The sequence below is a fragment of the Gobio gobio genome (genome assembly GCF_949357685.1).
Source record: "Gobio gobio genome assembly, chromosome: 5".
Taxonomy (NCBI): Eukaryota; Metazoa; Chordata; class Actinopteri; order Cypriniformes; family Gobionidae; genus Gobio; species Gobio gobio.
This window is the reverse complement of record NC_137101.1, coordinates 61,407,221-61,479,309: the sequence shown is the minus strand read 5'-3', so window position 1 is coordinate 61,479,309 and position 72,089 is coordinate 61,407,221. Positions and strand designations below refer to the sequence as shown.

At 41.6% G+C, this 72,089-nt stretch overlaps 2 protein-coding genes across 2 annotated transcripts; both read left to right on the top strand.

Annotated features, from left to right (window-relative positions):
- The first annotated feature begins 9,806 nt into the window (after positions 1 to 9,806).
- On the top strand, positions 9,807 to 18,027 carry LOC307126161 (uncharacterized protein). The gene is made up of 3 exons (XM_079816567.1): positions 9,807 to 9,863; positions 10,353 to 10,512; positions 16,541 to 18,027. The coding sequence occupies exons 2-3, from the start codon at positions 10,353 to 10,355 to the stop codon at positions 17,524 to 17,526; spliced, it is 1,146 nt and encodes a 381-aa protein (XP_079672693.1). The 5' UTR covers positions 9,807 to 9,863; the 3' UTR covers positions 17,527 to 18,027.
- A 16,165-nt stretch (positions 18,028 to 34,192) lies between these two features.
- On the top strand, positions 34,193 to 68,528 carry LOC307126715 (uncharacterized protein). Its single transcript, XM_079817368.1, has 3 exons — positions 34,193 to 34,260; positions 44,082 to 44,334; positions 66,220 to 68,528. The coding sequence occupies exons 2-3, from the start codon at positions 44,082 to 44,084 to the stop codon at positions 67,362 to 67,364; spliced, it is 1,398 nt and encodes a 465-aa protein (XP_079673494.1). The 5' UTR covers positions 34,193 to 34,260; the 3' UTR covers positions 67,365 to 68,528.
- The last annotated feature ends 3,561 nt before the right edge of the window (positions 68,529 to 72,089 follow it).

Below are 72,089 nucleotides of genomic sequence, written 5' to 3'. Positions count from 1 at the left end.
TTCACCTACTCTGCCCGGTTAGGGCGCTCAGAGTTTATTTGGCGAAGTCTGCACAGTGGAGGAGATCACAACAACTGTTGGTGTGTTTTGGCTCACCTAAGAAGGGATTGCCTGCGTCTACTCAGACAATCAGTAATTGGATTGTCCAGGCGATTACCATGGCCTATCAGGTGCGCAGTTTGCCTTCACCTGTGGCCGTGAGGGCTCATTCCACCAGAGGCATGGCCTCTTCGGTGGCCCTTCTTTCTGGGGTCCCCTTGCAGGATATCTGCGAGGCGGCCGGGTGGGCTACCCCACACACTTTTATCAGGTTTTATAGCCTGGATCTCCCTACGACGCCTGGTGCTAGGGTGCTCCAGTCCTAGCTGTGCCCGGTTTCCGGCTTCACACTAGGGCAGGCGCTACCCTTCGGTGTGGCCTAGTGGGTACTCGTTCCCCAAAGCGTCGTCCCGATGCAGTGCGAGTTCCCTCGAAAGGGAACTGCTCGGGTTATGTATATAACCCTTGTTCCCTGAGAAGGGGAACGAGCACTGCATCCCGACGCCACACCTCGGCGCGCCTGGAGCGCATGCTTCAGAGCAATTACTACCGCCATTACGTTCCAGCTCCCCTTTTATACTTCCGGGTATGCCGTCACAATGACGTCATCACGCACGCCAATCGGATTGGCCTAGTTGGCATTCTGGTTTCAGATTCGCTGATGCTAAGGGAGCATCCCCAAAGCGTCGTCCCGATGCAGTGCTCGTTCCCCTTCTCAGGGAACAAGGGTTATATACATAACCCGAGCAGTTTTCTGCCATTAAACTGGGAATTACTTGTTTTTGTCTCTTTTAGGTCTAATTGCACTGAAAGTTGAGAGTCAAGAACTTAATGAAATGGAAGAGAAAGATTCGGATGGGCAAAATCATGATTTCATAGCTGGAGAAAAATCTTTTAGTTGCTCACTGATTGAAAAGATTTCCTCACAAAAAAATCACTCAAAAGGCTGGAAAGAGTTTTAATTGAAAAACGACACCTTAAAGTCCACAGGAAAATTCACACTGGAGAGAAGGCTTACACCTGCCAAGAGGTAATGACCCCTTCCTGTTCCAAAATGACTGCGCACCAATGCACAAAGCAAGGTCCATAAAGACATGGATGAGCGAGTTTTGTGTAGAGGAACTTGACTGAACTATTAGGGATGCCACAATTCTAAATACAATATTGATTACGCCATTTGATACGTTTCCTCGTAAGTGTTAATGTATCCTCAATATACCTTAAAGGGTTAGTTCACCCAAAAATGAAAATTCTGTCATTGATTACTTACCCTCATGTCGTTCGACACCCGTCAGACCTCCGTTCATCTTCGGAACAGAAATGAAGATATTTTAGTTGAAAACTGATGGCTCTGAAAGGCCATCAGCCTTTCATAGTTTTTGTGCGCAAAAAAAACCTAAATAACGACTTACATAGTGATGACGATTTCAAAACAAGGCATCATGAAGCTTCGAAGCGTTATGAATCAGAGAGTCGAATCAGCGGTTTGAATCGCCAAATTTCAGCAGTTTGGCGGTTTGACACGCGATCCGAATCATCATTCGGCTCACTGATTCATAACGCTTCGAAGCTTCATGATGCCTTGTTTTGAAATCGTCATCAATATGTAAGTCGTTATTTAGGGTTCCCTTTCGAGGGAACTCGCACTGCATCGGGACGACGCTTTGGGGATGCTCCCTTAGCATCAGCGAATCTGAAACCAGAATGCCAACTAGGCCAATCCGATTGGCGTGCGTGATGACGTCATCGTGACGGCATACCCGGAAGTATAAAAGGGTTGCTGGAGCGTAATGGCGGTAGTTATTGCTCTTCAGCATAGCGCTATCTGATGAGGCCGGCCAGCCTCGTGAGCCTCGTGGTTCTGGACCCGCAGTCGCTGAGGCGGCTCGGCGTCGCAGATCATGGGGCTCACAGCGGGATTTGTCAGAGGGTTTCGGGACTGCTGCGGCACTTTCCCGATCCTCCTCTGACAGTTCCGAGGATCTTCCTCCCCGTGTGGAAGCCCGCGCTGCGGCTTCTTCCCCCGGGGTGGGAGGTCCGATGCTTATTCTCTCCGGTTCCGAGGAGCCGGAGGAAATAGGCACCGAGGCGGGGGATGAAGCAGGAATTGTTTCATCGCTTCATCCACCCGCCCAAGAGGAGCTGGTCGAGGTGTTGGCCCGGGCAGTGGTCAAATTAAATATAAGTTGGCCACAAGAGGCTCCGGAAATCCAGCTACCCAGCAGGCTGGATGACCGGTTCCTCTCACACCGGGTTCAAACACCTCGCCGGGGCCTGCCTTTTTTCCCGGATCTACACACCGAGGTGTGTAGATCATGGAAACGGCCCTATTCTTCGCGTGTTTGCAATCCCCCAGTATTGGACTATTCCAATGTTCTGGGGGCACGCGAAGCGGGCTATGGGGCGATGCCTCGGGTGGAGGAAGCTCTCGCGAGCTATCTTTCACCCGACTCTGCATCGTCCCTTAAGGCTCCGGTTTTGCCCACCAAACCCTGTCGGGACACCTCATCTTTGGTGGGCAAAGCATATATGGCGGCTGGTCGGGCTGGTGGTTCCCTGCACACATTATCAATTCTGCAGGCCTACCAGGCCGACCTCCTTAAAGAGTTGGACGAGGGAGATGGTCCCTCTCCGGAGGACATTCTGGAACTGAGGAAGGCTGCAGATTTGTCTCTCCGAGTCACCAAGGAGACGGCCCGCGCTATCGGCCGCTCCATGGCTTCCATGGTGACAGTGGAGAGACATCTCTGGCTGAATCTGTCGGGGATAAAGGAGAAGGATAGAGCTTTTCTCCTGGACTCCCCGATCTCGCCTTCTGGGTTGTTTGGAGACGCGGTTAACACCGTCGTTTCCAGACACCAGGAGGCGAAGAAACAGTCAGCAGCCTTCCACCAGTATCTCCCTCGCCGCTCTAAACCTGGGAAGGCTGGCCCTAGCGGGCAGCCTCAGCCGTCATCCAGCTCCTCGCACCGAAAGGTGCAAAAGGAGAGCGTCGCTTCTAGAGCCCCTCCCCCGGGAGCCTGGCAACAGAGGCGGCGCTCTCAGCAGCAACCTTCAGCCCCTAAAGGCGATCTTCGGAACGTCCTTCAGGCGCGGAAGGCTGCTGGGAAGAAGTCCTAGCCACGGCTGGGCTTCTAAGAGCGGTCCCCCCCGCGGAGAAACAACCGAGGTTGTTTCCTCCGCGGCGCTCTGGGAAAATCGATGTGGTAATCCCGCCGTCTATGACGCTTCGGGCCACATCGATTTCCCGCGAACGCATGCTGCACCAGCCGCCTCTGGAAAGACCTGCGGCTGGTCAGCTCGCGCGTCCGCACACGGAGAACCGTTCCCAACTACTTCCTGCCGGTCAGCCGCTTCAGGAGGTTGGGAACGGGAACCGTGTAACACCCGACGCCAGCCTCGAGAGGCTGGTTCCCTTAGTAGATTATTTCGGCGCATGGAAATGCCTTCCGAATATTTCTACATGGGTCCTGCGTACTGTAGAAAAGGGGTACAAACTGCAGTTCGGTTTTCCTCCTCCACAATTCAGGGGGTTATACTGGACAGCAGTGATACCCGAGCAGGTTCGGGTAATGGAACTAGAAGTAAAAACTCTTCTAGCGAAGGAAGCCATAGAGCGTGTTTCTCCGCTGGAAAGAGAGTCCGGGTTCTACAGCCGGTACTTTATAGTTCCCAAAAAGGATGGAGGGTTGCGTCCAATTATAGATCTGAGGGTTTTGAATCTGTCTCTGAGGAGCTTCAGGTTCAAAATGCTCACTATTCCCATGATCGTGAGTCAGATCCAGTCCGAGGACTGGTTCGTCACGATAGATCTAAAGGACGCATATTTCCATATCTCCATCCTTCCATGTCACAGGAAGTACCTGAGGTTCGCTTTCGGGGGCGAAGCGTACCAGTATCGAGTGCTTCCCTTTGGCCTAGCCCTCTCCCCACGCACGTTCACGAAGTGCATGGATGCAGCTCTGGCTCCAATGAGACTTCAGGGCATCCGTGTGCTGAATTATATCGACGACTGGCTCATACTGGCCCAGTCGTACGAGGTGGCGGTTCGGCATCGAGATGTCGTTCTGAACCACATGAAATGCTTGGGGCTGAGACTCAACACGAAAAAGAGCGTGTTGACGCCGTCCCAGAGGACTACGTTCCTCGGGGTCGTGTGGGACTCGACAACGATGCGGGCACGATTGTCTCCCGCGCGAGTCGAGACCATACAGGCGATGGTCTCAGGAATAAGGCTAGGCCACAACATCACTGTGAAGCACTTTCAGAGAGTGCTGGGTCACATGGCAGCAGCGTCCAACATAATACCTTTTGGCCTGCTATACATGAGACCCATCCAGTGGTGGTTGAAAACCAAGGGGTTTTCCCCCAGAGGGAATCCTTTCCGTATGATCAGGGTAACGCGCAAATGCTCTCGTTCCCTAGCCATATGGAAGAAACCTTGGTTTCTGTCCCAAGGGCCAGTGTTGGGAGCGTCTTGTTGCCGGAAATCCGTTTCAACAGACGCCTCCCTCACTGGCTGGGGCGCGGTCATGGACGGCCGCTTTGCGAGGGGCCCATGGGAGAGCCGTCATTCCTCCTGGCATATAAATTGCCTGGAGATGATGGCGGTATACAAAGCTCTCAGGAGCTTTCTCCCGCACCTCCGAGGCCAGCACGTCCTGGTACGGACAGACAATACGTCTGTCGTAGCGTACCTCAACCGCCAGGGAGGACTGAGGTCGCGCTTTCTGTACAAGACAGCACGCCAAGTCCTCCTGTGGACCCAGGGGAAACTGTTGTCCATCAGGGCAATGTATGTCCCGGGGGTCCAAAATCAGGGAGCAGACATCCTGTCGAGGCAGGGGCTGAGGCCCGGGGAGTGGCGACTCCACCCAGAGGTGGTGGAGGCCATATGCAAGAGGTTCGGCCCAGTGGAAGTGGATCTGTTTGCGTCTCGAGAGACGTCCCACTGTCCACTGTGGTTTTCCCTCACGCATCCAGCTCCGCTGGGGCTGGATGCCATGGTGCAGACGTGGCCGAGGCTGCGTCTGTACGCATTTCCCCCGATTGCTCTGCTCCCGGGAGTCCTGGAAAGGGTCCGTCGACAGGGGGTCAGTCTACTTCTGGTAGCACCCCGTTGGCCGACTCGAGTTTGGTTCTCGGATATCATAGCTCTGCTAGCAGGTCAGCCGTGGGAGATTCCTCTGAGGAGGGATCTCCTATCTCAGGCGGCGGGTACGATATTTTACCCCCGCCCGGAGATTTGGAACCTGTGGGTCTGGCCCCTGAGGGGACAAGGTTCATAGAGGCTGGCCTATCGGCAGACGTGATAGAGACCTTACTCAGCTCCAGGGCTCCGTCTACGAGGAGACTGTACAGCCTCAAGTGGAATGTATTTTCCACTTGGTGCAGAGAACGTGAGGTGGACCCAGTTAACTGCCCAGTGGCTTCAGTGCTGGAGTTCCTCCAAGATCGTTTCTCTGCAGGGCTTACCCCGTCCACACTCAAGGTGTACGTGGCTGCCATTGCGGCTTTCCACACTCCTTTGGGTGATGGGCCTCTGGGTAGGCACCAGCTGGTTGTACAATTCCTCCGTGGGGCTCGGAGGATGAGGCCTGCGGCTCGGTCCAGAGTTCCAACCTGGGACCTGGCAGTGGTTCTCGAAGGATTGGCTGAGGCCCCCTTCGAACCATTGGAGTCGGCTGGACCGAAGGATCTGACCCTTAAGGTGGCTTTTCTCCTTGCCATTACCTCTCTCAGGAGAGTGGGAGATCTCCAGGCCTTGGCGGTAACGCCAACCTGCCTGGAGTTTGCCCCGGGAGGAGTAAAGGCCATCTTACACCCTAGGCCGGGCTACGTGCCTAAGGTGCCATCAAGGGTGGTCAGGTCATTGGTCCTGCAGGCATTTCATCCTCCGCCTCATGTGACGGCGGAAGAAGGGAGGCTTCACCTACTCTGCCCGGTTAGGGCTCTAAGAGTTTATCTGGCGAAGTCTGCACAGTGGAGGAGATCACAACAACTGTTGGTGTGTTTTGGCTCACCTAAGAAGGGATTGCCTGCGTCTACTCAGACAATCAGTAATTGGATTGTCCAGGCGATTACCATGGCCTATCAGGTGCGCAGTTTGCCTTCACCTGTGGCTGTGAGGGCTCATTCCACCAGAGGCATGGCCTCTTCGGTGGCCCTTCTTTCTGGGGTCCCCTTGCAGGATATCTGCGAGGCGGCCGGGTGGGCTACCCCACACACTTTTATCAGGTTTTACAGCCTGGATCTCCCTACGACGCCTGGTGCGAGGGTGCTCCAGTCCTAGCTGTGCCCGGTCTCCGGCTTCACACTAGGGCAGGCGCTACCCTTCGGTGTGGCCTAGTGGGTACTCGTTCCCCAAAGCGTCGTCCCGATGCAGTGCGAGTTCCCTCGAAAGGGAACTGCTCGGGTTATGTATATAACCCTTGTTCCCTGAGAAGGGGAACGAGCACTGCATCCCGACGCCACACCTTGGCGCGCCTGGAGCGCATGCTTCAGAGCAATTACTACCGCCATTACGCTCCAGCAACCCTTTTATACTTCCGGGTATGCCGTCACGATGACGTCATCACGCACGCCAATCGGATTGGCCTAGTTGGCATTCTGGTTTCAGATTCGCTGATGCTAAGGGAGCATCCCCAAAGCGTCGTCCCGATGCAGTGCTCGTTCCCCTTCTCAGGGAACAAGGGTTATATACATAACCCGAGCAGTTTTTTTGCGCACAAAAACTATTGTCGCCGATTCATAAAGTTATTTTAGAACCACTGTAGTGAGATGGACTTTGTAACGACGTCTTTAGTACCTTTTAAGGGTCTTGAGAGTGTAACGTGCCATTGAGCCAATGGAGGCCTTTCAGAGCCATCAGATTTCAACTAAAATATCTTAATTTCTGTTCCGAAGATGAACGGAGGTCTGACGGGTGTCGAACGACATGAGGGTAAGTAATTAATGACATAATTTTCATTTTTGGGTGAACTAACCCTTTAAGATATTAATTCATGTTTATTCTTTAGGAAGACATGATCACTCACGCCACATTAAAGAGCGTCAAAACCGCATTTATCGTTTGAATTTCATGATAAAATGGATTTAATATGTTTGTGTAGGAATGTAGTTAACATGACATTATTTTATATAGTAGGCATGGCAAAATTAAACCGTTAATCTGACACAATTTTCTCTATTAGGCATGGCTGTCTAGTAGGAATGACACAATTTGCTTAGTAATCTTGACTAAATTAATTTAAAGGGTTCAACAAATTAAAATTAGCCCATGATTTACTTCCCCTCGAGTCATCCTAGGTGTGTATGACATTCTTCTTTCAGACGAACACAATCAGAGTTATATTGAAAAAGTCCTGGCTCTTCCAAGCTTTATAATCTATCATCATGAAAGTGCATCCATCCATCATAAAAGTGCATCTTTCCATCATAAAAGTGCATCTTTCCATCATAAAAGCCGAATAAAAGCCGATTCCTCTGAGACGGGACCTCCTCTCTCAAGCGAGAGGGACAATTTGGCAGCTAGACCCGAGCTGTTGGACCTTCATGTGCGGTTTCTCAACGGGAGCCCCTAAATCTCCCTGAGAATATCCTAAACACTATCTCTGAGGCCAGTGCTCCGTCTCAAAGACATCTCTACGCCTCAAAATGGGCCGTCTTCGCCTCCTGGTGTAAAACCCGGGCTGTGACCCTCTAACTTGTGACATATCTCAGATATTGTAATATCTTCAAGACTTAATGGATAGAGGCCATTCCCCGTCTACCCTGAAAGTCTATGTTGCGGCTATAGCAGCTTCACACGCTCCTATAGCAGGGCAGTCGATAGGGAGAAACGACCTTGTTGTTTGCTTCCTTAAGGGCTCAAGCTAAACCCTCCTCGTCCCCTCACGTCCCTACTTGGGAAATTTCTGTGGTTCTTAGGGGCCTCAAAAGCCCTCAATTTGAACCAATCCAGACTGCTGGCCTTCGACCCCTGTCGCTAAAAAACGCCTTTCTGCTAACTCTTGCATAGGTTAAGCGTGTGTGAGATTTGCAGGCGCTCTCTGTGAACCCCTCATGTCTTGAGTTTGGGCCCAACGACTCTTAAGGTCGTCCTGAAACCTAGACATGGATACGTCCCGAAAGTTCTATCTACCCCCTCTCTCCACCCTTCCTCCCTCTCAGCATGAACAGGAGTTGAACTCTCTCTGTCCTGTCAAAGCCCTGAGCATGTACATTGATCGCTCCGCCTCCTTTTGTCAGGCGCACAAAAGGTATTCCGGTCACAAAGCCCAGACTATCTAGATGGATAGTAGATGCCATAGCTCTCGCTTACTCCTCCTTTGGCCTTCAATGTCCCTTGGGAGTGAGAGCACACTCCACGAGAAGCATGCCCTCTGCTGTTTCCATTGATGACATCTGTGTGGCGGCCGGCTGGGCCTCACCGTCCACATTTGTTAGATTTTATAATCTAGAGGTCCCTGCGCTTCAATCGCAGGTCCGTTCTGCATAAACCTACTGCACTCATGTGCTTTATTGTTATATCTCCGACTTAGTCTGGGAGTAATTACTGTTGCCCTATATATATCATAAACTAGGCCGTTTGAGGCCCTAGTAATGGGGTTCTGGTTGATGACATATCTTTTGAGTTTCTTGGGGCCATTTTTAAAGCGCTTCACACTTTTATTTAGTTGTCCCCTTACATAGCACGGCGTGATTGTACTGTCCCAGTAGCGTCTTGTCTTATTTATCTTAATAAGACGAACGACATAGTACTCGTGTTGTATCGCAAGGGAGCGTACTCAGTTACTAACGTAACCTCCGTTCCCTTAGATACGGAAGGAGTACTGCGCAATTTGCCGCACGTACCTCATGCATCGCTTCAGTCGAAACCAATCAATTTGCATTGGTGAGACGGCCGCTTTTATAGACCGAGTCTCCATTGCTTTCGCGGGCTTTGCTCACCATTGGCTCGCGTGTACCGAAAATTGGTTCATTTTCTTTAACTTTACGAACCAATCGAACGTGCAGTTTCACTGCGTGATTGTATAAAGGCTTAGAAAAAAGGAGTTTTCCCTCTAGTGTCTTGTGTTATTTATCTTAATAAGATGAAGGACGCAGTACTCGTTCCGTATCTAAGGGATCCGAGGTTACGTTAATAACCGAGTATGTTTCTCTGGAATTATAAAGTTAGATTCCCTTTTCTTGAAAATAGCATCTCTGTATCTCCTGCAATCTCTTATTGGTATAATTTATTTATACATTTAAATTCTCACTAATAGAGTAAAAGAAGTGTCTTTCAAAATAATAAATTCATTTTACCTTGTTAAACATTTCAGAAACTGTTTATCATTTATGTTGGTCATGTTATTATACTAAACTTACTTTTATTAATGATAATGCTTACTTTGCTTACTTTGTTACAAATTTAATGTATTTTCTTTGTAAATTGTATAACCAATCTTTCGTGTCTTTTTGAAAGAATTTAACATATATCTTAACACTATTTCATCCTCTGTAAATAAGAAAGCAATAAAACGACTTTAATTTGTATAACCTAATTGACGTATAAAAATCTTATAAATAAAAATATTTGTTATTTTTTAACTTTTTATCTGTGGTTCAAACTCTTTATTCTATTGTTATTTTTAGCACATCATTGACCAACAAGCGTTTAAACATGTATTTCACCAAGAATTCAACTGATATGTGTTTTATTATTTGTATGTGAACGTCTATACACATCTGTGACTTGAGCATGTGATCAGGACTTTTATTTTGGAGTGGAGATGTGACGTCATAAGGCTGCGCCACACTCCTGCATCTGTTGAGGAAAGGTTTGTGTTTTAAGCTTTTAAAGTGTTTAAATCAGTGCAAACTGTTCAGGCAATTTTGTAGTTTTAACAAGAATCATTAAATGACGGGTTGATTGTTGAACTTAACATTATAATGCGTTATCTAACATTAATGAACTTTATTTTGTGAGAGTAAAGCTCATCCACACATGAGTAACAGAAAAGATGCGTCTCATTTCTCTCTATATTGTAAATCAGTTTAGCAAAAACCAACTGCTAATTTTCTCACGGAAGTGTAATTAAATTAATCTATTAAATGTAATCTACAAATAAATAAATGTAGCATAAAATGTCTAAATATGAAGCTAGTATATAAACTTAAATTTAGAGTGTTTTTAGAGAGTTTTTTGTTGTCTAATCAGGTCATTTAAGGCTATTAACTCTCACTCTGACTGACTCTCTTACCAGTGACTGAACTACTGATTTAGTTTGGATGTGTTTTTTATTCCTGTGATTATTCTTATCTTAAAGATGGCGTTTATTAAAGAAGAGAGTGAAGACGTGATGATTGAAGAAACATTGAAACATGAAGAAACTGAGGAACAAACAAAGATGCCATTTATTAAAGAGGAGAGTGAAGATGTGAAGGTTGAAGAAACATTGAAACATGAAGAAACTGAGGAACAAACAGGTTGGTTTCATTCTCAAAGCTGAACTCTGTCATTTGATCCTTATTCAAATGCCCAGCTCTACAGAAATGAGTGATATGTTTGAAGTAGTGTTAAAGGGATAGTTCACCCAAAAATGAAAATTAACCCATGATTTACTCTCCCTCAAGTCATCCTAGGTGTATATGACATTCTTCTTTCGGACGAACACAATCAGAGTTATATTTAAAAAGTCCTGGCTTTTCCATTGACATGGAAAAATGCTGTGTTGCTTAAGCTTCAAGTATTGGCAACATGCCTTTTGCTATGGCTTATGTGGTTATTGGCAACATGCTTGATGGACTTATGCAGATATTGGCAACATGCTTTTTGCTATGACCTATGTAGGTAGTGGCAATATACTCGTTTAGATCATCTGGATAAGGGCAACATGTTTGTTGGGCTTATGCGGATATTGGCAACATGCCTTTTGCTATGGCTTATGTGGTTATTAGCAACATGCTTGATGGACTTATGCAGATATTGGCAACATGCTTGTTGCTATGGCCTATGTAGGTTGTGGCAATATACTCGTTTAGATCATCTGGATAAGGGCAACATGTTTGTTGGGCTTATGCGGATATTGGCAACATGCTTTTTGCTATGACCTATGTAGGTAGTGGCAATATACTCGTTTTGGTCATCTGGGTAAGGGCAACATGCTTGTTGCTATGGCTTATGCGGGTATTGGCAACATGCTTTTTGCTATGGCTTATGCGGGTATTGGCAACATGCTTGTTGCAATGGCTTATGCGGATATTGGCAGCATGCTTGTGGCTTTTTAATTAGTTGTGATTAGGGCTAGGACGGTATGGATTTTTTCTTACCGCGGTTGAAAAGCAAGAAATTCCTGCGGTTCAGGCTATTAATTTACATTTACACAATTTACATCTCGTGTGCGCTTTTGTCTCGGTGGTTAATGAAGACTATTTAACGAAAGGCTCAAGGCTATTTAATTTAACAAAGTGTCATCACTCGCACACACTACCGTGATTGTATATTATGCTACTTTTATATATAATATAATATATAATATGAATATTATTTATTTTGTATATTTAATAACATTTACATATTTATATTAATTTACATACTTGTGTGGTGTACGCTTTTGTTTCAGTGGTTCAAGGCTATTTAACGAAGACTATTTAGGCTAATTTAACAAATAGTCGCTGCTCACACTACCGTGATTGTATATTACTTGTATATAATTATTATTTATATTTGTTATTTATATTACATATTTTTACATATTTATATGAATTAATCTCTCGTTTTTGTCTCAGTGGTGCTATTTAACGAAGGCTATTTAATTTAACAAAGTGTCGCTGCTCACTACCATGATTGTATATTACTTATTATTTATATTACATGTTTTTACATATTTATATTAATTTATATATCTCGTGTGCGCTTCTCAGTGGTTCAAATATTTATCGAAGGCTATTTAATTAAAAAAAGTGTTGCACACTACTGTGATTGTAAGCCTTCCAGACGGATATCTTTTTCGATAGCCTTTTAATGAAATTGGAATTTCAGAATCACATAGCCAACTTATATTTAATTGCCTACAATAGATTATTTATTGATATTGAATGAAATTTCGCAGGCCCATCTTATTTGTAGTCAATCTTTCCCAAACAGAGTTGGAAGAGAGTCAAAACTTACCAGTACTAAGGAGTGCTGAGGCAAGTCCAGCTCAGTTTGTTCTTTCTGAAGCCCGTTGTTTTTTTTTGCCAGCTATGGGAGAAAGCGGTCACCAGCGTTTTACACAAACCCATGACCCGGGCGGTGCGTTCTTTTTCTGCTTTCATGACTTTTTCCCGCTATTGTCGGCTGCGCAACCACGTGAGAGAATTGAATGCAATTAAAAACTGAGGTCCTGCTTATGCGCCTGTATTTTATTCTAATTATAGGCTACAAGACATTACACAGGTAGCCTACTCTCGCATATAGGCCTAATAGTCAATAGAAATGGAATGTTATAATGGAACATTGCGCTCCCAACTCGCGAAAGGTTGGATTTGCTCCATCTTTTAATGAAGTTTTGTTTAGAAAACCTTGAATCCATATAAGACACACATGTCATTAAACACAATCCATGTCATTAGAATCAACGAATCCATGGAGTTAGACATAACGTGCACACGTGCCGGGCAATGTTTTTTTTTTTTTTTTTTGCGGTGATGGCGGTGCAGCGGTAATGCGGTATCCGTCCCAGCCCTACACACAGCACCCCATATTGACAGAAAAACAGATTTATTAAAAAAGAAAAACTGAAATATCACATGGTCCTAAGTATTCAGACCCTTTGCTCAGTATTTAGTAGAAGCACCCTTTTGATCGAATACAGCCATGAGTCTTTTTGGGAAAGATGCAACAAGTTTTTCACACCTGGATTTGGGGATCCTCTGCCATTCCTCCTTGCAGATCCTCTCCAGTTCTGTCAGGTTGGATGGTAAACGTTGGTGGACAGCCATTTTCAGGTCTCTCCAGAGATGCTCAATTGGGTTTAAGTCAGGCCTCTGGCTGGGCCATTCAAGAACAGTCACGAGTTGTTGTGAAGCCACTCCTTCGTTATTTTAGCTGTGTGCTTAGGGTCATTGTCTTGTTGGAAGGTGAACCTTCGGCCCAGTCTGAGGTCTTGAGCACTCTGGAGAAGGTTTTCGTCCAGGATATCCCTGTACTTGGCCGTATTCATCTTTCCCTCGATTGCAAGCAGTCGTCCTGTCCCTGCAGCTGAAAAACACACCCACAGCATGATGCTGCCACCACCATGCTTCAATGTTGGGACTGTATTGGATAGGTGATGAGCAGTGCCTGGTTTTCTCCACACATACCGCTTAGAATTAAGGCCAAAAAGTTCTATCTTGGTCTCATCAGACCAGAGAATCTTATTTCTCACCATCTTGGAGTCCTTTAGCAAACTCCATGCAGGCTTTCATGTGTCTTGCACTGAGGAGAGGCTTCCGTCGGGCCACTCTGCCATAAAGCCCAGACTGGTGGAGGGCTGCAGTGATGGTTGACTTTCTACAACTTTCTTCCATCTCCTGACTGCATCTCTGGAGCTCAGCCACAGTGATCTTTGGGTTCTTCTTTACCTCTCTCACCAAGGCTCTTCTCCCCCGATAGCTCAGTTTGGCCGGACGGCCAGCTCTAGGAAGGGTTCTGGTCGTCCCAAAAGTCTTCCATTTAGGGATTATTGAGGCCACTGTGTTCTTAGGAACCTTAAGTGCAGCAGAAATGTTTTTGTAACCTTGGCCAGATCTGTGCCTTGCCACAATTCTGTCTCTGAGCTCTTCCGGCAGTTCCTTTGACCTCATGATTCTCATTTGCTCTGACATGCACTGTGAGCTGTAAGGTCTTATATAGACAGGTGTGTGGCTTTCCTAAATTAAATTAAGGTGTAGAACCATCTCAAGGATGATCAGAAGAAATGGACAGCCCCTGAGTTAAATATATGAGTGTCACAGCAAAGGGTCTGAATACTTAGGACCATGTGATATTTCAGTTTTTCTTTTTAATAAATCTGCAAAAATGTCAACAATTGTGTTTTTCTGTCAATATGGGGTGCTGTGTGTACATTAATGAGAAAAAATGAACCTAAATGATTTTAGTAAATGGCTGCAATATAACAGTGAAAAATGTAAGGGGGTCTGAATACCTTCCGTACCCACTGTATATAGCTCCTTCAGTATTATCTGCTGCTATCACGTACTCCGGAGCTAATTACCCTCCTCCATTCCCAGCTCCTCCTCGCACCTGTTTGAACTCGTTATCAGTATAAAAGACACCTGTCCACTCCTCAAACAGTCAGACTCCAAACTCCACTATGGCCAAGACCAAAAAGCTGTCAAAGGACACCAGAAACAAAATTTTAGACCTGCACCAGGCTGGGAAGACTGATTCTGCAATAGCTAAGTAGCTGGAGTTGAAGAAATCAACTGTGGAAGCAATTGACCACTGATAATCTCCCTCGATCTGGGGCTCCACGCAAGATCTCACCCCGTGGGGTCAAAATTATCACAAGAACGGTGAGCAAAAATCCCAGAACCACACGGGGGGACCTAGTGAATGACCTGCAGAGCTGGGACCAAAGTAACAAAGGCTACCATCAGTAACACACTATGCCACCAGGGACTCAAATCCTCCAGTGCCAGACGTGTCCCCCTGCTTAAGCCAGTACATGTCCGGGCCCATCTGAAGTTTGCTAGAGAGCATTTGGATGATCCAGAAGAGGATTGGGAGAATGTCATATGGTCAGATGAAACCAAAATAGAATTTTTTGGTAAAAACTCAATTTGTCGTGTTTTGAGGAGAAAGAATGCTGAGTTGCATCCAAAGAACACCATACCTACTGTGACGCATGGGGGAGGAAACATCAATTACAGGCCTCTCTCATCTTTTTAAGTGGGAGAACTTGCACAATTGGTGGCTGACTAAATACTTTTTTGCCCCACTGTATGCTAATTGTCTATCACTTTGACGATAGTGATCCTGACAGAAATAGAAAAAGAGACAGGCACACTGGGTACACATAGCGGGGACCCGACACACATCACTTGTGAACTGGTATCAGTTTTTTTTGGTTCACCCACAGCAGATGGAAGAGGGTGTGGGCCCTGGTGTTGTGACTAAAGAAATATCACAGGAGGGGGAGGGCAAGCTGGGCCCATAGGCTTTGGTGGTTGTGGGGCTCCACACGTTTTGGTTGATATCTGGGCGATCAAGTGTGATAGTCTGGTTCCAGCATACACCAGTTCCTCCATTTTTTTCAGAGAAGCTCAGAAGCGGAGATGCTAGAGAGAGGAATAACATGGCTGTTGCTCTGGTGTTACTAGAGGCAGTAATATGATGTCCTGGCTTCCCTGGCTGTTTTCCAGAAAGTCGTCCTTGGGTGCTAAATCTTGGAGCAGTTCTAATCCGACATAGTCGCTCTGTGGGCAGGGCTCAGCTGGAAGTGTGTCCATGAGCAGTGGTTGTTGTGGCTGCGTGGTGTTATCGTTGTCCTTGTGGGGTGTGTCAACCGCATGCCCATTCAGGTGCTGAAATGAAGTCCGGTGGTCGTCCATACTCTGTCCAGGTGTGTGTGTGCCATTCAGGTTGAGTGGGTTGGCACACACTGCTGAAGGATAATGAAGGGTAAAGTAAGTATTGTCCTTTAGCACTCTTGCACCAAGTTTGGCTCATTTTGGCCTGTTGAGGAGCTCTAAATTCATGGGACTCACCGGCTGTATGCTGAGGGCGTCCATGATGAAGTTCTGCTGTGTGATTCATCTGGTTTGGTAGTTCTGCAAGTAACTTTGTTTCAGGAACTGCATTCCTTTGTAAACGTCTGTGGCAGTTTGTGCAGCAAGTAATAATAATAAATAATATGATATGGTCATATTTGCGCACCCTCATCAGGATCCTAGCAGCGCTGTAGATTGCAAGTAGATTCTTGAACTAGAAGACACATTTTCTTATCCTTTTGAATGTAGGCAGCTGTGCCTGCTTTCCCTTCTCCGGAATGTAAGCCAATGGCAGTGGGAGGCTGGTCGGATAAAAGATTCAGCTTTTTTTTGTAACAATCTTCCAGTCACTGGAGTTTCTAATTTTATCATGTCGTTTGAGCACTGTGCTGATTTGCTGAAGTTAAAATTTTGAGATAAAATGTAGAAGCAATAGAGCAAAGTGCAGAGCAGTAAGCAAGAACATCCGAACAGTAGCCAAACAGGAAGCAAATTGAATCGCAATATCTGTCAGAAAAACCACAAATAGATATTTTCCCCAAAATGCAAAGCCCTATATTCTAAACCACTTAATTAACAACATTGTCCTAAAGAAAGGAAATGGTTACGAATATTGGGAAAAGATTCTGAGATTAAATGTAACCCCTCTTTCTGTATCTTAGTGGGTATAGGATCTAGCATACATTTTTTGTTTTGTTTTGATGCCTCAAATGTTTTAATGTCTTGATGTCTGTTGTTTTGTGCCATTAAACTGGGGTTAACTTGTTTTTGTCTCTTTTAGATCTGATGGCACTGAAAGTGGAGAGTCGAGAACTACATGAAATGGAAGAGAAAGATCCGTATGGGCAACATCAGGATTTCATAACTGGAGAAAAATCTTTTAGTTGCTCACAGACTGAAAAGATTTCCTCACAAAAAATCATTCAAAAGACTGGAAAGAGTTTAAATGAAAAACAACACCTTAAAGTCCACAGAAAAATTCACACTGGAGAGAAGCCGTTCACCCGCCAAAAGTGTGGAAAGAGCTTTATTAAAAAAGAAAAACATAAAAAACACACAAGTATTCACACTGGAGAGAAGCCTTACACCTGCCCACAGTGTGGAAAGAGTTTCACTCATAAAGGGCATCTAAAAGCCCACATGAGGATTCACACTGGAGAGAAACCTTACACCTGCCAACAGTGTGGAAACAGTTTCACTCAAACAGGGCATCTTAAAGCCCACATGAGAGTTCACAGTGGAGAGAAGCCTTTCACCTGCCAACAGTGTGGAAAGAATTTCACTCAAAAAGGAAGTATTGAGCAACACATGAGAATTCACACTGGAGGGAAGCCTTACACCTGCCAACAGTGTGGAAAGAGTTTCACTCATAAAGTAAACATTGAGCAACACATGAGAATTCACACTGGCGAGAAGCCTTACACCTGTCAGCAGTGTGGAAAGAGTTTTACTCGAAAACAACATCTTGAAGGCCATACAAGAGTTCACTCTGGAGAGAAGCCTTTTTCCTGCCAACAGTGTGGAAATAGTTTCACTCAAACAGGGAGTCTTAAAGCCCACATGAGAATTCACACTGGAGAGAAGCCTTACACCTGCCCACAGTGTGGAAAGAGTTTCACTCAAAAAGGAAGCTTTGAGCAACACTTGAGAGTTCACACTGGAGAGAAGCCTTACACCTGCCCACAGTGTGGAAAGAGTTTCACACGAAAAGGAAGCTTTGAAAAACACTTGAGAGTTCACACGGGAGAGAAAAGAGCTTCACAATAGGGAAGGGCAATATCTTATCATTTGCGACATACCGGTAAAACCAGCATCTCACGTGCAGAGCAAAAACAAGGCTTAGGTGAAGATGAGGAGTTTATAGCTAAACAAGGAGCTACCTCTACAATCTGGAACTGGTACACACAGATATATAGGCTGTGTCCGAAAACTGGAAAATGCTGCCTTCAGAGGAGACATTTCAAGGTAGGAAGGCATTAAGGCACGTCCGAATCTAATGTTAGCTTCACTTCCTATCTCCTGGGATACCTTCATCTGATCGAGTTTTGAAGGCAGCATACATGTATCCTTCACTGCCTTTGATATCCCACAATCCTGTGTGTTCCATTCTGTGACAGTTGAGCTATAAAAAGAAACATTCTGAAAGTTGTGTTTGCTGGTCACTTTGTGTGTAAATGTACGTTTTTTTGACCAATATTTTCCACTTCTGATGTAATTTCTAGCGAGAAATGACCAATGTAGTTGATCATTAAACTGTTACACTGCCTTAGAAGTCTGTCTGAAATCAGTTTTGTGAGGTGCCTTCATGCACAAACGCTGCCTTACAAGTCATTGTCTGATAAGGCAGCAAGGAAACGAGTCAGCTGCCTAGGTTTTCGGACACAGCCATACACTGTAGCTTTGTCCCAAAGTGAAGGGCGCGCACTTCGAGGGCCACATTTGAAGTGTGAATGCGTAGGGCTGGGTATTGTTCAAAATCTTTCTATCCGGTGCCAATTTCGAGACCTCAGTTTCGAGACCGGTTCCTAACGATACTTTTTTCGATACAATACATTTTAAAATCCATTTCAACTTCAACAAAAATACATTAAACACAAAACTTAATTAAAACAAATTCTGGTAACACTTCTCACTCAGGATAACATTATTAATAAAACTGGTTGTGCTTTTTGTAAGGGTGCTCCGATCAGGATTTTTGGAGCCGATCGTCGATCACAGGAAGCAGCATCTGCCGATACGATCACCGTCTTCATCTATTTGAAGCCTTCTTTTTATCATGTAAATTAATTATAGGGAATTTTACAGACATTCATTCAGGGCCTGAATTTTATTTCTGACAATGGGGGAATCCCCCCTTAGGTGACTCTTGTCATATAAATGTATATAATTATCACACCTAAATATTTTATCATGCAGTGCATTTTTGTTTTTAAAGACAAATTTTCAGGTAGGTCTAAAATTAGTATTGAGGTAAGAAATACTAAAGACATTTAAAAAGAAATCAAATGTAAATTAATATTGGTCTTCCCTGAATAAATTAAATTAGATTAATCCTTACACTTAAGGTTGCAAAAGTTAGGCATTCAAGAGCAGTGAGTGTCATAAAGGTTAATTAAACAACACAAGACAAAGAGAAAATCAGAGACAGCAGCAGTTTATTCGACTTTAAGAGTGAACATGGATATGGTTACATGCAGTTGCACAAATGTTCACTCGCGAGTCACGTCGGGGTTTACGTGCATACTCGTCAAGACGGTAATTTAGTACATACATTTGTGTGTTGTATAGCTTTCCTATAGCTCAAACAGTAGAGCATGGCGCTAGCAACGCCAAGGTCATGGGTTCGATTCCCAGGGAAAGCAAGAATTGACAAAATGTAAAATGTGTACCTTGAATGCAATGTAAGTCGCTTTGGATAAAAGCGTCTGCCAAATGCATTAATGTAAATGTAAATGTGTATTTGACCATTTCAGCGCAATTTGTAATCGCAAGCTTTTTGTGATATGGCCTGTGTGTGTGTGTGTGTGCGCTGAGCGTTTGGAAACACTGGCAAATAAAAAAATGAATGCAAATTATAAACTTTAGTGACGATGCAACACTGCCTTGACTGTGCAAGTGGCAAATCCTTTGTCAAATGTGCAGCTGCTCGATTTTAGTGCAGATGCGATGCGCTGATGTGAAGCCATTTGAGCATTTTGAATTGGAGAGATAGAGTGCGCGCACGCGGTGATTCACTCGCGCTGTTTGTGAACTTGCGTCTCACAGAAAGTTTTCCTTTTGCGCCTTTGGTTGCAATACTTATCGTATATATGTTGCACTTTGCTGACTCGGCATCCACTTTTATAAGTGTATAAAAGCCGCTTGGCTTTTGGAACCAAAATTTGGCACCAAAAGATAAATAATTTTTCAATACTCATAGTATCTGAGTTTTTCGTTCGATACCATAAAAGTATCGCCGTTCGGTGCCCAGCCCTACAAATGCGTCAGAGCGGCACTATGAAGGCTGTCCCAATGTGAAGGCTGCACCTCTGAAGGCCACATTTGAAGTGCGATTGCGTCACAGCGGCGCGACGAAGGCTGCCGCAAGTCAAAAGTGACTTCAAAATGCGCCCTCCGTTTCTCAGGCAAAGGAAGGGTACAACAGATGGAACCTTCCCTCAGATTCGCACCCTACCCTATCCCAGAATTCATAGCACACTGGTGACTACAGGATTTGACTGGTCCGCATTCCCGCGGCACTCGATCAGATTTCTTAAATTTTCCAGTGAAAGACGGTAGAGGTCGGCAAGTCTAGCCTGAATACTATTGAACACAACAGCGCAACCGCTTGAACTTGAAGTAAACAAAACGTTTAGTGCATTCGCACAGTCCCCAGTTCCCTGCCCTGAGCAACCTGGCAAAACTTTAATTTCCCAATTTTAACTTGCATAAATGTTATTTATTTCTCAATCATTCTCTCAAGAAGAGGAATCAGTCCATTCTCTCCCCTTTCTTTATATTTTCTTTTATCTCTTATTTCTGCACTTTCTTTAAATACAAATTAGATCTGCGCAGGGCTGTTTTTTCATCCCACTCCCACAATAGGATCTATTCCGCACCGCACCCTCCCGCTCGCGCTTCAAATTCACTCCGTGCCCCTACAGAAAGAGACTGGGGATAACAAAAGTAATGTTAGGCTATGTAAAGGCTATGTTGGCCATGCAATCATTTATTTATTTTTCTTATCATACGTTCAACACCGTAGCTAAAAAATATCACAGACAAAAATAGGCTAAATCAAATGCGACATCTGTCACTCAAAACTATAAGTCAAAATGCAAATAAACGAAAACTGCTGACTTTACTAGCTGTACTGCAAAATAAAGTATTTTATATGAATGAATAAATGTCGCTCACTGACGACGGTCCATTAGGCTACCGAAAGCTTCTCCAAAGGCTGAATGTAAAGTCGTGGCCGGGATGCACAGAACAATTTCTCTATATTTTTTTTTTGTAAATGAAACAAAGTAATTGCGGTCTATTGTTCATTTTCATTAACTTGAAATGTGTATAGGCTAAATAAAAGAGAAGTGGTTGTTCTGTACATTGTTTATTTTTGTAATGCAAGTTATAATTTGTACATTAAACAAATTCATATGTTCATACATATATTTTCTTGTCATGTAAATTTAAATGTGTAAATGAAAATAAATTGGTCTATAAAGAAGGCTACTTTTTACAACTATTCATAGGCCTACAGTATAACTTAAGTTTAACATCAGAAACAACAGAAATTTAAACTAACAGCTAAACCAGAAGAAAACATTTGTATGTACACTTTAATTGAGCTGAGCGGGAGACGCTGGTGGAGCTGGACCGGGATGGGGAATAATGCACAAGAGAGACCAGGCCTGTGCCAGCGGGACATCATCTTCATCTGGGATGAGTTCATATTTCCACTGTCCGCAGGTTTGCGGGGCTGAATCGGTCGACGGCTGGCATGTCATAAAAAGTACAATGCATCTGAGATTATGTGAGTTGAATAAAAATAAGTACTTAAATAAAGACATGGATGTAAATGTATAAATGTTTAAAATATATTGTAACAGTTACATCTAACATAATAAACAATAGTTGCAACTTAATGATAAATATTTAACCATAGGCTACCGATTTACGTGCTTGTGGTCCGGTCTCTCATCGTCACAGGCTTTGAAGCATGTCAAAATCCAATAAAACTCATAAAAAGCACAAAAAAAAAAAAAATCTTTGGAAATTTACAAAAAAAATCGAGTTTACAGAGTACTACATATAATATGCTTTAGAATCGTGATTATTTTATTCTGGTGTCAGCATTGTCCTGTGAGTTTGCTTACCAGCATCCGGTCCATACCTTATTCCTAATGTAATACAAAATGTAGCATTTAATCAACAGTACATGTTTAACCTTTTACCATATATTTTGAAGTATTGCAATATTGTATTGTGTGTTCAATAGTGGGATATGTTTTGAATTCTGAATTGGAAATGAGGGTGTCATTAAACCCCTAGAATGTGTTTTGAACTGTAATTAAATTTTTTTTTTTTACATAATTCAATATAAAGCAACATCAAATCAAAAAGATGTTATTTATCAATATTTGTTATGGATCTTAATTGGTTGAAATAAAAAGTATAAGTAAACTGAGCTTTAACTGGAGTGAAAACAAATGAAATAAAGTTTAATTGTTTTGAATAGAAAACTACTATTAATAGTTTAAAGTCATAAAAAAAAAAACATTTTACTGGCAGTCAAACAAGTGTAAATCAAAATAGTATTGCATACACAAATATATATTTTCATACATGTAATGTGACAAATTTGTGATCAGGTGTCCTTCATTAATCTATAACAGATAAAATAATATATTCAGTGTTCATGAAATTATTATTGTTGCTAGGCAAATAGTAATTTTGGTTTTCATTACGATATTTTGTGCAGCTGTAAAATGTTTTGAAATTTCAATAGAATTTTTGTTTTCATGTTAATTTTCATGAATAATGTTTTGTGCTTCATTAAATATAATGGATGTTCTATATATTTTTGTTTTATACAGATATGTGGAGAAGGAGAACCTTTTTCTCCTTTTAGATGAGGCACAAGATTTTGAGGAACATTTGATGATGTAATGTTCAATGTCCCTCCCCCTCTGTATTATGGAAGTCAATGGTGGCCCAAAGTAGAGCCCTGCGCGGGACTGTTTTCTTCATCCCGCTCCCGCCCGCACCCGCCGAATTTCTGACCATTACCGCCCGCTCCCGCAACGTATGTGTTACACTCCCGCCCGCTCCCGCAATATGTATGTCCACTCCCGCCCGCACCCGCAAAACTCTGAGAATTTATTCCCGCACAATAATAGAGATGCATTGATTTTGTGTCTTCTCCCGTCCCGCAGGGGAAAAAAAACACGTATTTGTATTGATATTATTAAAGAGATTCATGGGGTTGTTTGTTTCGTTTCCCTGGCCTGCATGTAAAAAAAGAAAAAAGACAAATACATTCAAATATAATTTCATTTTTATCAAAAACTTTGCACATAAAAATAGACTGCTTTGCAAAACAGAAAAACAAATTGAGAAACAAAAAACAGATCCCAATTCGTCGGTCAGTTCCGACGTACGTCGAACGTGACCGACTGAAAGGAAACCTGAGAAAACATGCTTCAACAGAACGTAATGTGAACACAAAATAGCAAACGGACATTTAGAAACAATCCATTTCCACTCACTAAACTTCTATGTAATGTTTGTCAAAAACACCAAACAGTCAACTTGACCTGCAGGGAGTGCTGAGCGTTTTTGGTGAGGTATGATCAAGTAGCTATGTATTTGCCAGCTGCGCAATATGTGGATACATATAACGTTATACCGCATGATTTTGCCTACCAAAACAATTGAGAAACTTCTCCAAATGTCAGACTTTCCTTGCTTAGCTTTTGTGCTGTAAATAATTTGTTTGAGGTTCTTTTCTACATCATCTATTGACATCTTCTCCATCATGTCGTTAGGCAACCTCCCTATCCCGCCGATTCCCGCAGTGTTTTTTTTTAGCCGCCCATTCCCGCCCGCAGCAAAATTCAAACCGCCCGCTCCCGCGAGATTTGCGTTGGGTCCCGCGGAACCCGGCGGGACTCAATCCCAATGCAGCCCTCTAGCCCAAAGCAGTCAGGTTACAAACTTTTTTCAAAATATGTTCTTTTAAAATGTGTTTTTCAACAGAATAAACAAATTTATACAAGTTTGGAACAACCTGAGGGTGAGTAAATGATGCCAGAATTATATTTTTGTGTGAACTATCCCTTTGAGTATATTTTTCTCTACCCACTCTGGTTATAGGCATGGATCCAGCACAGAATGAAGTGGAAGATTGGGATGTAGAAGATCTAGTACCAAATGATGTGAAAACGCATGCAGCAACAGTACAGAGTTGTAAGTTCTTGAAGATTTAAAGTGGTTTGGCTGTGATCAGTTTAAGTGCAGAGAATGTGACAGTGACCGACACATTGCAGCCATGCATCCAGGTCCTGCTCCGTGGTCCATTGAAGCATCTGTATCAATAGCAGATCAAATCAGTTGTGGTCGAAGATTTGTCTCATTCTGGTTTATCCCTCTAACCAACGTGTAAAAGCCAAACGTATATATGCTGTACTGGACGAACAGAGTAATAGATCATTGGCAAAGTCACAGTTCTTTGATCTGTTCAATATCGTTAGCAGTTCTTCCCCATATACACTGAAGACGTGTTTGGGCGTTGTGTCCACGGTGGGGAGGAAAGTAAGTGGATTTTCAATTGAGTCGCTTGATGGGAAAACTGTAGTTGCTCTTCCGCCCTTGATAGAGTGCAACACCTTACCGGATGATAGATCTGAGATTCCTATGCCTGAGGTAGCTTTGCGTTTCCCTCACCTCACTGCGGTGTCAGATAAAATCCCACTTTTAGATCCTAGCGCTCCTATCCTTCTTTTGGGGCGAGACATTCTTAGTGTACACAGTGCATGAACAGCACAATGGACCCAAAAACACACCATATGCACAACGCTTGGACTTAGGCTTGGTGATTGTGGGAGAAGTTTGCTTTGATGGGACTCATCGGCAGTCTATTGTGAACGCTTACAAGACCAACATACTTCCGAATGGACGAACTTCATTCTTCTCTTCATGCACAAAAGGCATCAACGTTGTAGAACGGGGTGAGTCACCTCTTTTGTCATATTTACCCGATCCACCATGTTCTCAATGTTCAAAATCTAGTGAGAGCTATACAAAGTGCTATACAAAGGATAAAGTCTTTCTAGAAATAATGGACAAAGAGGTGTACGTTGACGAGGATAACCACTGGGTGGCGCCACTTCCATTCTGCTTTCCAAGAATTCTCCAAACAATAGAGGGCAAGCTATGCAGAGGCTGAACTCATTACAGCATACTCTCTTAAAGAAACCAAATATAAAAACACATTTCTTTGTGACGCCATGTCATCCGGACTAAAGAGGACAAGGACAACCCAAGTTGTTATCAGCGCTCAGTTCAGAAGTCTGCATCTCTGATGGTATGGGGTTGCATGAGTGCGTGTGGCATGGGCAGCTTACACATCTGGAAAGGCACCATCAATGCTAAAAGGTATATCCAAGTTCTAGAACGACATATGCTCCCATCCAGGCATCGTCTCTTTCAGGGAAGACCTTGCATTTTCCAACATGACAATGCCAGACCACATACTGCATCAATTACAACATCATGGCTGCGTAGAAGAAGGATCCGGGTACTGAAATGGCCAGCCTGCAGTCCAGAACGTTCACCCATAGAAAACATTTGGTGCATCATAAAGAGGAAGATGCGACAAAGAAGACCTAAGACAGTTGAGCAACTAGAAGCCTGTATTAGACAAGACTGGGACAACATTCCTATTCCTAAATTTGAGCAACTTGTCTCCTCAGTCCCCAGAAAAAGAAGGGGGGATGCCACACAGTGCTAAACATGGCCTTGTCCCAAATTTTTTGAGATGTGTTGATGCCATGAAATTTAAAATCAACTTATTTTCCCTTAAAATTATACATTTTCTCAGTTTAAACATTTGATATGTCATCTATGTTGTATTCTGAATAAAATATTGACATTTGAAACTTCCACATCATTGCATTCTGTTTTTATTCACAATTTGTACAGTGTCCCAACTTTTTTGTTATCGGGTTTGTACATGTATGTGGCTAATAGGGTTGCGCGCATAAGAAAAAACACGGAATATTTTTGACATGACTGTTAATGACTTCCCACGGTTCCATAAGATATTTATGCATTGAGACCAATCAACAGTTCAACCTCTGCATTAATACTGGGAGTTCTGATACTCTCCAGATATGGATAATCATTTAAGTCATTCTGAGTGAGAATGTTATTCTTGCTCACCGGCATTGATTCTTGAATATACAGCTCTGGTAAATCCATAAAAGTCTCTCCATAATAGGCTTGAAATTTGAAGACCAGAGAGCATGAATGTGTCTACAGACCTTTCTTGGCCTAAAGTACGGAGCAGTATACTTGTTCCTGTAAGATTCAGTTTTCTCATAAGATGTATACAGAAACTGGCTCAACCTCCAGGATCCAAGAATGCATAGGTGTTGACAATCATGGTACCTGACTTTGCCTCGACTTGTACTGGAATGATGGACAGAACACACTCTTCATTCCCGGCCCCAGTTTGACCACAAGCAGGTAAAGTAACAAGAGCTTTTTTACTGTCAATGCTGATGGTTTGCTTTTGGTTTCTATGTGAAGCAAGGAGGGATGCCTTTGATTGCACACTTCACAGATTAATGGGTTTATTTTACTTACATGCCCAGTCTTCAAGCAGCCAAAACAGAATCTATTTTCTTTCTCTGTGTGTCATGTTCTTCAGACGAGAACACCACCTTTCCAACGAATGGCAGCCACACATTTTACTGTCGTCCTTTGGTTGAGCAGGACTAGTACAGGTAGTTTGTACTTCAGATTAGAGGGCTGCATTGGGATTGAGTCCCGCGGGACCCAACGTAAATCTCGCGGGAGCGGGCGGTTTGAATTTTGCTGCGGGCGGGAATGGGCGGCTAAAAAAAACACAGCGGGAATCGGCGGGATAGGGAGGTTGCCTAACGACATGATGGAGAAGATGTCAATAGATGATGTAGAAAAGAACCTCAAACGAGGTATTTACAGCACAAAAGCTAAGCAAGGAAAGTCTGACATTTGGAGAAGTTTCTCAATTGTTTTGGTAGGCAAAATCATGCGGTATAACGTTATATGTATCCACATATTGCGCAGCTGGCAAATACATAGCTACTTGATCATACCTCACCAAAAACGCTCAGCACTCCCTGCAGGTCAAGTTGACTGTTTGGTGTTTTTGACAAACAATACATAGAAGTTTAGTGAGTGGAAATGGATTGTTTCTAAATGTCCGTTTGCTATTTTGTGTTCACATTACGTTCTGTTGAAGCATGTTTTCTCAGGTTTCCTTTCAGTCGGTCACGTTCGACGTACGTCGGAACTGACCGACGAATTGGGATCTGTTTTTTGTTTCTCAATCTGTTTTTTGTTTTCTGTTTTGCAAAGCAGTCTATTTTTATGTGCAAAGTTTTTGATAAAAACGAAATGATATTTGAACGTATTTGTCTTTTTTTTTTTTTTACATGCAGGCCAGGGAAACGAAACAAACAACCCCATGAATCTCTTTAATAATATCAATACAATTACGTGTTTTTTTTTTCCTGCGGGACGGGAGAAGACACAAAATCAATGCATCTCTATTATTGTGCGGGAATAAATTCTCAGAGTTTTGCGGGAGCGGGCGGGAGTGTAACACATACGTTGCGGGAGCGGGCGGTAATGGTCAGAAATTCGGCGGGTGCGGGCGGGAGCGGGATGAAGAAAACAGTCCCGCGCAGGGCTCTACTTCAGATGGACACAACTCTGAAACAGAATGAACAGCTGCAAAAGTTGCAAACCCTTTACTGGTAGATTTAGGCTTGGCTTTGGCATGAAATGAAGAGGATGCCTGTCCACTCTGTAGATCTCCAAACAGTGGATTAGAAAGAATCTTTACCTGATGCTCAATAAACCTCACCAAATCAGAAAACATGGCCCTGTTGCTGCGACGCTCCTGTAAATCACAAGCAGCAGCCCTCCACTTTTCTGGAAACTTGTAAGGCAGCTTCATCACAATGAGATGGCATTCATTTCATCCATATGCTCTAAATCTTACATTACATTACAACAGCTTCTCAGAAAATTTAAAAAAGACTCCAAAGCATCAACCTCTTCACACTTTATAACAGATAAGTTAATGACCTTCTCCATATATGCTGCTGCTACTTTCTTTGAGCAGATTCTTTGCTTGAGCATATCCTTGATCTGCTCTCATATTGTGACAACTACGGACTAACTCTCTTGGCCGTCCTCTTGTATATTGCTTGAGATCGTAAAGACATTCTTGCTTGTCACCTGTTTTCTTTTCAATGGCTTGTTCAAATGTTTTAACAAAAGAGCCATACTGCAATGGATCTCCATCAAACTCTCGTTTCGTAGTTCTTCGAAGATTTCTCCGCATTTATCATTGTTCAGTGCAAGACTCTGCAACACATCAGGCAAGCAATCCACACTCCCCTAGAAGTCACTCACTCTGCCATATGCGTGAGCCGAAACCCTTTCCATTCACAGAATTCCTCTGTGCATTCCAATTCCTCTGTGCATTCCATTCCAAATTTGGAATGTCATTAAAATGCGACTCCAAATGCGCCCTTCGTTTCTCAGGCAAACGAAGGATACAAAAATGGACACTTCGCAGCCTACCCTACCTCACAATTCATAGCGCGTCGGTGACGACATGATTTTTATTAATTGGATGCAAGCTGCCATAAATTCCCAATGAAGAAAAAGGAATTTTATTTAAAGAAAATGGCGTGTCCTAGTTCTGTGGCTGAGGAATTCACATATAAATGTAAGTAGTATTGTGTTTTAATTAATTCAAATTGCTATCGAAAACAAGTGTTGATAAAAGCATAAATATGGACCAAGCACTGAATCCACATTGAAAACCAATCAACTGAGATAAATTAATAAAATCCTAAATGTAATAGCAGCAAAATGCTTTTCTTAATATTTTCTACTCCAAATATCAAACAGTTATTTCATTCAGGAGCATTTAGGCCTACCAGACAAGCAGTTAAGTGAGGTGCTTAAAATAAGCAAAAAATAATCTTGTTTTCTGTTTAACAGTATAGGCTAACTACCGAACTACTCGAATGGCCATAGCGGTCATTCTGAGTGTTCATAGCTGCTCTTTTTCGTAGGCTAGTAGCCTACTTTTGTTATGTCATATTTACATTCGAAGCTTCTATTGATTTTATAATTAAGCTTTCATATTTTATGACTGTATAACCATGAAAAGTGTACAAATCCTCAAACGAAATGCTCAATTTGAATAAAATCGAACAACATGGAATATATATAAATAATGTGTGTGTGTGTGTGTAGCCTATGTGAAAAACTTTGCTCTCCCGTTTGCCACACACACACGTGTGTAATAAATATATGTATGTATGTATGTATGTATATGTGTGTGTGTGTGGCACACATTTTGGGCACGGTCTAGCGTGCATATTATATATAATAAAATATGCGCGCTAGACCGTGCCCAAAATTCCGTGCCTCACTTTGTGTATGGCAAACGGGAGAGTAATAAAAAAAAAAATTAATTCACAGCAGTGAAAATGTTTTTTTTGACTGTAAATGCCAAGTAATATTGATTAAAGAAGAATATTTCGTTAGATAAAAACATGTTGTAAATTATGGAAATGATTAGAACCATCTTTTTTCAATGCATTTTGACTTTTGGACTTTACAATGCTCTGGAGTTATTGGAAATGTTTAGATCCCTCGACTCGTAAACACTATGCAGACACCAGCATGTTCAAGGCTCACAAGCAAGGTTAAAACCTCTGCGCCTCACAATTTCTTGCTGATATTTCAAAGGTCAATAGCATAGGCCTATTTAAACAACTAAAAAGTTGCTATAGGCATCAGTGACGCGCATCTTCACTGGCGGGGAAAATAGCAAACTGAAATACGCGACATTCCGTCTGTAGTGTGTGTATGTGTGTGTGGTCAATTTGACCGTTATGGCCATTGTACAAATACTCAGAACTCTTTTGTAAATTTAATAAAACAAGAATATTACAACAATTTAGGTCAAAAGTCAGGGTACTATAGCTGTAGGCTATGGGTTTAATTTCAACAAAGTTATTACATTGCAAAATATAAAAACGGTCTAACTGACTGCCTTTGGTTACTTCCATTTAGATGATTTTCCCCCAAAACAAGACTTGTAAATGCTTCTTGATTTCATCATTTTCAGATGTTTGAACTACGCCTACAAACAAGACACAAATTGTTTTTTTTGTTTTTTTTAGCCTTGAATTTTAAGAATGTATACAAGTAAATAAAACCGCAGCACTAAAACTGTTACTAAAAATGTAACAATTGCACAGTTTCTTTTGTCAAGTAGTCTGAGGCTGAACTTGTAATACTTTTTGTTTCAGGGACAAAGGAGCAGACCGCTCAATTTATTAAACTGAGGGCCGAAAATGACCACCTATTTACTGGGGCCAAAAACTCTGCCCTTGTGGCCTGGCGGTAAGGCATTAACCTTTTGTAAAATTTCCATTAGCTGCCTCTTGGTTATACAAAAAAATAGCCCTCACCCTATAAAAATAATGGCAATGAGACAACTACATAAAGCAATAGTCTTTCACTTTGCTGTTGTTGTTTTTTGTAGTGCCGTCATGCAAGATATGTCTACAAATATATATATATTTTTTTATCAAACTTGAGGATCCAGGCATATAATTTCTGGAGTATTTTCTATAGAAACAACTGTAACTTTCTAATGTTAAGATTGCACCCCTGTGTTAATATTTTTTCATAAGTCCTTCCTTTTTGTCTTATTTTAGGAGAATCCTGGAGAAAATGGACCTGTTGGGGAAGGTCACTCCACCAGGGCCAACTTCAGCAGTGGAGGAGGAGGCCCCAGCCCCTGGCCCAGCCCCAGGCCCAGCCCGAAAAAGAGGCTGTGAGGAGGACCTCATTGAAATAATGAGGGAAGACATGGCATTTCAAAGGGAAACTGAGGCAAGGAGGGCACAAGACAGCAGGGAGAGGATGGACAGACTCTTTTCTCTCCTTGAGAGAATGATAGAAAAATAAATCACACACTCTAAAATTTTGTATATATTTGTTTTTCACTTTTTTCTCGGCACATGTTATTTTGGCAATGCAAATTAAGTCGTATTTATATTTTGAAAAGTGTTGTAAATGAAGCGTAGCATTTTTTAAATATAATATATAAGTTGGCATTTGGAAATAAAAATATGGAAACTGAAAACTGATTACTTTTTTAATGGGAGTAATTTATAAACAAACATACTTTTTTTTTGGCCATGTAAATTTCAATTTGTACATAAATGATTTATTTTAACAACTATTTACAACAACAGAAAAACAACTATAAATGAATAATACATAAAATTGATTGGGAAAAGTTATGCATGCTTTCATTGAGCTGAGCAGGGAGACCCTGATGGTGCTGCTGGATGGGATGGTCCACAATAGAGACCCTGGTAAAGTCTCTGCCAGTGGGATGCTCTCCTGAGTGTTTGAGAGCATATTTCCACTGTCCACTGCATTGTCTACCAGCAGGTTTGCAGGGCTGACTCAATCGACAGCTGCCATGTCACTATTTTCAGAAAGAGGGAAGAATAAAAAATAGTCATGGTCAGTGGGTCCCTCCTCCAGGGCAGACACCTCAGCAGACAGCTGGTCACGCCATGGAGCACCACTGACTGTCTCCAAACCCTGCTCCCCCTCATCCTCTGCCACATCCTCCTCGTGCTCATCCTCCGGGTCCATGATGTCACCAACCTCAAGGCAGATGTTATGGAGGATGGCACAGGCTGTTATGACCTGAAATTGATTAAAAAAAAATATATATATATATATATATAAAAGATTCAAGTGTATTTAAAATGTATTTTCAATTTACTTACATGATGTACAAAGGTGTGGTGCACCTCCAGCGCTTGCAGGAAGATGGCCCTAAACCTGGTCTTCATCATCCCAAAAGCATGCTCTATAATGGAGCGAGCCCTGGAATGATAAATATTAAAGCGCTGGGCTCCCACACCTTGTACTGGCCTCTTGTAGGGAGTGGGCGTTGGAGGCATGGGTACCCTCCGTCTGCCAGGATGAAGTGCCCTGGAGGAGGGTACACTGACCTCCTGTACAGTGGGCTGTGGCGGAGCACTCGTGCGTCATGCACTGACCCGGGCCAGCCCACGTAGGTGTCAATGAAGCGGCCCTGATGGTCACAAACTGCCTGCAGGATGATCGACGGGAACAGTTTCCTGTTCCTGTAGCACTGACCATCAGGGCCGCTTGGTGGCTTGATGCGGACATGGCAGCCGTCGATTGCTCCTGCAGCTTTCAGGAAAGCTCTGTGTCTTGCCAGCCCTGCAAACCCACGACAAACTGCCTCCAGCTTCTCTGGGGTGTTGGGGAGGTGAATTACTTGGTGGCGAATGGCCACCACCTCTTCTGCAACTCGGTGGACAATGCGGTGGACAGTGGAACGAGGCATGTCAAATGCTCTGGAGACCACCCTGTATGATGTACCACACGCCAGCCAGAAAAGAAACACCAGGGTCTCGATTGTGGAACCCCATCCATGTCGACGTTCATTTAACAGATCCAGCAGCACTGTCAGGGCCTCCCTGCTCAGCCGAAAGTCAGGATGTGTATCTGAATTACTAAAAAATCTGTCCAGCAGTGGGACATTCAGGTTAATCCTGCAGTACAGGGGTCTGGTCTGATTTAGGGAAAGAAGGAAAAGAGAAATTGAGAAGTCAATGATGACTTGGGTGGTACTTCAGTAGACCTACTTTACATTTCTACATGAATATTTTAACAAATTTCGTTCCTTACAGTCCACAGTTCATTTTGAAAATTAAAGTAACAAAATATATTTTTTTGATGGTTAAATTGCCTAAAAATAAAACTGGGTTGAAAACCTGTCTAAATACATTGACCATGGTGAAGAGAATAAACTATAGCCTATGAAATAGCATCTTGCCAACGTATATGTCAACATTCAAACCGCTTTATGTGTATTTTGTGTTTTCATGAGTCATAAGTTTATTCAAGTTAGTTGAAACCAAATGCTAGCAACAAATACAATGTTTAATCCGTCAAAAAGGATACAGCAAACCAGTTTAACTTACCTGCCTATGGTCTTGGCAAAGTCTGAGATAAATGAACCGGCGGCGCCGGGGTTGAAACTCCACCATCTCCTCCAGTAACACATAAAAAATTAAAATAAAAAGTAGCAATTCTGGCTCCATAGTTCTCAGGATGGCAGCTCTCCTCTCACACAGTTTGCTGACAGGAGCGGTAAGAGGGAACACCTGGTGGCTCAATTACCAATTACCAATGAAGGCTACATGTGGAGCCTCCTTCGAAGGCCATGTAGGCGGCATCCTTCAAAGGATGCAGCCCCTGAATTGGGACACAGCTAGTATGTTCCCGCCACCTGTCCCTACTGATACAACCCGCAAGAAGTTTAAATATCATGTGATGTTACTGGTGACCCCGCCTACACCACTGGTGCACACTGCCATCTAGTGGTTACTTTAATTTAGAGGGTGTGTAGCTGAAGCTTGACTTCACAAAATTAAATTGCAAATCGAATCACAATCATGATATCTGTCAGAAAAATTGCAATTCGATATTTTCCCCATATCGCAAAGCCCTATATTCCAAACCACTTCATAACAACTGTGGCAGTGTCCTGAACACACAGAATCAAAACATTTTTCCTAAAGAAATGTAACTCCTCTTTCTGTAGCTTATGGGGTATAGTATATATTTTTTGTTTTGATGCCTCAAATGTTTTAATGTCTTGATGTCTGTTGTTTTGTGCCATTAAACTGGGGTTAACTTGTTTTTGTCTCTTTTAGATCTGATGGCACTGAAAGTGGAGAGTCAAGAACTAAATTAGGTAGAGAGGTGGTGGTCCAGTGGGTTAAACCACTTAACTGATACGCAGATGGTTGCTGGTTCGATCCCAGCGGTCACCAACAGTGTGTCCTTGAGCAAGGCACTTTACTCCATGTTGCAACTTTTTTTAGTTAATGATCTGTAATACTGGGGCTTTATTAATGCTGTTCATTGATTCGAGTAAATGTTTTGACATTTGAGTATAAAGTGTTTCATATGTCTATGTCTGATACATAATATATACAAAATGTATTGATACCTATTAAATACACAACATTTTCAAAAGGGGGAGCATTTGCCCCCAGACCTCCTAGAGGGCCTGATAACCCCCCCCCCCCCCATAGCTTCATAAAATCCTGTGGAAACAGCAATATAATGCTTTATTTGGGGTTACGTTTGAAATAAAATGTTGAAATTATACTTTTAAGTTATTATCAGTGTTCACCTTTTAGAAATTCTGAGAAAAGTCGCCACAAAATCAGTCATTTTAGTGGCATATTTATTTGTTTGTTGAGTCTGTGTCCCTATATTGTAAAAATTATATTGACAAACGTTTATTGTTTTGATTAAATTCTTAATAAAATAAGTATAAATAAAAGTTCTCTGCCCCTTGTATAAATGATTTCTGCACACAAACATTTGTGTTTAGCATTTACAGAATCTCACATATTAGATGTGGTTCAAACTCTTTCTTTGGTAGTTATTTTTAGCACATCATTGACCAACACGCATTTAAATATGTATTTCACCAAGAATTCAACTGATATGTGTTTTATTATCTGTATGTGAATGTCTACACACATCTGCGACTTGAGCATGTGATCAGGACTTTTATTTTGTAGTAGTGTTGTGACATCATAAGGCTGCGCCGCACTCCTGCATCTATTGTGATTCTGCTGAAGAAAGGTTTGTGTTTTAAGCTTTTAAAGTGTTTAAATCAATGCAAACTGATCAGGCAATTTTATAGTTTTCGGGATACACCCAGATAGCACTGGCATAGAAAAAACGCCAGACACGCCATTCAAAACTAACGTAAATGTTTTGCTTACCTTATGCTGAAATGACGTTGATTTGGCTAAAGTTGTATACAGTTAACACATTTTCTGTTTTAAAAATCTCAAATACTTAATACTAATAAGATAAATTAACCTGTTTACGTAATAATCACACATCATATTCAGTTAACATTGTTTTAATATTCACAAAGCACAGTTACAGATAGCCTATATGTTTAAAGCACTGAAAGCAATGAAAAAATACTATAGTATATTATAGTAAAATTACTCTAGTAAATACTATAGTGTTTTTGAACCGTTCTATAGTAAATATACTACAGTAAATTAACAAAGTGTAGTAAATACTATAATATACTACAATTTACTGTAGTGTCTTTACTATAGTATGAACTATAGTAATTTTACTGTAATTTTACTATAATATACTATAGTATTTTTTCATGTGGGTATATAATATATATATAAAAAAAAAAAAAAAAAAAAAAAAAAAAAATATATATATATATATATATATATATATATATATATATATATATATATATATATATATATATATATGCAATTATACATCACGGGTTTGTTTCTAAAGGTGACTGAGACTAAGTGACAAAATAAATGCATATGGGTGAGTAGATAGTTTATAAAGAAATCGTACCCTTTGCCACTAGTGTACAAATCAGCAAATGTAAACTCCTTGGGTGAAAAAGGTGACAAAGATGTAACCCACAATTTCAATAGCATAGAGAAATATTTTTAATTACTTTACAAATAAACTGCATATTATGGGCCAAAAAAGAGTCATTATTAAATGCCCATGAGAAGGATGCAATACTAGAGAAACTGGAAAATTAAAGTATGACCATTGGACGAGAAATACTGATTGGGTCAGCAGGGTCCAGCCAATCCCTTGTTAATAATTAAATATCACTTGTTTATATATTGATTATATACAAAATTAATAGTAGTTAATAAGCTAGATTGGTAAATTGTAAAAATCAGAATATCGTCTCAAATCATGCATGTGCTGTATAATATCTAGTATTATTGTAGCAAAACTAAGCACCTGTGACAGTGGAGTTTGTGGAGAATATTTCAGAAAAGTCACAAGAACATGTATTAGGATTTGTAAACTTGTAGTTTTCTTTTCTCTATCACAAATACAACAGTTTGTACTAAAACCCATTCTGCAAATCACAAAATAATAAAGATTTTTTTAGATTGTTCAAATAAAGTAAGGTTTAACGAAAATATCCCTCTATAACAGTCTTAAATAATAATTGTAAAATAGTAGCATTTATAATAAATGATTACTGATTGATTAATAAATGACAAGAACATGTTTATCACTGGATAGAGCATGTGTGTGAGTGTCACACACTGATGTGTCATATCATAACATATATTATGTGAGATCTCGCATATCAATTAACAAATAAAAGTTGTCCACGACTTCACACTTTTGCAGAAGAAAGGTGCGTTCACACTACACTTTACGTTCCATTGACGAGAAATTTAATTTCTTAAAGGATTAGTTCACTTTTAAATAAACTTTTGCTGATAATTTACTCACCCCCATGTCATCCAAGATGTCCATGTCTTTCTTTCTGCAGTCGAAAAGAAATTAAGGTATTCCAGGATTTTTCTCCATATAATGGACTTCAATGGGCTCCAAACGGTTCAAGGTCCAAATGACAGTTTCAGTGCAGCTTCAAAGGGCTTTAAACGACACCAGATGATGAATAAGGGTCTTATCTAGCCAAACCATCAGCTTCTGTGAGAAACCCAGCAGTATTTATGCTATTATTTTACCTCTTATCAGACAAACATGATCATCTCTGAGCTCAGCCATAACTTCCGGAGAGTGAGGTCAAAATAGATCGTGGTCATAGATATATCGATAGTAGATGCCTCATTCTACTGATCCGTGCAGTCGCTAATGAGGCATCTACGTAAACATCTATGTCCACGCTCGTATTTGACCTCACTTATGGCTGAGCTCAGAGATGATCACGTTCATCTGTTAAGAGGTAAAATAATAGCATAAATACTGCTGGGTTTCTCACTGAAACTGATGGTTTGGCTAGATCAGACCCTTATTCATCATCTGGTGTCGTTTAAAGCCCTTTGAAGCTGCACTGAAACTGTCATTTGGACCTTGGACCGTTTGGAGCCCATTGAAGTCCATTATATGGAGAAATATCCTGGAATGTTTTCATCAAAAACCTTCATTTCTTTTCGACTGCAGAAAGAAAGACATGGACATCTTGGATGACATGGGGGTGAGTAAAATATCAGCAAAAGTTTATTTAAAAGTGAACTAATCCTTTAATTTGTGATTTGTAGAATATGACTTGTGCACCACCAGAAAAGAATTTCAAAAGGTTTAACTGTTGTGTTGTTTGTAAGAGAGAAAAGTTTGCAACTTCTAAAAAAATACCCTTTCTCTCTGACTTTAAGTGTGTACTGATGTGTGACTATTCTTTACAACTACAAATCCCACTGTCACAGGTGCTCAGTTTTGCTATAATGATGCTCTCACAGAACATGATAGCAATCAGAGGTCAGAGGTCAGTGTGGTGGACTGTTGGTACATCTGTCCAGGCCAACATCTGATGTCTGATTCCCAGAGAACCTGTCATAAAAATAGTACAGTTCAAAATCCATCATACATACTCATTGCAAAGTATCACAATTGTGGTAACACAAATTATCATTCCAGGTTCAATGTAACTGTTGCTCAATAGACAATATTTGTATATATTTCAATATTACAAAATTAACGATCAATGTAAAATATAAAGAATGCATGCATTTACAAACCTCATTTGGATAAATATTAGGGATGCCACAATTCTAAACACAATATTGATTACGCCATATGATAAGTGTTAATGTATCCTCAATATACCTTAAGATATTAATTCATGTTTATTCTTTAGGAAGACATGATCACTCACGCCACATTAAAGAGCGTCAAAACCGCATTTATCGTTTGAATTTCGTGATAAAATGGATTTAATATGTTTGTGTAGGAATGTAGTTAACATGACATTATTTTATGTAGTAGGCATGGCAAAATTAAACCGTTAATCTGACACAATTTTCTCTATTAGGCATGGCTGTCTAGTAGGAATGTCACAATTTGCTTAGTAATCTTGACTAAATGAATTTAAAGGGTTCAACAAATTAAAATTAGCCCATGATTTACTTCCCCTCGAGTCATCCTAGGTGTGTATGACATTCTTCTTTCAGACGAACACAATCAGAGTTATATTGAAAAAGTCCTGGCTCTTCCCAGCTTTATAATCTATCATCATAAAAGTGCATCCATCCATCATAAAAGTGCATCCATCCATCATAAAAGTGCATCCATCCATCATAAAAGTGCATCTTTCCATCATAAAAGTGCATCTTTCCATCATAAAAGTGCCTCCATCCATCATAAAAGTGCATCTATCCATCATAAAAGTGCATCTGTCCATCATAAAAGTGCATCTCTCCATCATAAAAGTGCATCCATCCATCATAAAAGTGCATCCGTCCATCATAAAAGTGCATCTGTCCATCATAAAAGTGCATCTTTCCATCATAAAAGTGCATCCATCCATCATAAAAGTGCATCCATCCATCATAAAAGTGCATCTATCTATCATAAAAGTGCATCTATCCATCATAAAAGTGCATCTATCCATCATAAAAGTGCATCCATCCATCATAAAAGTGCATCCATCCATCATAAAAGTGCATCTATCCATCATAAAAGTGCATCTATCATCATAAAAGTGCATCTATCCATCATAAAAGTGCATCCATCCATCATAAAAGTGCATCTATCCATCATAAAAGTGCATCCATCCATCATAAAAGTGCTCCAAGCGGCTCTGGATACATAAAGATATTTTTTTATTTATTAAAATAAATTATCTCTAATAAAGGCCTTCTGAAGTGAAGTTGCACGTTTGTGTAAGAAACATATCCATACTTAAAGCTTTATAGACTAAAATAACTAGCTTGCGGCGGTCAGCAAGTCGAGTTACGGTGAAAGAGTAACCCTTGACGCATGCGTAATGACAAACACAGAAGTGCGGAGGATAGAGCAAAACAAAACACCGGTCATGAATTAGAGTCTAAAACGAGAATTTTTAAAGAGAAATGGCGGAGGATTTGGATATAAGAGAAGAAGGGCTTCAGTTTGTAGTCCAGCACTCTCAGCGAGAGGCGTCAAAGCTTGAGATGCTCCTGTACATCACGTCATGGGTTACTCTTTTGTGCAAGTCGACTCGTGTAAAGTTTTAAATATGGATATGTACGTTTATGACGGATAGATGCACTTTTATGATGGATAGATGCACGTTTATGATGGACAGATGCACTTTTATGATGGATAGATGCACTTTTATGATGGATGGATGCACTTTTATGATGGATAGATGCACTTTTATGATGGATGGATGCACTTCATGACGGATAGATGCACTTTTATGATGGATAGATGCACGTTTATGATGGATAGATGCACTTTTATGATGGACAGATGCACTTTTATGATGGATAGATGCACGTTTATGATGGACAGATGCACTTTTATGATGGATAGATGCACTTTTATGATGGATAGATGCACTTTTATGATGGATGGATGCACTTTTATGATGGATAGATGCACTTTTATGACGGATGGATGCACTTTATGACGGATAGATGCACTTTTATGATGGATAGATGCACTTTTATGACGGATAGATGCACTTTTATGATGGACAGATGCACTTTTATGATGGATAGATGCACTTTTATGATGGATGGATGCACTTTTATGATGGATAGATGCACTTTTATGATGGATGGATGCACTTTATGACGGATAGATGCACTTTTATGATGGATAGATGCACGTTTATGATGGATAGATGCACTTTTATGATGGACAGATGCACTTTTATGATGGATAGATGCACTTTTATGATGGATAGATGCACTTTTATGATGGATGGATGCACTTTTATGATGGATAGATGCACTTTTATGATGGATGGATGCACTTTATGACGGATAGATGCACTTTTATGATGGATAGATGCACTTTTATGATGGATAGATGCACGTTTATGATGGATAGATGCACTTTTATGATGGACAGATGCACTTTTATGATGGATGGATGCACTTTTATGATGGATGGATGCACTTTTATGATGGATAGATGCACTTTTATGATGGACAGATGCACTTTTATGATGGATAGATGCACGTTTATGATGGATAGATGCACTTTTATGATGGACAGATGCACTTTTATGATGGATAGATGCACTTTTATGATGGATGGATGCACTTTTATGATGGATAGATGCACTTTTATGATGGATGGATGCACTTTATGACGGATAGATGCACTTTTATGATGGATAGATGCACATTTATGATGGATAGATGCACTTTTATGATGGACAGATGCACTTTTATGATGGATGGATGCACTTTATGACGGATAGATGCACTTTTATGATGGATGGATGCACTTTTATGACGGATAGATGCACTTTTATGATGGACAGATGCACTTTTATGATGGATAGATGCACTTTTATGATGGATGGATGCACTTTTATGATGGATAGATGCACTTTTATGATGGATGGATGCACTTTATGACGGATAGATGCACTTTTATGATGGATAGATGCACTTTTATGATGGATAGATGCACGTTTATGATGGATAGATGCACTTTTATGATGGACAGATGCACTTTTATGATGGATAGATGCACTTTTATGATGGACAGATGCACTTTTATGATAGATGGATGCACTTTTATGATAGATGGATGCACTTTTATGATGGATAGATGCACTTTTATGATGGACAGATGCACTTTTATGATGGATGGATGCACTTTATGACGGATAGATGCACTTTTATGATGGATAGATGCACTTTTATGATGGACAGATGCACTTTTATGATAGATGGATGCACTTTTATGATGGATAGATGCACTTTTATGATGGACAGATGCACTTTATGACGGATAGATGCACTTTTATGATGGATAGATGCACTTTTATGATGGACAGATGCACTTTTATGATGGATGGATGCACTTTATGACGGATAGATGCACTTTTATGATGGATAGATGCACGTTTATGATGGATAGATGCACTTTTATGATGGACAGATGCACTTTTATGATGGATAGATGCACTTTTATGATGGATAGATGCACTTTTATGATGGATAGATGCACTTTTATGGACTTCAAAACCGAAACATCCTTTCACTGCCATTTTAATGCTTGGAAGAGCCAGGACATTTATTAACATAACTCAGATTGTCTGAAGGAAGAATGTCATACACACCTAGGATGACTTGAGGAAGAGTAAATCATGGGTTCATTTTCATGTTTGTGTGAACTAACCCTTTAAGTTCATACAACAAGATTACAACAAATCATTTCAAACAAGATTTTGTTGGAAAAATTTAATTAAATTTAGTGGAAAAGTTTTCCTTAATTTAAGTTCGTTCAATAGTTTATTGAGTGTATTTTCCAGGCTAATAATGTAACATTAAACCTATCCAAATAGATGAATACAGATTGAAGCCTGTTGTGTTCAGTCTTTTGATCTGAGATAGTGGCAGCTATTGGGAAACTCACCATCTTCATGTACCAAGTGTAGATGGCATCAAGGCCTTCTCCTGAAGAATCCCAGCACCAAACGCTGGACATTATATCTCATCTGGTAACAAGATAATGTGAGATGGTGGTCCGGTGGGTTAAACCATGGAACTGATACGCAGAAGGTTGCTGGTTCGATCCCAGCGGTCACCACCAGTGTGTCCTTGAGCAAGGCACTTTACTCCATGTTGCTCCAGGGGGATTGTCCCTGTAATAAGGGCACTGTAAGTCGCTTTGGATAAAAGCGTCTGCCAAATGCATAAATGTAAATGTAAAAAAACAAGAGCACAGCCATAACTGTAAGAACTCTAATGAAATCTTTACCCTGATATTGTATTGGTGATATACTTCAAACATTTTATAGGCTAAGAGTATGAGCAGTGAGTAAGCTGACCAGATTCGTGTGAAAAATAACTTAAATGCCTAAAGTTAGCATTTAAAGTATTTAGTAAAAAAGTATTTAAGAATTTATCAGTAAAAAAATACACACAAATAACATTTTTTTTCTTGAATGTAATTGGTATTTAATAATTAAACATTAAATGTAATCGATGTAATTTATTTACCATGAAAGATAATTTCGTTTCATATGATTTTCACGCTTCCTGTAAGGGATGCCATTAACATAATGTTAACTTATAGTAAGTTAGTTAAACGTTAAATAAATTGGCTCACTTCCAATTACCCATTGACAGCAAACTTTCATAAGAGTTAACGTTAAGTAAGTTATAACGTTAGCCTATTAGCAAACCTGTTGTGAAAATGGTTGAGATGCTAACAGACTTTTTCAAAGATACTGAACTATTTCAATAAAGTAAATATTCGACAGAAGCGTGTCAAATACAGGTAAGAAACGTGTCAGGAACAGTTTTATATTATGTGTGTGTGATTTTAGGGACTAAACTCACCCGTTTCCATGGTCACGATGAATGGACCTATGCGCTGCTGTCCATAGATATGTATAAGTAGATGCCTGTCCATAGATATGTATAAGTAGATGCCTCACTAGCGACTGTTTCTATGGGCCGCTATACGTTTTCGAACTGTCAAAGCCGGTTGTGAACGCGCTTTGTGAACATTCAGATGTTGCCTGTGCGTCTGCAACCGTAGTTATACGCATGGATGTATGATTCTCTATATCTGCAATAGACTGAAGCAGAGGATTTTATAGGATTTAGTTTATCATTAATGGTAGATAATTCTGCAAATGCTTTTTCTGCAAAAAAAAATGGTTAAAGATCTTAATATTATTAATATTATCATCAGAGAATCCTACAGACACATTGCTCAGCTTTTAAAGGGTTAGTTCACCCAAAAATGAAAATTCTGTCATTAATTACTCACCCTCATGTCGTTGGACACCCGTAAGACCTCCGTTCATATTCGGAACACAAATGAAGATATTTTAGTTGAAAGCTGATGGCTGAGAAAGGCTTCACACAGGCCTCCATTGGCATTCAGTACATTGACACTTCCAAGATCCATGAAAGGCACTTAAAACGTCGTTACAAAGTCTATCTGACCACAGTGGCTCTACAATAATCATACAATGCGACGACAATAGTTTTTGTGCGCAAAAAAAAATCAAAATAACACCTTTATCCAACTTGTTCTTGTCTTCTGTGTGCGCCTCCACGACGCATGCGCGAGAATATGACGCAGATCCGGCGTTCGGACACATGACCCAGAAGCGATTTGTTTACGAGCAGAGGAAGACGCGCGTGTCTAAGCTGTTGGATTCTACATTGATCGTGCTTTAGGTCTCGGCGTAGTGCTCAAAATGGAGCTTAAGTGTGTATTTCATCGATTCCCGAACACCGGCGCTACGTCATATTCTCGCGCATGCGTCGTGGAGGCGCACACAGAAGACAAGAACAAGTTGGATAAAGGTGTTATTTTGATTTTTTTTTGCGCACAAAAACTATTGTCGTCGCATTGTATGATTATTGTAGAGCCACTGTGGTGAGATAGACTTTGTAACGACGTTTTAAGTGCCTTTCATGGATCTTGGAAGTGTCAATGTACTGAATGCCAATGGAGGCCTGTGTGAAGCCTTTCTCAGCCATCAGCTTTCAACTAAAATATCTTCATTTGTGTTCCGAATATGAACGGAGGTCTTACGGGTGTCCAACGACATGAGGGTGAGTAATTAATGACAGAATTTTCATTTTTGGGTGAACTAACCCTTTAATGAAAACAGTGAACTCATTATAGACAAGTTAATTGGAAATAAATCATAAACCAATCAGCCATCAAAATAAATAAATTATAAAATGAGTAATAAATTATCGTATGTGTTTAATAAACACCAATATAGAATATTTATTCAAACCAAGTTTTAAGTATGCCTAATCATTATAGGTATTATTTGAAAGCTTAAATTGTCAAAAATCACCCTGTTTTGCAATCGTTTTATAAAAAACATCACATAACTGAATTTAAACAATTTTTAAGAACAGGGAAAATGTTAAATTAGGAGTCAAAATGATAAATTGTACATTTATTTAAAATATGGTTATATAATATTCTATATACATTATTATTCTACAGTATTTGAATGCATATAGTTTATCAATCCAACAGTTAACAACCATTTACAACACTGTAAGCTGTGTAAAAATAGGGGTTTTTCTTTTGCATTCGTCTGAATTCGGCAGCAGACTCCCTGAAGGAAAAAACAGAAATATGTCGGTTTCTCTTCTTTAACTACTCTTAAACTTTGGTTTATTTAAGCACTTTCTAAGACTAATGTTTGTTTTCACATAATTGCCAATCCTTGAATACTGTGTCTGAAGTTCAAGAACCATGAACCATGTGTTTTTGTGTAGATCCAAACATAATAATTGCTAAACTAGCACAATACATGAAGAACGCGTTCGCTAATACCATTCTAATCAAAATATCAATCAACCTTAAACACTGGTCTATTAATAAGTCATTTAGGCACAACAATAGTTTTCTGGTTGAATGTTTAGCTCAAGTCTAGTTTGGATGTGTTTTTTATTTCTGTGATTATTCTTATCTTAAAGATGGAGTTTATTAAAGAGGAGAGTGAAGACGTGAAGATTGAAGAAACATTGAAACAAGAAGAAACTGAGGAACAAACAAAGATGGCGTTTATTAAAGAGGAGACTGAAGACGTGAAGGTTGAAGAAACATTGAGAGTCAAACATGGAGAAACCGAGGAACTAACAAAGATGGCGTTTATTAAAGAGGAGAATGAAGACGAGAAGACTGAAGAAACATTGAGAGTGAATTATGAAGATACTGAGACACAAACAGGTTTGTTTCATCCTTATTCAAATGTCCAGTTCTACAGAAATGAGTGATATGTTTGAAGTAGTGTTAATTTCGTTAACAAAATTTTTTCGTTAATTACCTTTAGACGAGACAAAGACGAGATGACACAAACAAAATCAATTTAAATCCCCCAATCAGAACTTTTCTGTTAAAAGAACGCATATTCAAGTCAAGTGTCATTCAGTCGGTCTGTTCTGTCTCTTGTGCTGTTTGTGAGACTAAATCTGCCATCAAACCTTCTTAGTGATGAACTGTAATAAATCCATGGATCTATCGACTATCTGCGATTGTGTTTGCTGAATAACTGCACTTACACAAACTCTGTGTGACAATACAAAGTCTTTTTTGCTATTGTTTTAATAGAAAACATTAATGTGGAATTTCACTGTTTAACATTTTTAGAGAAGTTTCTTATTTTTCCATAGGCCAATATGATAGACTACAATACATCATTAAACTAGATTAAGTAAAACACACCATGCGTATGGGTCGACATTCTCTTGATTTGTGCTTATAGGTCAAAGTGCAACTATACTGTCCTCCCTTAATGTATGATCATTGTGAAGTTTGACAGCAAGTTAAACTCCATCCGTTATAGAGTTAAGAAATTCAAGTTGAAATTCCAGCATTAATTGTCTTGATGACACAACTCAACGATGGATCAGAATTAAACAAAAAAAAACAACGGTCATAGCACTGAGCCTTGCGGTGCTCCATACTGAACTTGTGATCAGTGTGACATCTTCATTTACTGCTACAAACTGGTAACAGTCAAATAAATATGATTTAAACCTTGCCAATGCAATTCCACTAATGCCAACATAATTTCAAAAGAATGCTGTGGTCGATAGTATCGAATGGAGCGCTAAGATCGAGTAACACTAATAGAGAGATGCAGCCACGATCGGATGATAAGAGTAAATCATTTGTAACTCTGATGAGAGCAGTCTCAGTACTATGATACGGTCTAAACCCTGACTGGAAATCCTCACAGATACCATTTCTTTCTAAAAAGGAGCATAATTTTGAGGACACTGCCTTTTCTAGTTTTTTTGACAGAAAGGGTAGATTTGAGATTGGCCTGTAATTGACTAATTCTGTAGGATCAAGTTGCGTTTTTTTAATAAGTGGTTTAACAATAGCCAACTTAAAAGTTTTCGGTACATATCCTAATGGTAAAGATGAATTAATGATATTAAGAAGAGTATCTATGACCTCTGTTAGCATCTCTTTTAATAGCCTAGTCGGTACAGGGTCGAGCATACATGTTGATTTTGATGATTTAACGAGTTTAGCCAATTCTTCTTCTCCTATAGCAGTGAATGAGTGTAATTTTTCCTCAGTGACACTACAATGCTCTGTCTGATGTGATACTGTAGTTGAGAGTTGCATGTAGGGGTGGGAATCTCTAGGCACCACGATTCGATTACGATTCAGAGGGCTGCAATGTGATTATAAAACGATTATCAATGCATCTTTTTGTCTATTGGAAATTTTAAAGCAAAGTATTTGTAATGACCCATAATTAATTTACTTCCAATATTTTGTATTAATAAAACAACTAGAAGTGTTACAGAAAGGTTACATTTGCCAGAATATGTCCCAACATTCAAAGAACCAACAGGAAACGTGTAGCAGCATACTTGTAAATTAATACTGACTTCAGCATATTCTAAATCACTAACATAAAGTAATGAGCAATACCCTCCAGTTATGTGCAATGAATAATATAATCCTTCAGACATAAAAATAAAATAAAAATGTTGCTGTACCAAAATCACAGCTTTTATACAAAAAATATAGAATTCTGTACCAGCAGCTCTCATACAAAAGTAATGCTTGTGGACTTCAGTATATTCTGAATAACTAGTAACATACAGCTGCTCTTATACACAAATAAAGTCTAGCACAGACAATTTTTTGCTCTATACAACAATAAAAAAATATTTTATACAACAATAAAAAAATATTTTATGCAACGAACATCTGAACACTAAATTAATATCTGCAGAGAATACGGACGCATATAGTTTAGTTTGACACAACTTGCATATAGTGTGGCTCTTGTCCAGGTTATTTTCCCCTTCGACTTATAGAAGCCAATGTGCTTCCATATATACACTAGCTGTTAATGCCAAGGGTGCTGGTCTGATTTCGCTCAGTTATCATGCGTCTCTGTTATGTGCGCGCTGACGCCACAGGCAGTCCGGGCGCGCGCTTCAAAGTTGCGTCTTTTGCGTTCCGTCAACATTACGCTATCAACATTTAGAAAAAAGTTTTTTTTTAAATTTGTGAATCGATTCAGAATCGTCCTCGTCCGCATCGCGATGCACCAAAGAATCAAAATTTTCCCCCACCCCTAGTTGCATGGTTATATTTTTTTGCCTAATATTATTAATCTTGCACGTAAAGAAGTTCATAAAGTCTTTACTGCTGTGTTGTTTACAAACATCAGAAGTTGAAGCTTTATTTTTCATTAATTTAGCCACTGTATCGAATAAATATCTAGGGTTGTGTTTGTTTTCTTCTAAGAGAGTTGAGAAATAAGCAGATCTAGCAGTTTTTATGGCCTTTCTGTATGCAATCATGCTCTCTTTCCACGAAATGCGAAAAACCAATAGTTTTGTTTTCTTCCAGCTGCACTCCATTTTTCTGGCTGCTGTTTTAAGGGCCCAAGTGTGCTCGTTGTACCATGGCATTGGACAATTTTCTTTAATCTTCTTTAAGCGCAGGGGAGCAACTGTGTCTAAAGTACTGGAAAAGAGAGTCAATAGTTTCTGTTGCAACATCGAGTTCCTCTAGGCTATCTGGGATGCTCAGATGAAACTGATGAGGAAGATTATTTACAAAGCAATCTTTAGTGGTAGCAGTGATAGTCCTGCCAGATTTGAAGCGAGGGGACAGCTTTGCAGCCTTAGCTAAATTAGGAATACATGATACTAGGTAATGATCTGAGATGGCTTTGCTCTGCTGCAGAATTTCAACGGTATCAACATTTATTCCATGTGACAGTATTAGGTCTAAAGTATGATTATGGCGATGAGTGGATACTGACATGTGTTGCCAAACTCCAATAGAGTTTAGAATGTCTCTAAATGCCAATCCCAACATAGATATACAGTGGGTATAGAAAAGAATCACCCCTTTAAAATAATCACATTTTGTTGCTTTGCCGGCTGAAATGAAAACGGGACAAAAACTATTTTTGTTTTATTCAGCTGTATTTACAACTTATAACATCCAAGTGAAAGATATAATACAAACTTGTCAGAAAAAAAAAATACACATTTAAAAAACAGAATCACTGAGTTGGAAAAAGAATCACCCCCTTCTAAAAATGACTTGTAAACCCAATCAGGTGTAGTTAATCACCTTCTCAATAGCACACAAAGCCAATTGACTTTCAACTGTGATCAGCTGTGGTCATTTTGATTAGCTCGGCATGAAACAAGCTTTTCCTGAAGCATTTCAGTCCTTGGTAGTGCAACTGAAGAAAACAATCAACTATGGGTGGCAAGGCATTGTCTACAGATCTCTGGGATAAAGTTGTGGATAGGCACAAGTCAGGAGATACAAAACAATTTCAAAGGCTTTATCAGTGCCTAGAAGCACAGTGAAATCTATTTTTAAGAAGTGGAAGGTAGTTGATACAACACAGACCCTCCCTGGATCCGGACGTCGCTCCAAACTGGATGAAAGAGCCAGGAGGAAACTGGTCAGAGAGGCTACCAAGAGGCCTACAGCAACTCTGAAGCAGTTGCAGAAATTCATGACAAAGACTGGTCATTGTGTGCATGTGACAACAATATCACATTCTCCACAAATGTGGCCTGTATGGGAGGGTTGCAAGAAAAAAGCCACTCCTCAAGAAAGGCCACATGCAGTCACGACTGAGCTTTGCCAAAATGCACCTTGAAGATTCTGAGGCCACGTGGAAAAAGGTATTTTGGTCAGATGAGACTATTGAATTATTTGGCCTCAACGCCAAACGATATGTCTGGCGAAAATCCAATGCAGCTTACCATCCAAATAACACCATTCCTACAGTAAAGCATGGCGGTGGTAATGTCATGTTATGGGGTTGTTTCTCTGCAGCAGGGACTGGAGCACTCGTCAGGATAGAAGGAAAAATGGATGGGGCGAAATACTGTCAAATTCTTGAAGAAAATCTGCTGCCCTCTGCCAGAAAGTTGTCACTGGGAAGAAGATTTACCTTCCAACATGACAATGACCCAAAGCACACAGCAAAACTGACCACACAGTGGTTGAAGGAGAAAAAGGTGAATGTCCTTGCATGGCCTAGTCAGAGCCCAGACTTAAACCCCATTGAAAATCTGTGGAATGACTTGAAGACAGCAGTCCACAAACGGTCACCATCAAATTGAACTGAACTTGAGCAGTTCTGCAAAGAAGAGTGGTCAAATATTGCAACGTCTAGATGTGCAAAGTTAGTAGAGACATATCCCAACAGACTAAAGTCTGTAATTAAAGCAAAAGGTGGTTCAACAAAATACTGAAACAAGGGGGTGATCCTTTTTCCAACTCAGTGATTCTGTGTTTTTCTTTTTTTCTGACATGTTGGTGTTATATCTTTCACTTGGATGTTATAAGTTGCACTGAGTAATTACAGCTGAATAAAACAAAAACTGTGTCTGTCTTCATTTCAGGCTGCAAAGCAACACAATATTATTATTTTAAAGGGGGTGATTCTTTTCTATACCCACTGTACATGGATATTAAAATCACCAACTATTAGTACTTTATCTGCAGCCCGTACTAACTCTGATTGAAAAACAGCAAATTCTTTGGTAAAGTCTGTATTGTGCGTTTGTGGCCTGTATTCAGTAGCCAGCACAAATGTCAAACGGTGCTTGGGAATGTATTGGTGATCATTGCCATAGGCCAATCATTGTAAGAAAGGGTACTGTCTTTCAAGAGAACAATATCTCCAATTTGAAGATTGGTGTGTGATTCAGTCTATTTGCATCTTTGTTGCAAGATGGGGAGGTACTTTTGTTTCCAGCGGGTCCAGAACTGATTTTCAAGGGTCTGTACTTTTCTCCATTGACTTCCATAAAGGTCTTTGTCTAAGAAATTGCAGTTAGGAACTCCAAGGAGATATTTTGGGTGAGCATGTTAGGGGTTAGTAACAATGGCATCTCTGGACCAGAGGAGACTGGAACCAATGGTCTGGCATTGATTATTGCTGATACTTCCGCCATCAAAGTACACAGAACTTCATGTTTAAGCTGGATTGGCTTGTTTTGCAGTAACATACTGTCCAGGATTCTGCGTGTGATTCCTATCATTCTTTCCCATGCACTGAAAACGTCCTTGTTAGTCAAAGAAAAGCTTTTATTGACACCAGGCCCAGAAAACGCTCAATCTCAGAATATGTCGACCACTGACGTCATAGAATGCAGAAATGCCACCTCAACAGATAAATATGTACGGCTGTTTCTGTAGCTCCGCTCACCGACTCGTGGAGCTAAACGGATCAGACTACCGAGCAATAAACATTCCGGTTCCAGCTCACATATGTTAGACATTGCGCGTTTGTTCACGTCATTTCACCGCGGAATCGTTTGTAAACAAGATACATCAATCCTTTACAATCCTTTATTTGAGGTGTTATTGGTTCATTCGTGATCAGACTCGTAACGTTATGGGCCAGGGCTCGCGAAGCCCAAAGTCCCGGGCCTACGTGTTTTTCAGACGGGCTACCAAAAGTTGCTTATAAACACATTAATGGCAAAAGTGTAATTACACTGTATTCAGCACAAACTGGGCTACCAGAATATGTGAGCAACATGTATGTACATGCTTGTATTTTTGAGAGAATAATGTTTATGCATAAGTGTTGAAAAAAAAAAAAAGTAATTAAGGCTTCAAAACACAATAGATATGTGTTCACAAGCCCTTTGATTATTGGGTGTTTTTGTTTAGAGTTTTTGCTTTAAACTGATGTGAGAATCATTGAGCCTACTCATTCACATAAAACAATATATTAATTTACATTTTGTAAAACACTTTTTCTTTACTCAGGCCTTGTGATCACTCCTGAGAAACAAAGACCTGCATAATAATGAGCTGCATAATGAAAGAGCTTTAGGTAGGCCTACAAGATTTTAGGTTTACTAGATAAGTACAGTAACAGTAAAAAAAAAAAAAGTTTTCTGGGGGAAAAATCTAAATGTTTTTTACTTAAAGTTTTTACTTAAAGCAAGCTAAATTATCTGCCAAAAAAAGAAACAAGATTTCAATCAGAAATGTTTTTGAAAGAAGTAATATTGGGACACTGAACATTGGCTCACTCATTTCAATGGCAAATATTTTCTGAATCATTTGTAAACGATCAAATACACACAATACTCATATATATATATACTCAATATAATTTCGAGCTTCAGTCAGAAACATGTGAAATGCATGAGCCAGCACTAAGGCTATTGTCTGCTATATTGGTATCAATTTATTATTATACCAGTCTGTTATATTTATATAAAATATATTAAAAACATTGATTAAAATTAAGATACAATTTATACAAAACGAAATTCAGTTTAAAGAAAGCAATTAACTTTCTAAAAAAAAAAAAAAAAAAAAACAACATAGGTATAATATTTAAACATCAATATGAAGCAAAATTCGTTTTAAAAACATTGATTAATATTAAGATACAATTTATACAAAACGAAATTCACTGTAAAAAAGGCAATTAATACTCAAATATCATTTCCATCTTAAGTTCATTTATGAGATGTGTGCTAAGGCTATTGTCTGTTATATTGACTTCTTATAAAATAAGAAGCAACTATATTAAAAACAGTGATTAAAATTAAGATACAATTTATACAAAATGAAAACAGGCCAAATAAATCTTGTCTAAACAGTCTTGCGTTATGTTGCATCAGGATTTATAATTAAACAGTCTTTTTGCGTTTCATATTCACAGATGCTAACTAACAGAATAAACTTAGCCTACCACAAGGAGCTCTGAATCAGCTCTCCGTGAGGAGAATTATTCCAGGATTATTACTCAAAGCAATGTATCTAGCTTCACTAGTTGTGTTTGTATAAGTTGAAGGTAGGGCTGTAACGATTTGACCAAAAATAAAAACCTCGATTAATTGAACATTTGACCTCGATTACGATTAATGAACGATTATTTTGCTTGAGTAAGTTCACTGATAAGGTATATACTGTAAATATTTTCTACTATTAAAGGTGGATTTTTTTTTTTCTAATGAAAAAGTGCATTGTGATTTTAAAATACTTGAAGGAAACGGTTCACTTTCAGCAGTTATTGTCTATGGAGCAGATTTCTGTTTGTTGTACATCAGATACAGATAAATTAACAATGTAGGCCTACATTACATTTATTTGAATGCATTAATGAGAGAGTGATTGTGTGTGTGAATTACTCATACCGTCTCTATTCATTATGAAGCTGTGGTTTGTACTTACTTCAAAGGTATTAAAATGTATGCCTATAACGGTTGAGTTTCTAAGCTACTTTAGTGACTTTACTTTAGTCACAGCTTCTGTCTGAGTGTTCGTTTGTCAAAATATATCAGGCATTAGTTCAACATAATACACATCTGATGGTCGAAACTCGCTTTAATGTTCAAACTGGCAGGGCTTAAACCACCTACAAATGACAAGCTTTGTGAGGATGCAAGTGAAAGAGGTCTGCCTTCAGGGCGAGCGCTTTTTCAGAGACGCGACTCGGCTCGGCTCTGTGTCACTGAAAAAAGCTGAGCACTGAACGGAGAAGTTTTCCGTATTGTTGTTGTTGAATAGTTCACAATCGCTTTATATGTTGAAACTGGCAAGCCTTTAAACGCATTTACTTTACAAACTTTATGAGCACGAAAGTGAAAGCGGCTTCGGGGCTTGCGCGCGCCGTCTGTGTGTGTGTGTGTGTGTGTCAGTGCGTAAGCTATAAGAACAGCAATTAAAGGGGTGGTAAAACGCATTCTTTTGAAGGCTTGACTGTGTTTGTGAGGTGCACTGTAACATGTGTTCATGCTTTGTTTTAAAAAAAAATGCCTTATTTTTCATATATTTGACCTTTATTCTACACTGCTCTGTCCCTCCTTGTAAAACGGTCTGATGCTTTCCGGGTTGTATGAAGCCAGTCCCTCAAAAATACACGATGGGCTCAGATTGGTTAGCTGGCCCAGTGTGTTGTGAATGTGATTTGCTAACCGCCTAGTGCACGTTTATCGGAAACGTCACGCCCCTTACCTTTACCGGAGGCTGTGCTTTGGTCAGTATTAGAAACAACGGCGTCAATAAAACCATATGAGCCCGAATCAGACCCAGAACATTTGAGTGAAGATGATCGAGCAGAACCTGTTCAGTCCGCAAGAGTAAAGACTGCGGATCTATACTCGGTACTGAATGGCACTTTAACTTTTGTATTTTTAGAACGATTATAGCCAAATATCTGTCGCAAGAACTAACCCAAAACGAACACTAAGCACTGGCTTTACTAGTAAGTTAGCCAAATCACACACAGAACCATGTTTAGCATGCCTGTATATAAACAATATGTGACGGAGCGGTGCAGATTTCAGATACCAAGTAATTTCGACTACGCCACCCTGGGAATTTCACCCAGGGAAATATGAATGACACCTAACAAATTGTCATTAGGTCACAGGTTCGATTCTCTTTAATAAGGTAGGCAGAAACGTGGGTATCATAGAAAAGTACAAAATTTTATTGATACAAAAGTAAGTGAAAAAGGACAAGTTGCATTAAAATGGTATAAATGATACAAGCAACCTCAGAGGGATGTTGAGGTGCACAGCTGGCAACAGATTCCAAAGAAAAACAAAATAAGAAAAGAAAAACACTCACGGAGCTGAGGCTCACCACAAGGGAAGTGATCACCAAGCTAGTTATCCAAAAGCACACGGTTCACACACACACACACACACACACACACACGCCACCGTGCACTCAGATCACACAACACTTCAAAAAGTGTCACACGGCAAACATTGGAGGAGCACCACCACCAGTGGAGACCTTTGCACCCGTGGGACCCCAGCTCCTGAAAGGAAAAATCAAAGATAAATACAACAAACTTCAAAACAACTCAATTAAACCACAATTTAATTGTGGCACAAAACCGCAAGTAATAATAACTATACCAACACAAATCAAATCACAACAAAATATACAAAATGATTCAAACAATCGAAATAAAGAAAACACATCAACTCAATTCAAAGGACAGGGGCGACAGGCGTGCGTGAAGCAAATATGTTTGTGCTCCTGTTCCAGAGACCAGTGAGCATCAACCCCAAAAATAAATATAAACTATAAAACTCAGTAAAACCAGACAGCAACAATCCTCTTGATTAGTTGGAATATAACGACGTTTACTCTGTATGGGCGCGGAGAAATGACAGGGCTGTAACTATGGCGACAGCAGAGGAAATGATCACAGACGAGAGGGAGAATCCTGAACCAAATATAAAACAAAAGGAAAACAAAACAATTACTAAAAAACATATGCATCACTTGCTGGAAATATCCTACATGCACAACACTCACCGGGAAAGGACTATGTGCACTATTATCCCTTCTCAAGAATGGATACACAGCATTTGTATAAACCGCCGTTCAACTGGGATACAGGGAACTGCACACACTCAGAACGTCAGCCAATCCATGAGCCCCAGCAACGCAAAACAATCTGCTTTACACTGAACAGTTCCACATACCTGAGAGGTGAGCAGTTTAAATTCCACTAATGCAGCAAGTCGAAGGAACCAGAAGGAGATGAAAAAGACAGGCTAGAACGCAACAATGAATTGTTAATACCACACGCACAGCAACTCAGGGCAAAACTGCTACATGCTAACAACATACCTGCAGCTACCGTCAACAACAAAAGGGGAGGGGCCGGACATAACGGACGTGGCGCATCACAGGCTACAACCAACCAGCTCTTAAATGGGCGGCACTCCTCACTGATAGGTGCTCAAAGCTGTCAATCAGCACCACTTCTCATTTATTCGGTTACAAATACATAAAAGCTCTAATCAAAGAATCATTTACACTAATGCCAGGTTCGCTGTTGAGATTTTAACGTTAGTGTTTGTAACGTTAGGTGTTCGTCGGATAACGTTAAGTATGAATGAGCATTTAACAGACTGGTTTGCAGAACAGCGCTGTCATCTGTTTACTTCCTTGCTACAATGTACAACCTATTACAGGAAAACACATCGATGAAATATAAATCAGACTTACAGGTTGTGGCCTGTAAACAGCTTCTGTTTGTAAATCCAGCTTTCAGGACAAGCCGTGGTGCATATCCTGTATTGAACTCGCGGAGTTTGCGGAAGTTGTCCTCCGTGAAATGTGCAGCGCGCGCGTCGTGCATCCACGCACTGGCAGTGTTTTTTTCACGCAGCTGACGTTGTGCAAATCCGGCATTGAAATCGCGAAGACGGTGGATGTTTTCCTCCGTAAGATGTGCTGCAGGGAGCCCCGCACGCGCCTGTTCCCCGCTGTCTCATACACACACGTGCATATAACATGCTGTATGTTAAACGCTCTGCAACGCACCCCCGTCCCAAGGAAGGCTGAACAGAGCAAGTACCCCAGACCTGCAATCTGGATGAAAATAACAGCGTTTCCTTGGCATCGCGGCAACAACACTCCAGCCTAACTATACCACAACAGCGCCGCGATACAAAATGGCCTCACCCCCCCTTATTTAATATTCTCGGAGGAGGGGTTTATGTAAATATTGAGCCTGGTGATGTCACCAACCTTGGAGGAATGTCTGTAGTCGCCTAGCGGCCGTTTGCTGTAGTCCTTAGAAACTGATTTCTTTAAAAGCAAATATCTCCCTTTGCTTTAAACTTTGAGAGTTGTAACTTTGCAGATGTTGTTTATGCTCAAGCAGCAACATTACACGCTAGCTAAAGTTAGAATAGTGAAATCGTGGTTTACCACCCCTTTAACTGACCTGTATAAACTGTATAAACTGTGTAAAACATGCAGCTACTATCGTGATTCTGGGCATCTATAAACACAGATAACTGCTCCTGCATATGTGTGCCTTCAAACTGCACTTGATGTGACTCACGGGGCGGAGTCACGTGAAAACCGAAATAACCGACATGGGAAAAATACGTCGGTTAGAGGTTCTGAATGTCGGTTTCGTTATTTTTCGATTAATCGTACAGCCCTAGTTGAAGTGTGTGTGGGTGTCGACGCATGGATTGCCTGTATTTGAATCTGAATGAGCGCGCGGTCGGTGGGCATGGCCGCATTAGCGGGTAATGAGGCAGTAATGAGTTGACTAATATATCCCACTTTTCACCAAGATTACATAAACACAGAATATTTGTTTTCGTTTTGATTTACATGATTTAAAACCTGACATTTCAACGTTTCTTTAGACATATGTCTCATGTTTGTGTGTCAAGGTTTCACTAAGCTACAGGTCATTTTCTGAAGAGAATCAGATTAGACATGAGAGAGAGGCTGAAGATCGCGAATCATGTTAGTTTCCCTTATTTTTCAAAAAGCACAACAATTTGTTTTTATTGTGACTGTACACAAAAAAATAGAATCTTTACAGAATATAATGATGTTTAACACTTGCATGAATGATAAAAAAACGACAGAGTTATTTGAGTCTCTTTGGCACTGATAAGAAAAAAAGAGAGCCGATCGCGACCGCCGACTCGAGGGGGTTAAGGAAAGAAGCTGCGAGAGTACTTGATCTCGATTGTTAGGGAGAAGTGGTTGAGGTGATTTGAAGTGTAGAGGAGCAACCCAGAAATTGTTCTCATCTTTTTGAAAGTCCCTCTCCAGTCCTCTGTTTACGTTCGGCTTATGAGCATTACCAAGGCAGACTTCATTGATTAGGACCCAGCCTAGATCAAGTCTTTGGGTGAAGGGGGAATTGTGAGGACCGTTGATTTGCTGCCTGACCTTATGCACTCTAATGAGAGATCTCTCCCCAACAAAAGTGGGATTTGCATTATTGGATTTGGGGAAAAACATATTTTTTATTTTTCAATCTATTACTCCAGCCATTGCTCTATGTCCATATTTTCTTTTAATTTCCCTGTAAATGGGACTATCCAAATCCTCTGCAGTTGGAAACTTGTGTTTGCCATTTCCAGACCCCATACTTTAACCTGAGTACTTTAGACTCGTCTTTATACTTTACACAGTGGTCGTCACCTCGGTGTCCTGCCTGCACAAACTTGTACAGACTCTTACAAACTTATACGATTCTTACGAACTTGCAATAAATGTTTCACAAACTAGTGAAACCCTCTGGTATATATCTGTTGTCTGGAAATGTCAGTCCCTATTCACTATTATTGTTACATTTTGTTGGTGTTAGTTGTTGCAAGCACTGATACGGGCAGATATCAAAAACCAGGAACATAGAAAACAGGGAAAACGCTCAGTAGTGCTGTTCAGACAAGACAAGACTTTGCAGTGAATGACAGGATGAACAGGCTAGATATAGACAGAGGTAATGAGATAAATGAGAGACAGGTGTAAACAGCGCCTGACGTAATCGGTTCTTACTTCTAGCCCTGTTCTAGCCCAGCAATGTTTTGGTGCTACTTAAGAACCACTTTTCCTGGCTCGAAGCTGGGGCTTTCGGTGTGGAAACACAAAGAACCGATTTGATTCTCTGGCTCCGACCTAGCTCTATCACTGCCTTGGTGGAAAAGGGGTATCATTCGTTCTTTTTTACTCTCAGTTTCAATGGGTAAGGGCCAATAACACAAAACACAGTAACATACTCCTTAGTTTGCTGTTATCTGCAGCTGTCCTACCTTGAAGTTTCCAAGAACTTGTTCAAGACAATGAACACACTAGTTCAAAGTATCAAAGTTTATCAAACAAAAATGTGTTTACTACAGAAAACTAGAATTCCCCTTATATTTAACAAAAATATCTTACATAAGCTATAATATGATATAGTTTATGTAAAAAATTGCCATTACACTAGCACTTTACAAAGCAAATTTGCTTTGATGTCAAGCGCTCTGGCATTGCGATCTATCAGAGAGATTAAGGGACTTAATACCAAAGAAAAACAGCACTTCGTTAGTATGGGGTTATTACGGCTTTGAAGTGACAGACAAACCCTTCACAAACCCTTTATGACTACAATGACATCAAGGACCGTGACGTCGCCCAGCATGGCGCAGCCGGGGCCCCACCCTGGAGCCAGGCCCGGGGTTGGGGCTCGTATGCGAGCGCCTGGTGGCCGGGCCTCCCCCCATGGTGTGCGGCCGGGCTCAGCCCGAAGGAGTGACGTGGGGCCACCCTCCTGTGGGCTCACCACCTGCAGGAGGGAGCGTAAGGGGCCGGTGCATAGCGAATCGGCAGCAGTCGAGGGCGAGGCCCCCGGCGACCCGATCTCTGGACACGGGATCTGGCTTTAGGGACGTGGAATGTCACCTCGTTGGCGGGGGAAGGAGCCTGAGCTTGTGCGGGAGGTCAAGAGGTACAGACTAGAGATAGTCGGGCTCACCTCCACGCACAGCTTGGGCTCTGGAACCACACTTCTTGAGAGAGGCTGGACTCTCTACCACTCTGGAGTTGCCCATGGTGAGAGGTGGAGGGCTGGAGTGGGTTTGCTTATAGCCCCCCAGCTCAGCCGCCATGTGTTGGAGTTCACCCCGGTGAACGAGAGGGTCGCTTCCCTGCGCTTTCGAGTCGGGGATAGGTCTTTCACTGTCGTTTGTGCCTACAGCCCAAATGGCAGTGCGGAGTACCCGGCCCTCTTGGAGTCTCTGGGAGGGGTGCTGGAAAGTATGCGTTCTACTGGGGGACTTCAACGCCCACGTGGGCAGTGACAGTGACACCTGGAGAGGCGTGATTGGGAGGAACGGCCCCCCTGATCTGAACCCGAGCGGTGTTCTGTTATTGGATTTCTGTGCTAGCCACGGTTTGTCCATAACGAACACCATGTTCAAGCATAAGGGTGTCCATCAGTGCAATTGGCACCAGGACACCCTAGGCCGTAGGTCGATGATCGACTTTCGGCCATATGTCTTGGACACTCGGGTGAAGAGAGGGGCGGAGCTGTCAACTGATCACCACCTGGTGGTGAGTTGGATCCGATGGCGGGGGAGGAAGCTGGACAGACCCGGCAGACCCAAACGTACTGAGGGTCTGTTGGGAACGTTTGGCTGAGCCCCCTGTCAGAGAGATCTTCAACTCCCACCTCCGGCAGAGCTTCGACCGGATCCCGAGGGAGTCTGGAGATATTGAGTCCGAGTGGACCATGTTCTCCACCTCCATTGTCACTGCGGCCGCTCGGAGCTGTGGCCGTAAGGTCTCTGGTGCCTGTCGAGGCGGCAATCCCCGAACCCGGTGGTGGACACCGGAAGTAAGGGATGCCGTCAAGCTGAAGAAGGAGTCCTATCGGGCCTGGATGGCTTGTGGGACTCCGGAATCAGCTAACCAGTACCAACAGGCCAAGCGGACTGCAGCCCGGGTAGTCGTGGGGGCAAAAAATCGGGCCTGGGAGGAGTTTGGTGAGGCCATGGAGAAAGACTATCGGTCGGCCTCGAAGAGATTCTGGCAAACCGTTCGACGCCTCAGGAGGGGGAAGCAGTGCCCTACCAACACTGTTTACAGTGGAGATGGGCACCTGTTGACCTCAACTGGGGATATCGTCAGGCGGTGGAAGGAATACTTAGAGGATCTCCTCAATCCCACCGACATGTCTTCCGTTGAGGAAGCCGTGGTTGGGTACTCAGAGGTGGACTCGTCCATCACCCTGACTGAAGTCATCGAGGTGGTTAAAAAGCTCCTCTGTGGCAAGGCACCAGGGTTGTATGAGATCCGCCCTGAGTACCTCAAGTCTCTGGATGTTGTGGGGCTGTCTTGGCTGACACGCCTCTGCAACATCGCATGGCGGTCGGGGACAGTACCTCTGGACTGGCAGACCGGGGTGGTGGTCCCTCTTTTCAAGAAGGGGGACCGGAGAGTGTGTTCCAACTATAGGGGGATCACACTTCTCAGCCTCCCCGGGAAAGTCTATGCCAGGGTACTGGAGAGGAGAAGTCGGCCGATAGTGGAACCTCGGATTCTGGAGGAACAGTGTGGTTTTTGTCCTGGTCGTGGAACACTGGACCAGCTCTATACCCTTTCCAGGGTGCTGGGGGGTTCATGGGAGTTTGCCCAACCAGTCCACATGTGTTTTGTGGATTTGGAGAAGGCATTCGACTGTGTTCCTCGTGGCATCCTGTGGAGGGTGCTCTGGGAGTATGGGGTCGGTGGCCCCCTGCTTAGGGCAATTCGGTCCCTGTACGACCAGAGCAGGAGCTTGGTCCGCATTGCCGGCAGTAAGTCAGACCTGTTCCCGGTGCATGTTGGACTCCGGCATGGCTGCCCTTTGTCACCGGTTCTGTTCATAATTTTTATGGACAGAATTTCTAGGCGCAGCCAAGGGCCGGAGAGTGTCCGGTTTGGGGACCACGCGATTTCGTCACTGCTTTTTGCGGATGATGTTGTCGTGTTGGCCTCCTCGAGCCAGGACCTTCAGCGTGCACTGGGACGGTTTGCGGCCGAGTGTGAAGCGGCTGGGATGAGAATCAGCACCTCCAAGTCCGAGGCCATGGTTCTCAGTCGGAAAAGGGTGGCTTGCCCGCTTCAGGTTGGTGGAGAGTTCCTGCCTCAAGTGGAGGAGTTCAGGTATCTAGGGGTCTTGTTCACGAGTGAGGGAAGGATGGAACCGGAGATTGACAGACAGATCGGTGCAGCTTGTGCAGTAATGCGGTCGATGTACCGGTCTGTCGTGGTAAAGAAGGAGCTGAGCTGCAAGGCAAAGCTCTCGATTTACTGGTCAATCTACGTTCCTACTCTCACCTATAGTCATGAGCTGTAGGTCATGACCGAAAGGACAAGATCCCGGATGCAGGCGGCCGAAAAGAGCTTTCCCCATAGGGTTGCTGGGCGCTCCCTTAGAGATAGGGGGAGGAGCTCAGTCACTCGGGAGGAACTCGGAGTAGAGCCGCTGCTCCTCCACATCGAGAGGAGCCAGCTGAGGTGGCTCGGGCATCTATTTCGGATGCCTCCTGGACGCCTTCCCAGGGAGGTGTTCCAGGCACGTCCCACCGGGAGGAGGCCCCGGGGAAGACCTAGGACACGCTGGAGGGACTATGTCTCCCGGCTGGCCTGGGAACGCCTCGGGGTTCCCCTGGAAGAGCTGGAGGAAGTGGCTAGGGAGAGGGAAGTCTGGGTGTCTCTGCTTAGACTGTTGCCCCCGCTAGGGATGGGCGATATGGACTTAAAAATTTATCCCGATATTTTCTAGTATTTATTGCGATAACGATATCGATGACGATAAATGTAGTATCATTCCCCATGTTTTTGGATACAAGTGAGAGCTTCATGCATTCTTGAGAGTCTCAGAAAAACAAACAATGACCTAAAGTAAAACGTACATGTCATCAAATAGGCTCCTATAATACATAAAATATATATATATATATATATATATATATATATATATATATATATATATATTAGTGCTGTCAAACGATTAAAATATTTAATCGCGATTAATCGCATTAATGCCATAGTTAACTCACAATTAATCGCACATTTTTATTTATTCTAAATGCCCCATTTCTTTTTGTCCCATTATTTTTTCTTATTTTAATGCTCTTATCAACATAGAAAAGTGGATCGGCTTGCTTTGTTCAAATGTTTGTTTTATTGAAAACAACATTGGCATACTGTAGTGTTCGATTTCACACCAACATTCTCACTTGAAGCAGTCATTCACACTTGGAGCAAATAATCGCTCACACAATGTAGCACTGTCCATCAATAAAAGGGTGAAAAAAATACTTTGTTGCACAAACAGCCCCTTCAACAGCCCTTTCTAAGGGATCAAAACAGGGTGATACAAAATAAAATTACAAAGTGCACATGCAAGGTAAACTAGGACTCCGCCTATAGTGCAGTTAAACCAGGGGTCGCCAACTAGTGAACTCCGGACCGCGAGATGCGTCCATCCGGACCGCGAAGCCTTTTGACGTAATGAAACAGTTAACGTTGCAATGCTCACTGTTACTACGTTCACTTCAGACCCAGACGCGCGGTCAAGCATGCAGTGAAGAAGAGACTGATGGTGCGCTCACACCGGACGCGAATGACGCGACATGCACGCCGCTTAATTCGCGCCGCAGAATGTCTATTTGCGTCTTTGCATTGACTTAAATCACTCGCGCAAAACGCTTCATTCGCGTCCGGTGTGTAGGCTACGCACCATCAGAGCAGAAAGCAGCGCTCAAGACAAGCACTTTTAGTTGAAGACCCCTGAGTTAAACCATGGCTTAATACGTTTCTCATTTCGGCATCTCACGCTTGCCATCCACGTCTACTGTTTTAATGGCCGAAACAAGTGTGGGCAGCCGCAGCGTGCCTGATGTTTTGTTTCCGGTCTAGCTACACCCGGAGTGGTGTTGTAGTTTTTCTAACGTTACTAGTTGTTGCAACAGCATGTGAAAAAACTACAAAGTTTGTTAGACCAAAAAGAACGTTAATCTCGCGATAAAAAAATTAACGCCGTTAAAATAGGTTTGCGTTAACGGCGTTAATAACGCGTTTAACTGACAGCACTAATATATATATATATATATATATATATATATATATATATATATATATATATATATATATATATATATATATATATATTTATATATATATATTTTTTTTTATGTAAAATTCCACACCAGCCTTTTCAGAAATGGAAAAGTTGCAGATATAATTGTCTTCTGTAAAAGTGCAGGTAATGTTTAAATAGTGCAACTGTGCTAAAAAACATCACACAATACAAACAATAATAATTTTGAAATCAATGACAAGTTTTACATGTAAACCGATTCTGTATTTATTCATACACTCATGGTGCAAACAGTGGTAAAAATAGCAGAAACAGCAAAAGTAATTATCCCAAAAATGTCTTCAGATTACAAAAAAGTTGAAAATAATGATTTAATGATAGAACTTCAGTAATTTGAGTTGATAAGATAATACCACGAATTCTTCTACTAATAAAAATAAACTGCACTAAGGAATAATGAGCTTCTGGGTTCATGAATATTAATCACGTTGTCAGCGCTCATTCAAACTGATTTGCTGAAATCAAAACAGGCACAGTAATAGGTGCACGCCAGCCAATGAGATTCCCGTTTGTGCATTCGTTTCTTCCTGTTCATGAAAGGCTGAATAATTCCAAATAAACGCCATTATTTTACGGGAAAATACAACAAAGGATATTGTTTACATGTAGCACACCAATTCTGTGTTGTGTAAGACTCTCTCGCTCTCTCTTTGAGTGTGTGTGGAACACTGAGCGCTCTCAGTCGCGCCTCACACTAGTGTTTACTGTGTGTCAAATACACTGCGCATTCATTGAGGTGAACTGAAATAATGTGCTTTACCGATCGATTGAGAAAGAGCGAATCTCTTAAGCGCTCAGTCCAAGTGCTCAGCGCGTGAAAATACATCTGTATGTACAGGTTCAGATTGCCCTCAGGTGCCCCTCGTTTAGCTATGAACTCTTCCGCCATAGTTGTTTTCGCTCTGCACGTGAGATGCGGATTCAGTGCCGCCGCTCCCATTACGCGCGGCGCTTAGGGCACCGAGTGCTGCGGGGGGGCACCACAAGAAAATTATCTCTCCAACCCCGGTTCAGCTATACAAATTGATGAACGCAGCCAACGCGGCCATCATAAAGTAATAACGCTTAGGGTATCAAGAGACGGCCAGCGGCGGCACTGTGCGGATGGGTCGCGCCATCAGGCTTTATCGTTATTATCGCGGGAAGACAAATTCTTATCTTGGGGAGAATTTTTATCGGTATATCGCAAAAGATAAGATATCGCCCATCCCTAGCCCCCGCGACCCGGCCCTGGATAAGCGGAAGATGATGGATGGATGGATGGATGGATGGATGGATGGATGGATGGATGGATGGAAGTGACAGACACAGGGCAAAAAAAGGTCCTTTGCAAGAAATGTCTTTGATTTGTTGCCACAACGCCATAACCCACTACCTCGCTGAAGACATGGAGCCTTTTAATGTGACCAAAGAGGGGTTTAAAAACCTCATCTGAACGCTGGATATGAAATATACAATTCCATCTCGCAAATATTTTAGCAGAGTTGCAATCCCACAGCTGTTCATTGAATGTAGGAATAAAGTTGAGACAGAATTGAAACGCGTGGAATATTATGTCACAACAACAGACTTGTGGTCTGTCAGAACGACTGAACCGTATCTTAGTCTCACTGTGCACTTTATCAGTGATGACTTCGAGATGAAGATTCACTGTCTGCAAACGTTATACTGGCTATATGGAGGACAAATATAGTGACCCAGCCACACAAGCTTCTTGATGTAGCTTAATTCCTTGATCCACGATTCAAATGGACTGTATTAGACAAGGGAATATTTCAGACATCACACACACTTAAGCCCTATTCGGACGGGATTAGTTTAACATGGGGAGGTGGGGGTAAAGTAATTATTACCAGAGGTTCTCTGTGATTTTAGTCCCGCCCGAATGTCCCATCTCGGTAATCATTACGGACAATGTCAGTAAAGATTACGGAGACTTTTACCTTCTGTAAAAAGGTCCGGAAAAATGACCTCGGGTAATACTAATCCCGTTCGAATAGACCCGCTGTAAAAATGTCCTGTAAAATTCCGTCATTTACTGTTTAAAAGTAGTAGCATGGAGGCGCTTGAAACAGGTGTAGGTGGTGGGACAACTCTGTGGCAAACCTCCAGGATTTTCCGCACACCATTTAAAGCAAAAAGAAGATCGAAAGCACTTATTAGAGGCACAACACTTTTAGCATTACATTGAATATTTTTTTAATATTCATATAATATAAAAATATTATTTAAGATTTTTTTTAATATTCCTAGCTTAAACACAGCGTTTCCTCCCTGCTCCAGTTTCGCGTTTTTCTTGTTGGCGTGTTTGCTCATGTGATAACAGGAAGCAACATCATACGACAAGGAGGTTACTGTGGTGCGTAAAGTGAGTTACCCCTCCCACTTTTGCTAGTTTTACTGAGATGTCTTATCCCGTGCGAATTGGCCATTAACATTACAGATGTCCTGAGGTAAAATTACTTTACCCCCACCTCCCCATGTTAAACTAATCCCGTCCGAATAGGGCTTTTCTGTGTGAAGAAAATGTCACCAAGTTAATTTTATTTCTACTTGAATGTGTGTTGTATTTTAAATGCTCTTTATCATTCCTGACTTAAGAGTGCTGTTTAAGTTGATTTAGTTGCATATTTTGTGTAGCATTTGAGATCAGTATTTTGTGTTTTTGTCAATTTAAGCTTAACTTATATCAAAGTCAGAAGAGCTTGTTTACAGAAACGTACAGTCATTATTTGTTCTTACTGGAAATTGTAATAAATGTTGAAATCAGTTAATATCTTTTCAGTTCTTTTTCTTGAAATAGAATGCATTCTGTAGGCAGCACTAACTGCATTTCGGATAGAAAGGCACACGGCATCTGCTAGACTAAGGGCGTTTTCACACCTGAAAGTCCGCACCAAGGTCCGAACCGAAGTTCATGTTTTGAGACATTTTATACATTCGGTTAGTTTGGGTTTGGTTTCACATTGCAATTATGTGAGCGCACTAAAGAACTTTACATGACACACTTGCGTCCACTCGTCATCATCTCTGTGGGCGGCATCTGGACATTGATTGGTTTGTAAACGGACGTGCGTCTGACATCAGCGTCTTTGACAAGAATGAATGAACGGACGCATATCGTTGCCACTATTGAACAGTGCGCATTGCTTGACTATTTTTATTTGTTACGTTTAAAAGTGGACATTTCAAGCTTTATATACACATATTTCTCATGTTTGTGAGACAAGGAGCTACTGAGTTTCGGTTTATTTGAGACACGCTCCAGTTCATGTGTAAAGCATGTGATCGCTCCCGCGATTATTGTCTGCTATAGACTATTTGCTTCTTATTTATTAAATCCAGGCAATTATCTGATTAAACGTTGATTAAAATTAAGATACAATTTATACAAAACGAAATTCACATTAAAGAAAGGCTTTCTAAGCAAAATCATACAAAATTTAGTTCAAAATCATTTCTGACCTTCTGTCTTCTGACATATTGCGCATCTTTTCGCTTTTCATAATTTTGAATTTAAAAATAACATTATAATATTTAAACAGAAACAGAAACTTACTGTAATTGGTCTGAAAGTCTGAACCATACAGAAAATGCTTTCACACTAGAAACGAACCGAACCTTTGTTCAGTTTGATCCGGACCGAGACTACCTCTTTTCGTCAGACCAAATTTCGTATGTTTGGTCCGGACCGAGGTACGGGGGAGGTTTCACACCTGTAATTTTGATTCGGACCAAACTGAAAAGTCAGAAGATCTGTACCAAACAACCATTTTAGGTGTGAAAACGCCCTAAAAGGTAGTGGAGGGGTCTGCAGTTAAAGGCATGTTGTTCTGCTATAATTTAGATGGTGTGCTGCCCATTATTGAGAATATTGAGCTGAAGCTTGACTTTACAAAATGATTACTAAATGGCAAATCGAATCGTAATATCTGTCAGAAAAATCACAAATAGATATTTTTGGAAATTGTCCTAAAGAAAGGAAATGGTTACGAATATTGATAAAAGGTTCTGATATTAAATGTAACCCCTCTTTCTGTAGCTTAGTGAGTATAGGATCTAGCAAACACGTTTTTGGTTTTGATGCCTTAAATGTCTTGATGTCTGTTGTTTTGTGTACCATTAAACTGGGGTTAACTTGTTTTTGTCTTTTTTAGATCTGATGGCACTGAAAGTGGAGAGTCAGGAACTAAATGAAATGGAAGAGAAAGATCCGTATGGGCAACATCATGATTTCACAACTGGAGAAAAATCTTTTAGTTGCTCACAGACTGAAAAGATTTCCTCACAAAAAATCACTCAAAAGCTTGGAAAGAGTTTAAATGAAAAACGACACCTTAAAGTCAACATGAGAGTTCACTCTGGAGAGAATGCATTCACCCGTGAAAAGTGTGGAAAGAGCTTTATTAAAAAAGAAAACCATAAAAAACACACAAGTACTCACACTGGAGAGAAGTCTTACACCTGCCCACAGTGTGGAAAGAGTTTCACTCGTAAAGTAAACATGGAGCAACACATGAGAATTCACACTGGAGAGAAGCCTTACACCTGCCAACAGTGTGGAAAGAGTTTCACTCAAAAAGCAATTATTGAGGAACACATGAGAGTTCACACTGGAGAGAAGCCTTACACCTGCCAACAGTGTGGAAACAGTTTCACTCAAACAGGGCATCTTAAAGCCCACATGAGAGTTCACAGTGGAGAGAAGCCTTACACCTGCCAACAGTGTGGAAAGAGTTTCACTCAAAAAGCAAGTATTGAGCAACACATGAGAATTCACGCTGGAGAGAAGCCTTACACTTGCCAACAGTGTGGAAAGAGTTTCACTCGAAAACAACATCTTGAAGGCCATACAAGAGTTCACACTGGAGAGAAGCCTTACACCTGCCAACAGTGTGGAAACAGTTTCACTCAAACAGGGAGTCTTAAAGCCCACATGAGAATTCACACTGGAGAGAAGCCTTACACCTGCCCACAGTGTGGAAAGAGTTTTACTCAAAAAGGATGCTTTGAACAACACTTGAGAGTTCACACTGGAGAGAAGCTTTACACCTGCCCACAGTGTGGAAAGAGTTTCACTCAAACAGGGAGTCTTAATGCCCACATGAGAATTCACTCTGGAGAGAAGCCTTACACCTGCCCACAGTGTGGAAAGAGTTTTACTCAAAAAGGATGCTTTGAACAACACTTGAGAGTTCACACTGGAGAGAAGCCTTACACCTGCCCACAGTGTGGAAAGAGTTTCACTCGAAAAGGATGCTTTGAAAAACATTTGAGAGATCACACTGGAGAGAAGCTTTAAACCACCAACAGTGTGGAAAGAGCTTTACAATATATCTTATATCTTATCATTTGCAACATACGTCATTCAGCTCGTCCTGACTACTCTCGGTTATCCGTATGTATATTTTAGGCAACTATAAAACAAAATATGTTTTAAAACACCACTTTTCCTCTTCGTTTTCATTTTAAGAATCTTAAGCATTAACCCTTTAAACCCGAGAAATGCGTCTGCGAGATCTGTAGGATTTTTCCTCATGACTGTGTAAAACAACTTAAAATACTCTGTCACTTTTGTCCTCACAGACATGAAAAGCTTAAAGTGTCTACTTTTATTTATGTACACTCAAAATATAAACTAAATGTTGTGCTTTTCGCTAAATAAAGAAAACAAACAGGATGCACGTTCTCCCGTTGGTCTCTCTGTGAAGTCCACTCTGAAATGCACCTGGAAATGAACTGTCAGTGAATACTTGACACACAGACATGACAGATATCTCTTTATAAAAGCTGGAATGTCTACTTTTAAATGAAGTCATTTATATAAAAACCTAATTTTCTCTGTTTATGTAATCCGTATGAAAACAGCGAGAGGTACAGTTCCTCAATTGGAGCCTCATTATCTTTAAGGGGAGACACGGCAGGTGAAAACATGTGCTCCCTCAACATCTAAGCATTACACATTGAGGTGGTTATTTCATTATATTTTGTCAACTTGCTCCTTTAGATTTCTACCCGACATCATACACTGCGCTGTCTAATCCAAATATGGGCATTTCATTTGTAGGACTAACCAACTGCAAAAGTTTGCAGTCGAAAACCACATTTGATTGGTCATGTGAATTTCTCACTAAGTGATACGCGCTGCCGCTTCCTTGCGTATTCTCCACCTGAGAGAAAATGCAGAGAACGCCGAAATCAGCTCATAAACGTTCACAGAAAAGAATAACGATGAAACCCCGTCAGAATTAGATTCAGTTATAGAGGGACATACAAACTGCAAAAGAACTGTCCCTCTTTGTTGTGTGACTGTTATGTGTTTTTGTTATGGTAGTTCTTTTCAACTTACGGCTATTGCTATTAATCATGTTATTAATAGCAATTAGATCCTAAGAATCTAAGAAACTAATAACTAAAACTAAGAAAATTAGACCACGGGATTGGCTGGCTTTGTTAAAATCTTTGTAAAAAAAAAAAGACTAAATCTAAATGTAAATCAGGTGCGTATTGACGAGACCAGATGTGGAGCAGAGTGTGAGTATATATAGTGTCTGTGATGAGGTGCAGGTGCATGTGATCAGTACTCCTGGGAGAGTGAACGAGTGGGCGGAGCGTGGAGATCTGGTGATGATGCATGTGTGATGGTGGGCGTGGGCTGTGACTCTGTGACAGTACCCCCTCCTCCACGGGCTGCTCCTGAAGACCGGATGGGGCGATGCCGACAGGGTCAACCTCGACCCCTAGGAGCAGGACGATCTGGATGATCTGCATGGAACTGAGTGAGAAGTGAGGGGTCAAGGATGTCATTACGGTTGACCCAGGATTGTTCCTCTGGGCCGTAGTCCTCCCAGTCCATGAGGTACTCAATGCGGGGACCCCGAGAAGTGAGTTGAGAATCGCCCCCACCCGGTTGATGGCTTCATCCTCCATGACGTCCAGAGTAGGAGGTACCACATCGTCACAGGGATCTGTGGAAGGAGAGGACAAGGGTTCAGTGTAGGGTTTAAGTAAATAAACCTGAAAGGAAGGTGATCTATGGTACTGTGCAGGGAGGTTGAGGCATTGGAATGGGGTGAGCCCTGTGGTGGTCTGCCAAAGGGAATTCTGTGCATACTCTGCCCAGGGTAGGAACTGGTTCCAGCTGTCCTGGTTCTGGTGGCAATATGACCTCAGGTATCTCCCGATCAGTTTGGCCATAAGTCTGCGGGTGGTATTTAGAGGACAGCCTGACTGGCACTTATAGGAGCTTGAAAAAAAGTGTTCCAGACTCTGGAGATGAACTGTGGTCCACAATCGGACACAATATTCTCCGGGACACTGAAGCAATGGAACCACATTGTTGAAGAGTGCTTCGACACCTTCAAACGCCATAGGTAGGCCTTTGAGAGGAACAAGTTTACAGGCCTTTGAGAAACGATCCACGATAACCAGGACACGGCTGTAACCATTAGAAGGTGGTAAGTCCGTCATGAAGTCTATCCCCAGGTGTGTCCATGGTCATTGTGGAATGGGTAACGGGACCAGTTTACCTTCAGGGAGTCTCCTAGGAGTGTTAGTCACGGCACAAACTGAGCAACCTCTGACGTAGCGAGAGACATCCTGAGGCATGGAGGGCCACCAATAGCATTGTCGTCAGAGCGAGAGGGTACGATTACTGTGTCCAGAACTCAGAGATGTGTTTGCTAAGTCCATGAGGGGCTGACGGTGGGCCGGTGGAACATAAAGACGCCCCTCAGGACCTCCCAGCGGAGCAGGTTCAGCGTGGTTATCTTGGGCAATGCGTTGGTTAATAGACCACTGGATTGGCTGGCTTTGTTAAAATCTCTCACACAGGCCTCTTGTTATCCTAGGCAGACCCTCTTGAAAGGTCATATTGAATCAAAGAGAGGGAAATGGTGTACTGCAATAAAACACACTCTGAACCAACCTAGAACCCTGGAATCCAGGATCCAGAACTGGGGGCCCCTGGGCTACCGTGGTGTCAAATTTGAAGGCCCGGTGACTTTTTGACCATGGGTCCCTCCCCATGCCCAGAGTATGGAGCTCCAACTGGACCGGAAGTGGCCATATCTTGGAATGGAAGGGCCCAGAAGCTGGGGACGTGGTGTTAGAAGGGGCCCTTGGGGAGCTCTCGAAACCCAAAGTTTGGAGCTCAAAGTCGGCTTGACTCCCCAGATACACCCGGTTATACATATGGGACTTTTGGACAAAGCGGTCTATATCTCGGGAAGGGTGGGTCCCAGGGGATCATCGTTGGGGGTGATGAGGGGTCCCTAGGGCCCTCTCAGACCCCGGAGTCCCGAGCCTCTGGGACCCTTCCTTCAAAAGTGCACCCTTTTCTGTTGCGCCCCGTATTTCAGACCGTGGGGGGCTTGAAGCACAAGTTGGAGAGGGCCCCTTGAGACTGTACTTTTCCCCAAGTTTGAGATATGGGGCGAAACAGGCTGAAAGGGGACAAATGTGCACTCTGTGGCTGGTAGTGGATGAATTCTCAAACTTTTTTTCAGATTTTTAGGAAACATCATCACATATTGTAAAGTACACCTGCAACTTATTCGACAGCGTCCCTTTACGCAGTCTGTGTACAATGCATTAATGGGTATTTCATATTTACAGTGGTTTTATGAGGTAAAACCCACTGTACACAGGGGACACAGTACAACACACTGATGTATAGGCAGTTAGGTGACAAAACAGGCAATCCGGGGACTTTGTGGACAAAGGGATGAAGGTTAGGCAGTCAGGGGGCACTTTTGGCTACTCGTGGACAAAAAGATGAAGAGTAGGCAGTCAGGGGACAATTTAGGCTACTAATGGACAAAAGGATGAAGAGTAGGCAGTCAGGGGACAATTTAGACTACTCGTGAACAAAAGAATGAAGATTAGGCTGTCAGGGGACAAATTAGGCTGTTCGTGGACAAAAAGATGAAGAGTTGGCAGTCAGGGGACAATTTAGACTACTCGTGAACAAAAGGATGAAGATTAGGCTGTCAGGGGATAATTTAGGCTGTTCGTGGACAAAAGAATGAAGAGTAGGCAGCCAGGGGACACTTTAGGCTACTCGTGGACAAAAAGATGAAGAGTAGGCAGTCAGGGAACAATTTAGGCTGCTTGTGGACAGAAGGATGAAGTTTAGGCTGGAAGGGAAACTTAAATGAATGATTGGCTACCCCTAAAAAGATTCCCTTACTCAGACATGTTCGAACAGCTTAACTGAATTGGGCGGTGGTAGCAGTTTGTGGACGTGCACGACTTCGCGCAAAATTTTTTTAGGGGGCGAGCGGACACCTCTGGGCCACTCGTTGGATCCATGAAGGGAAGCTCCCGTGTTCCTAGACCCCCAGGGGCCCAGCATTGGGGGTCCAAAAGGGTCCAAGGCCCCTTGCGGATTTTGATCGATGAATTCTCTGAAAATTTTCTTGGTAACAACCACATATGGTGAAGTCCTGCCTGTAACTTATTCTAAGGGCTCCTGTAAGCAGTCTGTGGGATGTGCACTGCTTCGCGGGGAAATGTTTTAGGGGCGAGTCGACGCCTCTGTTCTTATCGGGCCCATCCCCGGACCCATGAAGGGGAGCTCCCTGGTTCTCAGACCCCCCAGGGGCCCAACAATTGGGGTCCAAAAGGGTCCAAAGTCTCTTGTGCACCATGACCGATGAATTCTCAGAAACTTTTCTTGGAAACAACCACATATGGTGAAGTACCACCTGTGACTTATTCAACAGGGCTCCTGTAAGCAGTCCGTGGACAATCCATTATTGGGTCATATTCATATTTACAGTGGTTTTATGAGGTAAATCCAACTGTACACCACACTGGGGACACAGTACAACACAATGATATACATTACAGTTAATAATCATACAACCTGTTATACATAATTGGTCTATATCTCGGGAAGGGCGGATCGTCGTTGGGGGTCTTGAGGGGTCTCTAGGGGCCCTCTCAGACCCCGGAGTCCCGAGCCTCTGGGACCCTTCCTTCCGAAAGTGCACCCCTTTCTGTTGGGCCCCGTATCTCAGACCGT

What these genes read in the sequence shown, in the direction of transcription:
- LOC307126161 (XM_079816567.1), top strand. Translation starts at nt 10,353, where the DNA reads ATGGCGTTTATTAAAGAAGAGAGTGAAGACGTGATGATTGAAGAAACA. An exon ending in AGAAACTGAGGAACAAACAG is followed by an intron (nt 10,513 to 16,540) that starts GTTGGTTTCATT and finishes TGTCTCTTTTAG; the next exon opens with ATCTGATGGCACTGAAAGTG.
- LOC307126715 (XM_079817368.1), top strand. Translation starts at nt 44,082, where the DNA reads ATGGAGTTTATTAAAGAGGAGAGTGAAGACGTGAAGATTGAAGAAACA. An exon ending in AGATACTGAGACACAAACAG is followed by an intron (nt 44,335 to 66,219) that starts GTTTGTTTCATC and finishes TGTCTTTTTTAG; the next exon opens with ATCTGATGGCACTGAAAGTG.